The sequence below is a fragment of the Neovison vison genome, chromosome 11, assembly GCF_020171115.1.
Source record: "Neovison vison isolate M4711 chromosome 11, ASM_NN_V1, whole genome shotgun sequence".
In the NCBI taxonomy this organism is placed as follows: domain Eukaryota; kingdom Metazoa; phylum Chordata; class Mammalia; order Carnivora; family Mustelidae; genus Neogale; species Neogale vison.
Window position 1 is genome coordinate 84,117,857 of NC_058101.1, and position 72,089 is coordinate 84,189,945.

The window sequence follows — 72,089 nt, forward strand, 5'->3', positions numbered from 1 at the left end:
CCATTATTTCTTATTTTGGTTCATCTGGATAATCCCTATATGATGTTTTCCCTTCTTCCTTACTATACGTGTCCCTTTCCACACTCTTGCTTTTGGAAAAAGACCACGTGTTTAAAAGAGAAACTTTCCCTGATTAGAAATCATTTATTAGCATAACACCTGCTTAGAACCTAAATTTAGATATAAATCTAGAAAGATATATAATATAAACATAATGCTTAGGCACAGTTAGCTTAAAGGTATTGATAACTATGTAACTCTGTGTGATCTAGAAAAATATTTTACAGGTTATATGAGTCTGGTAGCAATCAAAAAAGTTACTACTGATGAAGCATATTTATATCTAGGGCCATGAGGTGGAGATACCAAGTAGGGAACATTTAGTAAACTGTGAGACGGTAGCTTTCTACCTGAGCCTTTTGGTAAGAGGTTATCAGAGTGGATAGGGATGGCCTGATAAGACCTAAAGTCACTGAAAGAGAGTAGATAGGTGCTATTTTTAGTATTATCCTCATTATTTTTATCCATGCATTTTAATTTTTCTGCAAATCAAGTATGTCCTATTATATGTTACCACTGTAGCAAAATGATTCTTTGAGCCACTATGATAATCCATTAACTGGCTCTTCCAAACTTGAACTCAGCTCATGGTAATAATCCACTTTCACAATAATAGCCTGTGTAACAGAGACCAAATGCATTAGCATCAGTAGTCTCAGTAATCTTTTCGTGGTCTAACTTCATTGGCTGACATGCAAGGTTACTGAAGGATAGCTTCACAGAGAAATTTAGGAATAGTCAAAATTTCCTAAATTGTTTTTTGAACTTATCGTGGAATTGAAACATTGTATTAAGGAGACCGTAAGACTGTAAGTGAATTGGAATTGAAAAGATTATCTATATAATTAAGATATATCTACCTATACCTATTTAATTGTCTTCATGTTATCATTATGTTAGGGAATAAATAGGTTGTATAAAAAATGACATATTAATGTAGAAATATATTCCAAACTTGGTTTCAGTGTGGGTTTCCTCAAATTGTTTTATAGTTTAGCAAAATGGACTCTATTAGCAAAGACGTAAATGACCTTCTTTCTAGTTTTTTGGATTTCCAGTTAGCCACTTTTATTTCTTCAAAAAGACCTTTCTCTTCTTGGCTATGATATTTGGACTTCTTGTCTTGTGAAATTCTTCTTTAGGTAATCTTTAGTTTTATCATCTTTATCTGACTCTTCTTTCCCTTTTTCTCTTCTTCTGTGGGTATGTGCTCATGCACATTACCATCACTGTTACATGCAATAATAGCAGCAATAAAACATGTGACTATATATATTTCCAAACGATGAATGAAGAGATCTTGAACACTGGCAGTACTTAATATATGTTGGATAATAAATAAATAATTTGTCTTACTTCAAGTTAACTCATCAATAACCATCTAACTTACATTTATATAAATTTCTTAGAGCTTTATTTCTTTATCTATAAAATGGTGGGAATTGTCCTTTTACTTCTTCCTAGTCACAAGGTTGTTGTGAGGGCCAAATAAAGTAGTGAGAAACATTTCGAAAATTGTCCAGTATTACTTAAAGCTAATTTTTATCATTATCATAATTATAAGAAAAAAATAGTTCTGTTCATTTTAGGCCCATATGTATTGAGGGGGTAATAGCTTGTCTAATATGAAAACAAGACCAAAGATTATGTTTTAATTCCTGATGACTTCTAATTTATAGTGATTTAAATGTAAAGTTTTAAAATGTAGCAAGGGTGGCTGGTTGGCTCAGTTGGTAGAGCATGTGACTCAGTCTAGGAGGGGAGACTTCAAGCCCCACTTTGGGCATACAGTTTACTTAAAAATAAATTTTATAAGAAAATGGTTTGAAATAAAAGATGTATATTATAACATTAATTTTAGAATAACTCTGGAAGCTTTGATATAAATAATTCTTCATGATTTATCTGAAAGTTCACAGTTTCTAAAAATAGTTTTAAAATTTTATTTTATATCTACATCTATGACAGAAAATGTGGAATTATGGTCAATAGCAGTTTCATTCTGGATTATATTATTTTCTATTCTAAGAGCAATTTTCTAGATCACAAACATACAAAATTGCAACAAAGAAATCAAGGGAAATAGGAGGAAAATGGAAAATTTGATTCAAGATACTAATGATTAAAAAGATGACTTATTATTTTAGGTTTGTTTTGGGCTCTTGGTCTTCTTTGATTAACAAGGTAGAATTTTCTATGCTTCTATGTTAAAAGGAAATTATTAATATTTTCTCTACATATTAACATTGGAATTCAAAACAGTTCATCTTGGGTATTATTACATTTTTAATAAGGGGAAGTTTGTTATTACTAAGAATATCTGATTTTTTTCAGTGACAGACATAAAGTATGGATGATCATCTGTGACTTAACTAATAGTCACAAAAATCCTCATTTCAAAGTTTTTTTTATAATTAGCTGTGACATTTATTTTTAAAAAAACAAAGTATTTTTAAGGGATTTTAAAAATTAAACTCCACTATTTTTGTACTATTTATTTTTATTTATTTATTTTTTAAAAGATTTTATTTATTTATTTGTCAGAGAGAGAGAGAGAGCACGAGCAGGGGGAATGACAGGCAGGGGGGAAGCAGACTCCCCACTGAGCGAGGAGCCCAATGTGGAACTCCATCCCAGGACCCTGGGATCATGACCTGAGCCAAAGGCAAATGCTTAACCAACTGAGCCACCCAGACGTCCCCATACTATTTAAATATAATCAGTATGTTATCAGTTTAAAGGCATTAAAAGTGTTGAGCATTTCAAATGAAACCTGATGTTTATTTCATATTTTTAAAAAATCTCTGTAGATTTCGATCTGAAAATCCCAGACTTTCTACAGAGGTGTGTATGCCATTTCCAAATTCACAAAAAGAGATTAAAATAAATTGTCCTTTTTTAAATTACAACTGATGACATGTAAGCAGACATATTCATTATTCTAGAAAGTTATAAAATTATAAAAATGCCATTGGAAAATCTGTTATAAGAAATATTAACTACTATATAATCACTTTTTCTTCTGACCATCCTCTTTTCTCTCATTGGTGTTCTGATTACTATAGGAAAGGTCTGTAAATTAGGCTTTGATTTTCTATAGAGAACTTCTTAAAACTAATGGTACCCAGACTGACAATCTTGGCTTTTAATTTGGAGTCCTTAAGACTGTTTACATTTAAAACACTGGGTGTGGTGAAAAAATAATGAATACTGTTTTTCTGAAAATAAATAAATTGGAAAAAAAATAAAAATAAAATAAAATATGTGGGTTTAAACCTACCATGTAATTAATTGTTTTCTATTTTCTATTTGGCCTGTGTCATTTCTTCTCTCCTTTCTCTCTTCTTTTTGGATTATTTATTGTTGCTATTTTTGTTGCTATTCCATTCTTTCTTCTTCATTTGGCTGAGCATTATACGCTCTCTAGCTGTTCTTTTTGTTGTTGCTAATGGGTGTACAAAAAAACATTGTGACTTATATAAATTAAGGTTTGGGGCAATGTGAGGACCTCAGAACATTTGAAGTCCATTTTTACCTCCTGCCTTTTGTTTTATTCTTTTCTTGTATTTTAATAGTCTCTAATAATTCAAATTCCACAACTTACTAGGATGGTTTTATAAGGCCAGTATTCATTTGTAATTACCAAATATTTACCCTTTTTATTGTTTTGTATTCCTTTCTTCATCTCTGTGCTTCCAATCGTGATTCATTTTTCTTCTAATTGAAGAACTTTTAGTATTTACTTTAGTATATCTCTTCTGGTACTGAATCCTCTCTAGAGGTTTTGTTGCTGTTGTTATCTAAAATGTCTTTTCCTTCTTCTTCTCCAACTTTATTTTGAAAATATTCAAGCCTCGAGTAGATTCGAAAATAACACAGCAAAATATATCTCTAACCTAGGTAGATCTGTTTTTAACAGTTTGTTGCATTTTCTTTCTCTACTAATGTTTTTCTGTTGGTCTGTCCATCTATCCACCTATGCTTTTGTTCTTTTTTAAAATATTTTATTTATTCATTTGAGAGAGAGAGAGAGAGGGAGAACATGAGAGAGAGTACAAGCAGGGGGAAGGTGCAGAGGCAGAGAGAGAGGCAGACTCCCCACTGAGCGGGGAGCCTTACATGGGACTAGATCCTAGAACCCTAGGATCATGACCTTAACTGAAGGTAGACTCTTGACTGACTGAGACATCCAGGCACCCTGTGCTTTTGTTCTTCTTGCTGAATTATTTGAAACTAATTTGCAGATATCATGACATTTCACTCTGAATATTTTAGCTTGCATATCCTAAGAACAAAGGCATTCTCTATAACCATAGTATTAATATAAATAAGAATATTATTTTTAGCATTGATTCAGTAGTATAGTTTTAAAATGTAGTCCATTCTACAATTTCTGTGATTTTTTCAAAAATGTTCCATTTAGAATATAACCAGTGTCAATATATTGCATTTGTTTTTCATGTACCTACTTTCCTTTAGTTTGGAACAGTCATCTACCTTTGTATGTCTTTTGTGACTTTGTCATTTAAAAAGTTAGGTGTCTTATAAAACATCTTATATTTTGGACTTGATTTAAAATACTTTTGGACTTGAGGAATTGTATCCGAATGGTTAGATTCAGACTAAAGAGTTTCATCAAGAATTTTGCAATAATTAGGTAATACTGTGTACTTCTTGTTGTATTATGTTGACATTCCTTCATTCCATTTTTTGGTGACTCAGTTTGATTAGTTGGTTAAAGTAATGCTTGCCAGCGCTTTCAATTGTGAAAGCAATTCATTAAGTTATGTATAAGATCATATGTTGAATTTGTGTTCTGTTCCCCAACATACTTTCATTAAATGGCATTAATATGCTTTGATAATCATTTATTAGATTCATTCTTACATTAAATTAGTTCTTGTCATTTAATGGATTCATGGATTTTTTAAAAAATGTGTTGTGATGTATTCTTATTAGTTACCTCTTTTTGTTTATAAGGCTTATTTATTTATTTATTTATTTGACAGACAGAGATCACAAGTAGACAGAGAGGCAGGCGGAGAGAGGGAGGGAAGCAAACTCCCCACTGAGCAAAGACCCCCCCCGCCGGCCATACCCCCACCCCACTACTAGGTGGGGCTCAATCCCAGGACCCTGAGATCATGATCTGACCTGAAGACAGAGTCTTAACCCACTGAGCCACCCAGGTGCCCCATCATTTATCTTTTTTAATGCTGAGAAATATCCTATATTTGGCTAGTGAAATAATGTTGTAGAGTTTATCTATTCTCATTTTGAAGATCAACTTTCTATTTTGATTAAAAACTTGGTATTTTCTGAATTTAATAGTAAAGATTCTGATATGTATAGAGGTATCTTACTGTGGATTTGACTTACATTTCTCTGATAGGTAGTGAAATTGAGCACTTTTTAGTATGAAAATATCAATTAAGATATTCTGTTTTGTAAAGTGCATATTCAAGTCTTTTGTACCATTTTTTTCTCATTATCTGCCCATTTAATTAATGTGTAGGAATTCCTTATATATTCTATGTATAAGTTTGTCATCAGATATGTGCTTTGCAACTATCTTCCATTCTTTTGTTCTTGTTTATTTGTTTTTACTCTCCTAATGTTTTCTTTTGACAAATACAAGTGTCTAAATGCCAAATGTTAGCTGAATATAGACCAAACAGAACTCTCTTCCATTGCTTGTAGGAGTATAAATTTATACAACCATTTTTGAAACCTTTGGCACAGTTTACCAAAATGAAGATATAAATACTCTGTAACACATCGTTCTAATCCTAGGTATAAACTTGAGAGAAATGCATATATATTTTTACCAAAAGGCATATGAAAACTGTTTAGAATGGACCAAAATATATTCTCTGAGCTTTCTTTATTTCTCCCCTATAATCATGGCCCCTCAAATTGCTACTGCATTAATAGTGGTCCAGTATTTCCAAACAGATTTAAAATACTTTCCAGTTTTTCTAGTTACTCTTGGCAGAAGATTAGTCTGCAGCACACTACTCGGCCATTATCAGAAGCAGAAATCATAAAGTGGTATTATGTATGTTTCACATATCTAGTCCTAAATCATTAAGTAGGGTCATTAAGTTAGAGTCAGAAATAAAGCAGCTTTTATTGCTAAAAGTCTGTAGATATAAATGCAGCATTTCTGAGTTCTGACTTAATTTACATGTGCCTTTTGTATAGTATCCGCACTAATAAAAACTGGGTGGTCAGGATTTCCAGCTTTCTTAGGGATTCCAAGTCAGCTTCTATCCTGTCTGATTATTTTGCAGTATCTACTTGATGGTGGGTCTGTGAACTCTGGGACTGTCACTGCTATTGTGTGCCCAATATTCCAGCAGTTCAGTGCTGTGCCTCAAAATCAAGAGCTTTGGTGTCGAGGCACCTGGGTGGCTCAGTCATTTAAGTGTCTGCCTTTCGCTCAGGTCATGATCCCAGGGTCCTGGGATCAAGTCCCTGCGTGGAGGTCCTTACTCGGGGAGCCTGCTTCTCCCTCTCCCTGCAGCTCCCCCTGCTTGTGCTCTCTCTCTCTGACAAATAAATAAAATCTTTAAAAACAAACAAATAAACAAACAAAAAACTTTGATCTCATTGTTCCAATCTAGCTGTGTTGACCATTTTCCCAATGTGACACCAAAAGGGCCATTTCAGATAGGTTTGTCAACACAGTAATTTCCAGAATATTAATGTCAATTCATACTTACATATAACAAGTAACAGATATTATGATTAGTATTAAAAATATTCAGCAATTAAACATATTTGACTGAAATCTCTAGGAGAAATATAAATAAGCATTTTACTTTGCTGGAAACAGAACATTTTTGTCTCTTGGGATTTAGGGAAAAAGATTCTTATACTTTTCAATGTTTTATAATCTGCTGATTTGCTTTGAGAAGAAAATTTTGGGATTCCCCAGTGTGCCTTTTAAATTTTAAAATGTTGAAGTCAATAGGACTGGACAAAGTAGAAAAGCAAACATCAAATACTGTTGAAATGAGTCTTGCCAAGGGATGGTCTGGATGACCTAATATGGTTTTTTGCCATCACTAACACCTAAGACTTGAGGGACTTTTAGATTAACTACATTGGAGCAGAGACATAACTGTCTTCATTGGAAATTCCTGTGTCTGGTGAGGTATAAGGTCACTTGGTTACCTCATCAAGTAGTGCTTCACAAAGTGAAGGAGGATAGTTGCAGTATGGGCCAACAATGATCTAAAATAAAGGCTAATCATATACCACTAGGAAGACCTGTTACATTAAAACATAAATACAGGTAAATTCACCAAATTCTCTATTCTTTTTTTTTTGGTACAATACTGAGTGTATTAAAATGTATTTGCAACTCAGTTGGCAAAACTAGGGAAACTTGAGCTTTCATGGATAAAGAATAAAGTTGTACAGCCCAACAAATGGCAATTTGACAATGAAGTAAACTCCCTTTATAACATCTGGGATGTTATTTGGAATGAACCATAATGTTCTTGACCTTTGGCTCTATTTTTAAGTGGGAGTGGACTAAACAGTCTACTCTGCATGAGAAACAGGGTGATATTTGGAATTAAAAGTCCAATGGTCACTTGGGGCTATCGCAGGGAAGTTCAGTAGACCCTTCTTATCCATGGGGGGATATGTTCCAAGATCCAAGTGGATGCCTGAATCTGCAGATGATACGAAACCCTATAAATATTATGTTTTTTTCCTATACATAAATACCTATGATAAAGTTTGATTTATAAGTTAGGCATGGTAAGAGATTAACAGCAATAGCTAACATTAAAATAGAATAGTTATAACAGTATAGTGTAATAAGAGTTGTGTGAGTATGGGCCCTCTCTCCCTCCCCATTCCACCAAATCTTACTGTACTGTATTCACCTTTCTTCTTGCAATGACATGAGATGATAAAATGCCTATGATGAGCTGAAGTGGGGTGAATGCATAGGTATTGTGATGTAGCACTGGACTACTACTGACCTTCTGACAATGCATCAGAAGGAGGATCATCTGCTTCTGGACCCATGGTTGACCATGGGTAGCTAAAACTGTGGAAAGTAAAACCATGGATAAAACTGTGGAAAGTAAAACTGTATAACTGCATGCTTTTTGTTGTGGTAATTGTTCTATTTTCCACATATACAAAGCGATTACATGGAAACACTTTTCTGTTTTTGCTTTTGTTTACATATGCTAGCTGAAAGACTGAATGAAAAATCCCAGTTTCCATTAATTTGCAAAAACGCAACACTATATTTTATACAATTGAAATTTTGCCCCTGTTATGGTTTTATAGGAATTCACTATCTCTAATGGTTACTCTTTGAAGCATTATTGATAACAGAAACAGACTAGAAAAAGTACGAATTTCCAGCAATATTTTATTGCTTAGATATGGATATATCTATAGATATATCCATATATATATCTTAGATATAGATATATCTATAAAAGGGAGATTATTATGTACTGAGAAGTAACTACCTTAAACTGCCTATAACATGTTCCCTTATGTATATTAAGAATTCCATATATACGTGTGTGTGTGTGTATGTAGTCTGCATATGTATGTGTATCTCTCTCTCTCTCTCTCTCTCTATATATATATATATATATATATAATGAGTAATTATGGAAGGAGAATTAGAAACTCAGGAGAGTGACTTCCCAAGGTGGGGACAAGAGTGAGGTGGTACAGTGATGGTAGAAAAGATTTGCATACCTTTATATACTTATTTGTGAATCATGCAAATGTAGTACTTGTTCTGAAAATAATATTTAAATTGCAGCCACAAAGGGAAGACCAACTATAAGAAATTTAATAACAATGATTAGATTTATTTTGAATTGTGCCAGTGTATTACAGTTATTTTTCACTATTTTGTACTTGATGGATTTGATGGATTACCTATCTTGTCTTAAAAATGTATTCGTATCTCACAAATTGCAATGCTGTCAAAATCCCACACCTTACAAGGTCAAGTTCTCTGCTTTTTCTTTATAAGAACATCGGTGGTCAGAACACTATTTTCAATAGTCTGTCTTTAGTGTAGTATCAAATGATATGCTGGAGGATAGCATGCCGTATTTTTTGCATCACAAAATGAAAAAGACAGCTATGACCCTTTGGTTTACATTTTTGCAATCATGGAGCAGCTTACAGGGTTCTGTCCAATATTTTTCCCAGTTTCCTAAGGTGATTAGCTAATTTAAAAATGTTGGTTTAGTACTTGTCCCTGTATGATATGGTAATTTATGGTGATATGGTAATTTATGTTATATGTCTATCTGACCATCTATCTATTGATGTAAATGTAAATCTTATTTGCATGTGTATTTTCTTCACACAAACTTTCAGTGGTGTAAACAGGACTTTAAGATAAATCTTGTGTAAGGTCATTTAAATGAATGCTATTCCTGACAAAAGAATACACCTTGGGAGGTTTACGTATACGTTATGGTCTTTCCTTAATACACACTTATGGACTTCTCTTAGAATTATCCTTAGAGACATCTTATGAGACTCTTTCTAGAATGAAGTCTAATGTCTTACACTCACATATATTTCACATCCAAAATAGTATTGGATTAGTGCTAGAGCTGCCACAACAAAATCACACACTAGGTGGCTTAACAACAGAAATTCATTTTCTTACAGCTCTGGAAGCTACAACCCCAAGACCAGGGTATTGGCAAGATAGGTATGTCCTAAGGTTTCTGTCTTCTGACTTGTAGATGGCTTTCTCCTCCTCCCTAAACATGGTCTTTCCTCTGTACATGTGTGTTTCTAAATCTCTTCTTACAAGGACACCAGTCCTATTGGATTAGATCCATCTAAATAACCTCATTTTAACTTAATTATTTCTTTAAGTCCTTATCTCTAAATACAGTTACATTTTGAGATACTGGGGGTTAGGACTTCAAAATATGAATTTTGGGGGGACATAATTCAATCTATAAAAAGTACTTGCCTTATCTAACCTTAAATTCAAACATCTAGCTGTTTCTTAAATCAAATCCATTCTGAAATGACAGAATTTTGACACTCCAATCAACGTTACCCGAAGATTGAGACACTTATTTAGGCCATCGTGCTAAAAATATTTTGAGCAATGGCATCTCATTAGAATAAAGGCAGAAATCTCTCAAGATGAGCATTCATTTACATGCTACTGTTACTGCTCGAGGTTCGGTCATAATGACAGAAAACACTTTCAAGAAGGAAGAGTTTTAATACAGGTAATTGATTTACACAGGGAGTTAGATACTTCCAAAGTCGGTGGGAGAGTTGTTGAATCAAATGTATGTGAACACAACAAGTAGCTCTGAGGTTTTGCTTAGCTTCAGGTCATCCAAAAGGTAATGTTGTTGTCCTGGTCTGTCACTGGAAGTAACCCCTGCTGTTACCCCCAACTGTCTGAAGCAAGTCAGTGGGTGGAAGATTTCTAGAACAGAGGCTACTGCACTCCCCCAGGTGTACTAGATACCATGAAAATGGCAGCACTGCAGGCAGAAAGAGAGGATGTGTTTCCATTCCACTTTCAGAATCTTATTGACTTTCTTCTTGCCGGCTGAACCTGAATCTGATTTCTCTCCCAGCAAACCTGCCTAGGAAATGTGTGTCCAGCCTTTACAGACCTGTGATTCAGGGCAGAGCAAGTGAGACACTAAAAAATTGTGAACAGGCAAGCTGGGAAGCTTTGGCATGTTAATTAATAATTAAATCCTTACACTCTGACCATAATTTATAGTCACATTTTAAGAGGAAAAATAGCACATTGAACATGACTTTCCTGTTTCCCGATAGGCATAATTCATTTAAATCTCAGGATACTTGCCTGTATTCACCAGATGTTTTAAAACAAAAGATGTTTTAAAAGGATTCAGTGAAGATTGAAAGATTTATTTCAAAAATCAATGCAATGTGTATTTGAGTTTTCCTCAATTATTGTAGCTATTATTACCAACTATTGGAATTCAAGCTTTAAGAAAATAACTCTTTGTTCTTTTTCAGTATTTCTATCCAGACACTAAGAATCTGCTAGAAAATATTTTTCTAACTAGTTTTTTGTTTAAAAGTCAGAATAACTTCTGACTATTGCAAATATAATGTGTTCTTAATTTTGCTTTCTCTTAGGTTATGACACAGCTTTATTTCCTGTATTCTTTTAATCTACTATTGAAAGTAATTCTGGGTATTTTTATTACAGTACTTATTTTTTTACTTATTTTCCATGGTTTCAACAAACTCTTCTTATTATCATAAAACAAAACAAAACACCAGACTTTTCTTCCAGAAGAAGTTTCTGCTTGTGTAAAATTAAAGTCTAGTGGGCCTGGAGGGTTGGTGCGGGGAGGTGGTAGGGGGAACAGAAAAAGAGAGTTGTGAAACAAGATTTATCTCTCAAGATTTTTCCAACTCTCATTGCCTGACTTTTCATGCTTCTGTTTCATCTTACCTGCCAGGATGTCTGCTGATGGGAGTATGGAAACAAGAACCCAGATAGAGGAATATGTAAGCTGATAATTTTGAAAGCTTGTAGATGATGTAACTAAAAAGGGAAATTTCTGCCAACCTTACACCTTTGCCTGATTCCATAATTTTTTGTTATATTTAGCTTGGTAGGCATGAAAAATACCATCACTGCCCAGTGAAATATTACCAGCTCCCAGAGCGTGTGCTACTTTAGATGAATATACAAAAAATATTGCCAAATGTACTCCTCAAAAATGGGAACAGAGTGCTTCCAAGAAAGATGCGATATCAGTTTTATAAATAACAACCTGGGCAAGTGGGGATATAGAAAACGGAAGTCCATTTGCAATTGATTTTAAAGGCCCTAGCCTATGGAAAAATAAACATATAAAGCATGCTGAATTAATAATTGAATTATTAGTGTACACGCACCAGCATTCTTTCCCTCCCTCTCAAATAAATAAATAAATATTAAAAAAAAATAAAAGGGAAAGCAAAATCTACATACAGGAGACAATACTGAGATCGTTTTACCCATTGCTTGTTATTGTTATTCCCTGCTGACTCAGATAAGTTATTTTAAACATTCAGTATAAGGCTAACTGTCACTCACAGTGATTTCTTTCTAAAGATTGCTTTGGCTATTCTGTGTCCTTTTATACATGAATTTAGGATCAGCTCCTTCACTTAGGAGTAAAAACAGTTGGGATTTTGACATGGATGACCTTGAATCTGCAAAGCCTGATATTTGGGGAGTATTGCCATCTTAACAATATTAAACTCTTCCCATTTATAAATATGGAAGCTCTTTCCATTTATTTAGATTACTTTTAATTTCTTTCAATAACTTTTTGTAGTTTTACTGTACATATCTCACTCTTCTTAGGTTGATTTTTTTTTTTTTTGAGATTTCTTTACATATCTAGAACCAAAACAATCTGCCATTAATTCACAAGGGTCTCTGTATGTGTTGGCCACAAGATCAGTGCTCATCCAAACAGGTTAAAATTGTACCTTAGCCTGTACTTCCTACTTCTTTTTAGAGCTTTAAGGTTATTAGGACATGACAGTCTAGGGCCTTCTCAGGTCTTTCCTGAGCGTGTGCACAGCCATAAGCATGTGCATGAATTTCTAGATTCCCAGAAAAATGTTGAAGATTTACAAAGCCCATATGGATATCTCATTCCCAGCCTTTCCTCCAAGCTTTATGTTTAGGCTATTATTTGCCTCACTGTTATTTATCACCTCAGCTGTAAATATTCTTGACAAATTCCAGGGGAAGTAGAAATAGGCTTTAGATACAATGTAGCATGGGGCATCTGGGTGGCTCAGTCGATTAAGCAGCTGCCTTTGGCTCAGGTCATGATCCCGGAGTCCTGGGATCCAGTCCTGCATTGAGCTCCCGGCTCACTGGGGAGTCTGCTTCTCCCTCTCCCTCTGCTCCTCCCCCTGCTCTTGCTCTCTCTCAAATATTAAATAAAATCTTAAAAAAATAATAAATATATATATATATATATATAAGGTGGTCAGTTCCAGTAAGTGAAATAAAGACAAACCTTTGTGCTGTCTTCTAGAGAGTCATTGGGTCAGAAGAGATAATTATAATTCTTTGTGACTGAGGTCCATTCTCTTCTTTCAGGCACTGGGAACTTCAAGACTTTGGTTAATTTCAAGGTATGAAAAGTTGATTCTGACAGTTTTTCCAATTTTTAAAAATTGCTTTATGGAGAGACAAAGTTTTCAATTCCATATTCTGAGTTTTTGCTGATGTGCTGACATCACTGTATGCTAATTTTTATTAAAAAGTGTTTACTCTTTGGTAAATAATAATCGATTGACAAATTAAAACATCTTATTTCCTTAAATTGTTTGTTAATTGGTGAAAACTTTATTTTTGGCAGCCTCTCTCTCTCTTTTTTTAAATATTTTATTTATTTGAGAGAGAGAGAACGAGCAGTGGGGAGGGGAAGGGAAAGGGAGAGAGGGAGAAGCAAACTCCCCATTGATCAGAAAGACCTATGAGGCTGGATCCCAGGACCCTGAGATCATGATGGAGCCAAAGGCAGATGCTTAACCAATTGAGACAGCCAAGTGCCTCTTTGACAGTCTCTGTATTATTAGCCATTCCTATATTTATTAGCCAACCTCTATTTATTCACCAAATATGAAGTTGAATGCTTGTTATATGTGAGGCACATATCTCTTCAGACACAGGATATACAATTAAGTAACCCAAAATCTAGAGGGACAAACAAGTGTCTAATAGCATCATTTATACATTTTTGCCACTAGATATTGATATCATGTTTTTCTAATCTGAATAAATTTACCCATTGACTAAGTCATTCAAATAAAATAACAAGATTAATTTAGCACCTGGGTATTTCTAATGTTGAAAGCATAGTCCTATTAGGGTATAGAACAAGCATTCTTAAAACCAGACATTCTCCTTTAGTTTGTTTAACTTGGACCAAGGACCTCCTAGCCTGAATGACATGCTTCATTCCAACTTTTAAACTGTCAACTGAGTTAAGATGTGTTGATTAATATTAATTTCTTTCATTAAAAGCTCTGACACTGAGACATTCCTGTTGTCTGCTTGTCCCATCAAATAATGAAAGGTCTTGGTGATTTCCTCCGAAGTGTGGCCGTTGGCATCGGGAACTGAGGGGTATATTTCAGACAACCTCTGCTATAAACTACTCTGCTTTGCCATTTCTGGATGGCCTCAGAGGTGCCTTTACTCTCTGTCTGCTGCACGTGTTTGATACTGTAGACCCCTTTTGAGACTGTCCTAGGGATTATTTATAATGTACTGATGTTACCTTATTAGTACCTGCTATTTCTGCACAGAAGCATGAGGTTTGTTGACACTTGTTTTACTGCTGGAACTTTATTTTTGGTGTCTAGTAGACCAGGATGGAGTTTCACTACTGAAATGTTGTGGCAACCTGAATGAAAAGTCATCCCATGTTCATTTCCCTGTGGGTTCCAAGGGTTTAAGTAAGCACCTGAATAAGCTTTAGAACTTGACAGATAATGCGATTTCACAAAGTTATTGCATTCCTGTTTCAATTGGCACTTCTAATACTCTCACAAACAGTTTGTGGGGTTGGTAACTTTCCTTAGCAGGAGTATTTCAAAAATAGTTCCAAACCTATGGCATGAATGTAAATTTATAGAAAGGAGAAATATTAAAGCAATTTATTATTAATTTTGGAACAGTGTTCTTTTGGCACTGATAAGTAATTTCCAGAGCTGGCTCTCTTGTGATCTAGTGACCTATACACAGAAACGACGTAACATGATGGAAACCTTCACTCTGCCTGCTTTGCAGGCAAAGCCTTTTCTTCAGTTTCTTCATGAAGTGCTCCCAACTAAGGTTCTTTGGGCAGTCTATGGTTCATTTTCTTCTCTGCCCTTCAGATGTTTCTGTGCCATCTCCTTTCTAGCTTAGGATGGTCTAAACATTTTTAAATGAATGCATACAAACTGAATTTTAATTTAAAATACATCATGGGGGACAAACTTTAACAAAATTCTATTTCCATTCTTTGAGGCCAGTTGTGTTTTTAATTAAAACTTTTCCCCTGTAAAAATATAACCAAGACTCTTTTATAGTTTCATTTTGCTTTGGTTATAAGTTATAAAACACAAAGGCTGCAGTTACATGCAAAATAAACTGAAACTTTTATAAAACCTAGGGTGAGAAGATGACATTTCTTGTGTGTGTGTGTGTTCCCATAAATATGTATGAGTGCTTGTGTGTGCATGTATACTTATATATGTACAAATTACTCATCAGTATCTGTATGCATGCACTGACTTCATATGGATTATATACATGTATGGATATATACTGTATATCAATATATGTGTGTATATATATTTATATATGTGTGTGTATGTGTGTATATATGTATATATACACATATATGCATGAAATGGCTAAAATTCAGGAAAAGGTAAGTAGAGTGTAGTCATCTCATTCATTTGTCTATGCAGCATTTGTTTTTAATTCCTTAATGCATGCTACTTATGACACTTAGTGCCGAGATACAAAGTGGCCTATTAAAACATGGTCTTCTTTTCAGGTTATTTACCCTATAGGGGAGTTTACAAACAGGTAAGTTGTATAAAACTGATGATTCACAAACCTGTACCCCTGAAACAAATAATACATTATATGTTAACAAAAAATAAAACATTAAATTAAATTAAATTAAAAAAATAGGCCTTTGGAATAGCCTGTGGAAACTGCTGATAGAGGAAGTCAAATGTACAAGAAGAGGGATCTAAACTACTTGAGAAGGCAAAAAAGAATTTCTAGAGGAAGTACTATCTATTGAGATACATAAAATTGAATTATCCTTAACTAGACAATGGGAGTGGGTGATGAGAGAAGGCGAGGAGGGAGATCAAAGCAGAAGGGGAAGTATACCTGATGACAGAGAGCAGGTAGATGGAGGAAGAAGGAGGGTGTAGAAAGTGATATTGCTGGAGAAACAGGCAAGGTCTAGATTATGAAGGTTCTCATAACTTGTGTTAATGAATTTTAAGTAAGAGAATGAGATGGTCACATTTGAGCATGTAGCAAAGAGCTGCACAATGATGAGATTGGAAATCCTAGTACAATATAGTCATCCAGGAGTTTAAAAGCATGTGATTAATATCCAATAGTTCTGACTCTGTTTTGGTTAAGTCTACAGATTTGCAATTATTAGACCAAGTAAGGCTGATCTTGTTTTATCCTATAAATTTATAGAATATGTGATAGTGTAGACCACTTAAAAATTCCTGGTTGATTTAATTCTAAATGATTTATCACTGGTTAGAGACAGTAATAATATGTCATTCTCTTCTTAATTGATCCTCTCTTGGTTTAATATGAATAGCAATTAGGCAAACCTACTTAATAGTAAGTTGTCATAGAGAAGATAAGAGAGAATTCTACATACAAAAGCCCATTTGAGGATGAAAATTCAGGTTCTATGTATTTGGAGTATCAAGAAAACAGGAAAGCCTACTGTGGTCAGATTCCCTTACAAAAAAATACCAATGAAAAAGATCTTCATATTATAAAGATCATCAAGCTTCAAGTGGAGGTGGGACTTAAGGAGAAAGAGTGATTGCATATGTGATGAAATTTCCAAGAATTTCCAAAGTTGTTGATGGCCCAAAATACCTGTGCAACTGGATTTCCAAGATTTATGGAATTTTCACTTTTTATTGACTTCTTTGAGTTGGATTGGACTCTTGAAGCTCATTTTAAAATTTTAAATATTTAAAATATTCTCATATCATTTAAAATATTCTCATATCTCCCTGAAAGTGTTATGTATGAGTATATGAATTCATTAGCCCTGATTAGTTTGTCAGCCTAGTCGACTGTTGTCCATGAAATAACAGGGTTGAGAGGAAACAAGAATCTGAAAGCATATATTCTGTGTGGTAGATCCAGGTTTAGGAAACTTGGGAGATTTCAGAAAGGCAAGCTCAAGTCGAGAGCAAGAACAACTGTATCACTACCTGGGGATAGGAGGAGGGGACCAGGTTCTCAAAATTTAGAAGTGTATTAAAGAGCAATTAAAAAAAAAAACTTTCATCTTAAAACTTCTAATTGCACACTGGTTCTAAGTACATCTTTTCTGGTTTTTTTTTTTCTTTTTTAAAGATTTTATTTATTTATTTGACAGAGAGAGAATGAGATCACAAGTAGGCAGAGAGGCAGGCAGAGAGAGAAGGGAAAGAAGGCTCCCGGCTGAGCAGAGAGCCCGATGCAGGGCTCGATCCCAGGACTCTGAGAACATGACACTAACTAAGAACTAAGAACTAAGATCCCACGACTCTGAGAACACCAAGCCACCCAGGCACTCCTCTAAGTACATCTTTAATCAACAGAATCTTAACACAATTACAACTATCTGGACAAAACCTTAAAATCAGCCATAATGAGATAAATTTTATAATTAAAGTTTATAGAAGCAGTGCTTACTTATCTGCAGAGCAATCCCCCCACCCCCTGCCCCACCCCTTGAAGAAGAAAGCACATGTCTCTGGGCCTGTCAAGCACTTACATGGGGCCTCTGCTGTGGTGTCTGAGTTAAAATAAGAAGCCAACAGCCAATTAGAACTCAGAAACCAGGGGCGCCACGGGGAGGCTCAGTAGGTTAAGCATCTGCCTTTGGCTCAGGTCATGATCCCAGGGTTCTGGGATTGAGCCCCACATTGGGCTCCCTGCTCAGCTGGGGGTTTGCTTCCTCCTCTTCAGCTACCCCCTGCCCCAGATCTCGTGCATGGACTCTATCCTCAAATAAGCAAATAAAATTTTAAACAAACAAACAAACAAACAAAAAAACACTCAGAAGTCACTTAACCCAGTGATTTTTAAGGAACAATTTACTTATGAGGATTTCATGAAGAAATGAGCAAATGAAAAACTTCCTTCTTGAGGAACTCTTGAATTCTGTGGAGGAGCTTTTGAGATCAGCATGGTGGGTTGGGTGGAGGAGGGGAAATCTAGTAGCTTGTGGTCCTCTTCTCAACCTGAGGAGGACAGAGCTTCTGTTTTAGTAATTATGGCTCTGTGTAAGATTTCCTTGAAAAAGGTCTATTTTTTAAGAAAGAAGAAAAATGATTGATTCTCATCTTTCCATTAAAACACTGTACACAGAGGGCTTAGCTCAGAATTACACACAGATTAGAGTAAAACCAGGCTGTGACACTGGATGGCTTGTTTTCTAACCCCATGTCCTTTATAATACGGTCAATGCATGTGGGTATCAGGTTTTTAATTAAGAAAATGGGTTATCCTGCAATACAGAAAGCAGGCTTTCTCAATCATTTTTGCTAACTCAGTCATCTCTTTTAATTTCTGAAATTCATGTCTAATGCCAACTGATAGAGTGATGACTTATGATATATTTGGTATGAATTAAAAATAAGCCCTGTCCCCCCCTTTTTTAATGGCATCTCTAATTCTCATTTATGGATGAGTCATGGATATGAATGAGATTGCTTTTGCTAAATTTACTTCTTGTAAGTAGAAGGGAGGCTCTTCTTGGAATAATAATGGATATGGAACGCACACCTCTCTTTGAGTGTTTTGTGCTTCTCTGCATGCAGGTTTTCCTGTGTTTTATTAATGGAGTGTATTGACACAAAGTATTCCTGAGACAAGGGATTTCTTGGTAAGTTTCCTAAGGGCTGCACCCATGGTCTTCTTGATAGGCTTGCTGGAAGTAAACATTCTTTTATTAGTTGGAGGCATGCCCATTTTCAAATTTGTTTAAAAGGAAAAGGAAATTTTCTCCTCACTGCTTATTCTATTTCTAAACATCTTGTAAAGGCCTCTTTTTTATCTTTTATTACAGGACATGATGGGGATGGCAAAAATTAGACTTTCCTGGGCACTTACAAATCTAATGTTTTGAAAGATATATTACTTTTTCCACTGGAAATTAATGTAATGAGAAATGTTTTACAGACATTCTAAACTATAAAAACACAAACACATTCCGTGTGTGGTATTTCTTTTTCAATGGAGCATTAGTCTCTGAGTAAATATATTCCTCCATGGCCCTGACACTGTGGCCTGTGCCCTAACAGCTCCCTAACTTGTCTCCATGGCTCACTTTGCTCCTAAATGGTCTTTGCATTTACATTTACACTTATTTTCCTTTTCAATCTGCCTCTCTTTTTTGTTTCCTTTCTCTAACTATCCCACTTCTTTATTAGCTTGTGTTTATATATATATATGGCATTTTCTTTTAAACTTCTTTATACAGTTCTATGTTTCCTGGAATTGTATTATTCTTGCATGCTGAGGACTCTTTAATTTTTATCCCTATTGTTGGCTTCTCCATGTACATAGAACTCCTTGTTGGACTTGTCCCTTTAAAAGGATCACAAGCTCTTCAAGCAAGGTCATATCTGACTTGTTTTACTGATCTCAGTGGCATCATCAGTAACCTTTGCCAGGTAACATGAGCATTTCTCATTCCATTTCTTACTTTCCAACTTATCCCATGCACTACCAAATTCTACCAAAAAAATCAAGCCTGTCCTTTTTATTTTTTTAATAATTAACATATAATATATTATTTGTTTTAGGGGTACAGATCTGAGAATAATCAGTATTACACAATTCACAGCACTCACCATAGTACATAACCTCCCAATGTCCATAACCTAGCCACCCCACTCCTAGCAACCCTCAGTTTGTTTCCTGAGATTAAGTTTCTTATGGTTTGTCTCCCTCCCCAGGCCCATCTTGTTTCATTTTCTCCCTTCTTTCCCCCCCATAACCCCCATAACCCCCCACCCTGCCTCTCAAATTCCTCATATCAGAGAGATAATATAAGAATGGCAAGATTCCTTTCTTTTTGATGACTGCATAGTATTCCATTTTATATATCTATATCTATCTATCTATATCTCACATCTTCTTTATCCATTCAGTATGGATGTCTCTCAAAAAGTTGAAAATAGAGCTACCCTATGACCCAGCAATTGCACTACTGGGTATTTACCCCAAAGATACAAATGTAGTGGTCTGAAGGGGCATGTGCACCTGAATGTTTATAGCAGCAATGTCCATAATAGCCGAACTATGGAAAGAGCCTACATGTCCATCAACAGCCTGTCCCTTTATTTGAAGTCTCTCTTAGACTGGGTTCATTCATCAGGCTGTCTATCCCTTTCTTATCTTTGTATGACAGGATGTTGTTCAAAGGTGCTTTTATGAGGTTTAACAATAAATAAGGCACCCTCCTCTTCAGAAAATTTGCTAATTAAAGGGGTCTTTAGAGGCACCTGGGTGGTTCAGTCGTTAAGCATCTGCCTTCAACTCAGGTCATTATCCCAGGGTCCTGAGATCAAACTCCACCCACATTGGGCTCCATGCTCATCTGGAAGCCTGCTTCTCCCTCTCCCACTACCCCTGCTTGTGTTCCCTCTCTCGCTGTCTCTCTCTCTCTGTCAAATAAATAAATTAATTAAATCTTTAAAAAATAATAATAGGGTCTTTAGATCCTGTAAACTAATAATAATAACAGAAGTAATGACTAAAATATTGAATGAGACAAATGATATTTTGATAAAAGTTAAAGGTCAAAAACAAAGTTGTAGGGTGACTTCCTCAATCCTCATATCTTGCTGTCTTTACTATTTCAAACTCTATAATGACATAATATTTAGAAAATTTATTTTTCCATTTTTTTAAGATTTTATTTGTTAGAGAGAGAACACAAGCAAGGGGGAACAGCAAAGGGAGAGGGAGAAGCAGGCTCCTTGCTGAACAGGAGCACAATGCGGGGCTCAATCCCAGGACCCAGAGATCATGACCTGAGCTGAAGGCAGATGCTTATGTGGCTGAGCCTCTCAGATGTCCCCATATTTAGCAAATTTAAGTAGTTTTCTGCCAAAGTTACTTAAAAAGGGACATGTGATTCATTGAATGCCATTATAAAAACATGGAGGTTAATGCCAGAAGAGAGTATTAAAAAACTCACAATTTACAGGCAGAAGCATAGTGAACACTGGATTTGGGGTATTTTCCCCAGTAATGCTTTCTGAGATGGAGTTTGAGAATAGAAAGTAGTTTTGGAATTTGATATTCAGATGAAGGAAATCATGGGAAACTCCAAATAACTATTAATTGCAACCACAATAAAAGCTGTATTTCTTTTTAAAATTTAAATTGTACTTAGCAAATTTTTAGGCACCACTCAAAGCCAAAATAGTATCTATGGTATTATTATCCTAATTTTACATATGAGCAAACTGAGGCACAGAGAGTTGTCATATATACAAGATTATACAGTCAATAATTGGTGAAACCAAGTTTCAGGTGATGCCTAAAAAGTATTATATAGGTTTTAGGTAAAATGTAAATTGAAAAAATAAATACAGCTTGGCATTGTGGCTATGGGAGAGAAAGACTACCCTTATTTTAGGAAAAACACTTTGAAACACTTAGGAGCAAAAGACAATGATATATGGAAATCACTCTTAAATGGCCCAGAAAAAAGTTGTTCCTGTATGTACACATGCACGCACACACACATAACATAATATATGGACATGTATAGATAAGTAGATAGGGAGAGAATGAAGAAGCAAATGGGGGAAACTATTAGTCGTAGGTGAATTAAGATAAAGGTTATATAACTTCATTTTGTCATTTTTTGCACCTTATATGTAAATTTGAATTTTGCATAAAAAGTTTATATTTCTGAGAGAAATGGCTAATAACAACAACAAAAATAGCTATTTGTTCCAAGCTGTAGTTTTCCACTACATCTGCATCCCACTTTTCCTTTCTCCTTCCCCCTAAAGGCTCCACGTCTCATGAGCCCCCTCCTCTCTTTTTCTTAGAGGGGACTGCTTTGTGGTTTGCGGACAGAGGGGGAGGGTATCCTTCAGTCCACTGGTCTTTGGAAAGGGAAGAGTCATTCCCATACATGATATCTATGCTTTATTTTTTTGGCACCCCAAGTGAATTCCTTTTAATATGTGGGTGTTTTCATAGACTTGCAGAAATTTTTATTTGCATGGTTTATTATTTTCTTTATTTTTTATTTATTTATTTTTAAAGATTTTATTTATTTATTTGATAGAGAGAGAGAGAGATCACAAGCAGGCAGAGAGGCAGGCAGAGAGAGAGGGGAAAGCAGGCTCCCTGCTGAGCAGAGAGCTCAATGCTGGTCTAGATCCCAGGATCCTGAGATCATGATCTGAGCCAAAGGCAGAGGCTTAACCGATTGAGCCACTAAGGTGCCCCTATTTTCTTCATTTTTAATTTTACCATAAACCAATTTTCTACCTGAAGGTAATAAAAGTTAATTATACTAGTATTGAATAAAAATAGATGATATTCAAAATATTTAAATACTTAACAACCAGTAAGGTTCAGACACTGGCCACCCAAAACAGAAAATTACTGTCATGTGGGCTGACCTGTGAGATCAGAAGCCAGATTTTCAGTGGCAGGTTGAGCTGAACTGGTCTGTGCTGGTGGTAAATTACCTAAGATAGTCATACTTTGAAGAAAGGAATGAGAAACATCTTTCTTTAAAGATAAAAAATAATAATAAAAATAAATAAAAGAATGGATGATACCTAGCTGGTTAATAATTTTAAGGTTTGTCCCCCAGACCCCCCCCTCCAAATTGTTGTCTTTATAGAGACCCAAGTTTGCCAGGCACTTTAAAAGTTCCATCTTTATTTTATTTATTTATTTATTTTTAAAGATTTTATTCATTTATTTGAGAGAGATAAAGATCACAAGTAGGCAGAGAGGCAGGCAAAGAGAGGGGGGAAGCAGGCTCCCCGCTGAGCAGAGGGCCCGATGCGGGGCTCAATCCCAGGACCCTGGGATCATGACCTGAGCCGAAGGCAGAGGCTTAACCCACTGAGCCACCCAGGCGCCCCTAAAAGTTCCATCTTTTATACCATGTATAGTGATACATGTTTTACAGACAAGGAAATTGAGTCACAGATTGGTAGATAACTATGAAAATGCTTTTAAGTGATGAGAAATTTATTCTCATTATTAATACAGTAAATTCTACTCTTCCAGAGAAATTAGTTTTAATAAATAAATTGATTTATTTAACCTAACACTGTCTTAATTATGCATTTATGCATGTATAATAATTCTGCACACATAAAATATGATACATTTAATATATAATATACATATAATATTTGTATGTTAGATATTAAGAAATTCCTCTCAAAAGTGTTCTTACAATTTTATATTTTTATAAGCAGCATGTGAGAGTTATTTCCTAAAATTTTCTCCAAACACTTGGCAGGAATTTTGCAATCTGATAGGTGGGGCATGGGAATTTTCCTTTAATATATGAACATTTTTAATACTAGAAAGGACCTTAAAAATCATCTATTCCAAATCTTTATTTCCAAGAGGAAGATGAGCCTTTAGGGCCCTTAAACTATTTTAGAACTCAGTATTTGACTCTCATCTAGACTTGTTTGCATTCTTCTAATACACTACAGTAAGTGATCTTATCTAACTTGCCTCACAAACTGTTTCTAAATTAATTTATTTTCAAATAATTTAGTGATGATCTTAATTTGAATTATTTTTGTGGAGAGGAAATATTCAGAAATGTTGAAGTTGCTGTTCATGATTTTAAGTCATCAAATTCTCTCAAGCTATTTAACTTGCTCTATGATGTTACTATATATCGTGCAATTAAATTATTTATTCATTGAATTGACATTTTGGTATTTATAGTGTACATTACACTCTCCAAGACTTTCTCTAGCTTTGCATTATTAACGTGGATAAAATTAAGCATTAATTTAGAACGTTCCATAAAATGAAGCATACACTATGACTCTGATGTTATCTCTGTAGTGGATAATGGCCCTGGAAGTAAAATTGAGTTCAATAGATTACCTTAGTCATTTCAATGTGGTTTTACTAAAACCATCAAGTCTACATGAAAACAACCTTTAATTGTGGGTAATTTGAATACTTTCTACACATTTTTAATGTTCTATTTTTCTTACTACCCTCCAATCATTAAGTCAAAAAAAAAAAAGCAATTAACTTTAGAATACATACTTGAAATTACCCTAGGGACCTAATTCTGAGGAAGATTAAACAAGGATAATAGAAGAGAGGCAGGCTAGTTTTGCATTTCCCATGAGCTGCTGCCTGATTTTCCTTGGTTCTTCATTAGGTTTACCTTATGCTCCTTGGCATCTGGGTTGATTCTTATTTCCAAATTTCATTAAGATAGTCAATTTTGCTATTGTTAGTAGACTTTTAATCTGAACCTCACTCCTTTTTTTTCCCCAGTAATTGTTTACTCTGAATTTGGAATGTGTGTCAGGAAAGGAAAATTAAAGGCATCATTATACATCAAGAAACGAAACATGTTTAAGAAATAGTTAAAAATAAATTTTACACTAAAACATTTTTTTTAAATCTTAAAAAAAAAATCTCTCTCTCCTTTCTTTATTTTTAAAGTAAGATTTATTTGTGTCCTTTAGCCAAACAGGGGATGATGTCAGATGACAATAGAGTGTTATAATGTCTATATGAATTATCATAATAGATTACAGACTTGAGACAGTCCACCATGATCTCACCAAGTAAACTAGGTTAATATAGATTTATATGTTGAAAGCATACAGTCTGGAGCTGTGCTGGTGAGTCAGAGAATAGATATCTTAATTTGAGTTCCCACCACCCTCCTATCTCTAAAATACTATTTCATCAACATCCCATGGACTACATTAGTTTCAGAAATTCACTGGCAATGAATTTATTTTCATATAGGTGAATAGGGAAGTTATTCCTTACTGTATCAAAAAAACTTTATTATTTTATATATTTAACCTAACAAATACTTTAAAGAGTTAAAGTTTTATTGTTTTTATGGTTGCATTGTTGAAGCTGTGTGCATGTCTGGTTAACTGTATATGTCACTGTACCAACAATGATTCCTTTTGGCCTCAACAGTACAATAGTGAGTACTGGTTGAATGGAAGAAATTACATAAGTTTAGTAAGCAAATGACCTGATAGTGTGGATAGCTTCTTTTTTAATACTAACTCTACCTTGGACTGGCAAGCTTAAATTTTAAGAAAAACTTATCTATATAGAAATTACACATATAAGGTGTCATGTTTGATAATCTTGTGTGATAGAGTAAAACTATCATTTCCAAAAATGGCAGGTGATCCAAAATAGCTTCAGTTAGAGGCAAGAAGGCAAAAAGAATTTATGTTGCCCACACTGAAGTGAAAGTTGTTTTCACTTTATCTAAGTACTACTTAGTCTGGAGTGAATTATCTGCTCTATGCATAGCCAATAGAAACTCAATTATAACATACCATTAACTGACCGTCTTTTAATCTTTATGTCTTTAGTCATTTATACTTCAAATACTTTAAGTTGAATCATCCCATCTGCAAACATTTCACTTTAAAACAGATAAGATAGTCTAAGATCTATATATTATACAGTTAAAATGTGTATGTTTGGAGTAAAATTATTTTTGATATTGATTAGCATTTATTAATTTTGTGACTTAGTAGTCAAAACATTGCTTTATCATGAGCCCTACATGATTATCTTAGCTTATGAAATTCAAGACATTTTCAGTTTTTATATGTCAGCACAGAACAACAGTTAGATGATGGAAAACATGTTCTTTTTCCCTATGGTTGCTTTTCATGTGAACCATGAAGAGGAAATATTAAACAGAGAACTGAGGGTTTTAAGATTAAGCCAGCCTGAAGATAAAGATAACACATCAACATCAGTGTCCAAAAATAATTGAGCAAAAGAGCAAATGAAAAAGGTAGAGTTCTTTCCCCTTTCAATGTCTTTGGCTTTTTAGCCTGGACTATTAACATATGATATCCCTTTTTATCAGGTTGAAATTAAAGTACAGGATTTGGAATTTTTGTTACCTTTCTAAATTCTCTCTCTTTTCCCCTTGCATGTCTTATTTTTTAAAAATTCTGTTTCTGAGAAATAGATACCTGATTTCCACTTTCTCATTTAAAATAGTTTCTAATTTATATGGTTTTACATGTACAATATCCAACTTTATTATGGAAAAGTGGAAAAAATTCTGTGAGAAAAGGATCTTAATATAACTTGAACAGAAAAGGCAAAGAAGGCATCTTTTAGATTCTGAAAGAAATATATACATCTTTTTATCCACTTATCTCAGAAGCTTAGTACCTTATTATTTTGCTGTCTCAGGTACTATAACTAACCAACTATGTTACCTTTTTTTGGATAATTAATAAGGTTTTGTAATACTCTCTGGGTCAATGTCACACTGACTTTTCTGATATGCAATGAAAAAATGCTTGTTGGTCTAACTTGATGCTCTATCCTAGTCAACTTTCAAGCATGTAAATTTCCTCTAATTACTTTTCTTTGGTTTAATGAATTTAGATCTTGCCAGGTTGAGGTCTTTTATCAAATACTCAGCGATTTTGAATGAGAACTGATGTACAAGGTGGTTTGACATTTGTTGACTACCAGCTATGAATTGGAGCCTGTCCAATACAATACTTTGCTTCAGGTCTGGGGACGAGCCATTTGCCAATAATTAGGCACACGGTAGAAAATTAAGATTAGGGGAGCCTGGGTGGCTCAGTGGGTTAAAGCCTCTGCCTTCCGCTCGGGTCATGATCCCAGGATCCTGGGATCGAGCCCCGCGTTGGGCTCTCTGCTCAGAAGGGAGCCTGCTTCCCTCTCACTCTCTCTGCCTGCCTCTCTACCTACTTGTGATCTCTGTCAAATAAATTAATTAATTAAAAAAAAAGAAAATTAAGATTAAAATATTATCCTCACTTCCCTTGTCCTCATCCTCACACTGAATGACTAAATTTTCCATACTTATTCCATAATTCGTCACACCAAAGTGACAGGAAAAGAAGGTTAAATCATTGTGAAAAATTAGTAAACAGTAAAGCAGTATAATCCGGAGTAGGAAAATAAAGTATATAAGCAAAGAGAGAAAGCCCCAGAGATTGGTTTATTAGTTTATGAACCAATTAGTTTTTAGAGCAAGTTTGTTTTTCCATAAAAAGACACTATGTACAGTAATAAGAGTGGTCTGAGTTGAGATGAAAACATGCATAGGTAACAGGGAAAAACAATAGCATGAAAAATGAATGCACAGAATTAAAGCTGTACTAGAGTGGTGGAAAGCAGATTCGACACTACATAAAAATGAAATCTGTTAGGGAGAATAGATGTGGAAAAGTGCTCCAAGAATTCGGTTTATATAAATCAAAGAAACAAGGAGAAAGCGGGCCTTGGAGGCAAGTCACAGATTTCCAACCTACAAATAGTAATAATTTCCCAAAATGCAGGACAAATGTATTAAAAAAAATTACAATAGTGTAGTTAGAAGGACCCTTACCAAAAGTGAAAAATAAAACATGAGATGGAAGATTTAGAGGAGTCAATATTTGCAAGCAAATAAAGTGAATGAAGATGATGTTAACAGAGGTCCTAGAAAATTACTTTCACTACAGGAAATTATTTATATAGGAATTCAAGGTAAAGCAGTATCATATTTATAAAAGTTATAAAATGATATCCTTAATAATAAATCACTAACGAGAATAGAGCATTATCTGTCAACATAATTTTAAGGTAGAAAAATAAACTCATTATATGCTTTTTCATGAAGATACACACATATGAAAAAATATAAGAAAATTTTTAGATATATAACATTTAAGAAAACATACTGTTCACATAACACTTTTAGAGTCACTGCTTAAAAAAATATAATTCCAAACAAGAGTTAAAGTACAAAGTAGCAAGTTATATTAGAAAAAGTTTGCCATCACTGGTTAATAAAAAATATTATCCTCTAGCAGGAAAGAGGATGACATTGATGAATGAAAGTAAAATAATACAAAATATAAACAACAACAAAAAAGATGCTTAAAAGGTTAAAGAAACAAAAACCATAAAGGAGAGACAGAAAAGTGGGGATAGCATTTACTTTGTACTAGTTATAGTGGAAAAAATATATATATATATTTAAGATTTTATTTATTTGATAGACAGAGATCTATTTTTTAAAGATTTATTTATTTGTTTATTTGACACAGAGAGAGAGAGATCACAGGTAGGCAGAGAAGCAGACAGGCGCAGGGGGTGGGGTAGGTAAGCAGGCTCCCTCTGAGCAGAGAGCCCTATGCTGGTCTGGATTCCAGGACGCTGAGATCATGACCTGAGCTGAAGGCAGAAGCTTAACCCACTGAGTTACCCAGGCACCCCTGGAAAATATAATTTTTAAATTTTGTATTGCTAACATTGGATAAATTATTTTATAAATATTAGTGAAAAAATCTTGAAAGCATAAGATACATTACAAAACCTAGATCAAATATGAGGTAGTAGGCTAAAGATGAACTCAACAAGTTTAGTAAATTTGACAATGAAGAAAATGATTTGAATCTTTTTAAAATAGAATCTAGTAGTATTAAATAGACTATACTAATTATGAGAGGCAGGAAAAATTCAAATTACTTCAAAGGCTAAGAAGAAAACACATATAAATTAATTTCAAATTAAAAGGCAGATTTCATATTAAATTTAAAAAACAAAATGTGGGGCACCTGGGTGGCTCAGTGGGTTAAGCTTCTGCCTTCAGCTCAGGTCATGATCTCAGGGTCCTGGGATCAAGCCCCACAGTGAGCTCTCTGATGCACAGGGAGCCTGCTTCCCCTCTCTCTCTGCCTTTCTGCCTAGTTGTGATCTCTCTCTCTCTGTGTCAATAAATAAATTAAAATCTTTAAAAAACAATTTTTTTTTTTTAAAGATTTTACCCATTTACTTGACAGGACAGAGAAATCACAACCAGGCAGAGAGGCAGGCAGAGAGAGAAGAGGAGGCAGGCTCCCCACTGAGCAGAGAGACCGATGCGGGGCTCGATCCCAGGACCCCGGGACCATGACCCAAGCTGAAGGCAGAGTCTTTAACCCACTGAGCCACCCAGGCACCCCAAAAAACAAATTTTAAGTTGAGAAAATTCTAAAATGAAGAAAACCATTTGATTATGGCATATTAAAATTTATTGTGGCGTTATTATTACATCTTATGGATAAAAAATAGCAGCAGAAGGAGTATTATTAAATAACCATCAAGAAATTATATAAATTTAAGATATATTAATATTAAATATACTTATATAATTTATTATTAAATTTATTGAGCACTAATATTAGTTACTATTATTAATAATATTAGTAATAGCAATACTAATATTAATTAGACAATCAAGTTGTCAACAAAACCAAAAAGGAAATTGATTAAAGTACAGATAGAGTAAAATGTATCACATAGCACATTTTGCAGATGTAGGATATGCTTTGTATTTATGTATCTGCTTAATATTTATAAATTGATGGTCATTATTGACAAAAAACAATTCCAATAAATACAAGACAAAAATTATTAGGGTTGTATTTTCTGATGAACATATAATGAAAATCAATTAAACTAATCTAACTGTTAAAATAATCATAAATAACTATTGGATCTAAAAGAACTAATATTACAATATCCTTGTATTATCTGAGGGGTTTGAAGTGGCGGAGGGATGGGAGGTTGGGGTACCAGGTGGTGGGTATTATAGAGGGCACAGCTTGCATGGAGCACTGGGTGTGGTGAAAAAATAATGAATACTGTTTTTCTGAAAATAAATAAATTGGAAAAAAAAAGATTCTAAATGAATCTTTCTTTTTAACTCTGTTCTTTTTTTTTTTTTTTTTCCCCTGTCTTTTGGGAAAGTGTATGGGATTCAACTGAATGAGAGTGCCTTAATTCCAGACAGAGAATTTTTCAAAATCCAATTTCTTGGGGTACTTGGGTGGCTCAGTTTATTAAATGTCCACCTTTGGCTCAGGGTTCTGGGGTCTAGCCCCACATCCCGCTGAGCAGGGGGCCTGCTTCTCCCTTTCCCTCTCCTTCTGCCACTGTCTTGTGCTCTCAAAGAAGAAGAAGAAGAAGAAAGAAAGCAAGCAAGGAAATCTTTTAAAAAATCCAATTTCTTGTTGCTTAAGCTATTAGTCTCAAAATAACCTTCCACACACGCAAAATCCTGTCAACACTCCAATCTACTAATCCACTCATCTAGAAGCATATTCCTTATTGCCATACTGATTGCTGTTGCTCAGAATCCAGAAGGAACATGTATCTCATCTTAATTTCCCCAAAATTTTTTTAAGTTTTTTTTTTTTTTTTAAAGATTTTATTTATTTATTTGACAGAGAGAGATCACAGGTATGCAGAGAGACAGGCAGAGAGAGAGGGGAAGTAGGCTTCCCGCTGAGCAGAGAGCCTGATTCAGGACTCGATCCGAGAGATCATGAGATCATGATCTGAAATCATGACCTGAGCCGAAGGCAGAGGCTTAACCCACTGAGCCACCCAGGCGCCCTCCCCGAGATTTTTTTTAAGAGATTCTATTTATTTAGAGCACATGTGAGCATGCAAGAGCAGGAGGAGGGGCAGAAGGAGAAGGAGAATCTCAAGTGGACCCAGTGCTGAGCAAGGAGCCCAATGGCAGGCTGGATGTTAGGACCCCGAGATCATGACCTGAGCCAAAATAAAGAGTCGGATGATTTACTGACTGAGCCACTCAGGAGCCCCAAGATTTATTTTGTTTGTTTGTTTTATCCACCTCTGCCTGTATAGTTAATCTTGACGGAAATTATTTGATCATTCCCAACTTTGTTTTTTTCGGTAGAACGTTGTAGCAGGGTGAATCAGGTGTCAAAAATACATTACTTGATTTTACTGTTGTTGAAATATTATAATTGAAATATATCTGCATGAACAATTGACACATTTCTGGATTCCTGATTATGATTAAGAACAAACGAATTTGTGACACATTTCATTTTTTAAAACACACTTCCTCTGACTATGGAATTTTTTCTCAGAAGAAAAATTCACCATGCATATTACTGAGACAGGCTCAGTTTCATCTTTAATATTCTGATTGGACTACATTTATCTTCCAGTGACATCTATTTTGTCATTTTAAAATCTTGTATTTCTATAGGGTTTAGACTCAGAGTCAGGATTTTATCTTGTATAGAAATTAATATATGCTTTTCTGAAGGAAATTATTCAAAGCTTATCTGAAAGGAAGGCAATATTCTTTTTTTAATTTATAGCATAGGAAACTTTATTTTCAAGAGAAAAAAAAAATATCCTGTGTCCTTCCTCTGGGTAAGGCCTGAATCACTGCTGACAATCAACCCCTGAGGTCTGATCAGCTTTTACATCTTAACAAAACTTCAATTTTTGGGGCCCTCCTTGTAAACCACGTACATCAAGTTTTCTGCAACCAGGCCCAGAGTCAACCCTCCTCTAACACTGTTAAGGTTAAACCTACTAATTTCTCTAATCCCTGTTTTCATTAGTCAGTGTCTAAAAAGTAAGCCTTTGGCTACTGACTTTTTTTCCCCCATATCAGTCACCCATTTTGCTCTGTACCTCTTTATTTCTATCTTAACCCTTCATTTATTCCTATTGTGCTGGAATGGCTCCATGGCAATGCTCTTCAATGGAAGCCACATATACAGTTACAAGTTTTCTAGTAGCTGCATTTAAAAAAAAAGTTTTAAAAAAGGTGAAATTAATGTTAATTATATTTTATTTAACCCAGTATAAGCAACTATTACCATGTAATATGTATTGACTGATTATATATTTTGTATTGGTTATATATTTAATAATATGTAATCACTATGAAATCAATTTACAAAATATCATATATTCTTTATTACATACCAAGTCTTTGAAATCTGGCACGTGATTTCCACTTAGGACATTTTTTATTTCAAAGTAGCCATAGTCCAATTGTCAGTAGCCACATGTGGTGACCAGATACCACATTGGGCAGTGTAGCCCACTAGGAATGTGGCATTGATTCCCAATCCTTTCTTTGTTTCCTGGATTTCAGATTTGAAGGGATCAATTTATGTTACCTGGAGACCTCCTATGTGCCACTTTGAACATAGGAATGAATCTGAGGCCATTTTTCTTCTGCAGGGGAACTAGCATGCCATGTTAGACATGGAGAGTGTGATGGCAGGGCTCCACTTTCTGTGTCTAGACACTTCCTCCATGGGGATGAGGCCGTGGTGGCAGTGGACTGGTGAGAGCAAGGGCAGAAGCCACCTGATCTTTGCTTCTGCTTGCACTAGGCTCCTATAATATTCTCTGCATATCTGGTTGTGTTTTACCCTGTTCTTTCTTCTTTTAAATAATATCTTTTTCAAGAGGTAGGCCTGGAAACATTTCCTCAGGAAACATTTCCTTGACGGCACTCACTTTCCTGCCAACATATGATACTTCTTCGCTAAGTACTTATCACACTTTTTATAGTGCCTTTCTAACTTATCTGTCTTAATGAAAGCAGGGATTGTCTCTTTACTATTGCTTTTTTGTTAAATGACTTATTTATTTATTTGAGAGAGAGAGAGAGAGAGCGCATAGATGGAGGGGCAGGGAGAAAGAGAGACAATCCCAAGCGGAATCCCCACTGAGCATGGTGGAGCCCCACTCAGGGTTTAACATCACGACCCTGAGATCACCACCTGAGCCAAAACCAGGAGTCAGATGCTTAACTGACTGCATCATCCAGACACCCAACTATTGCTATTTTTATTTTTAATAATTATTTAATTAGCATCTGACATATTTTATTCTGAGCCTATGTTGATTAAATGAAGGGCTGAAGGAGAGTAACAATGGGCAGGGTATTTAGAGCTAGGGATAGGGTATTTCTGGGGCATTTTACACAGAAAGAGTTCTATGATGGAAGAGTTTTTGGTGGTGGAGCAGAGACTTTAATGTAGATCCTTAGTGGTCAGCATTCGGGAAAAATATGCAAGAGTGTAAACAAAGAAGCATAAGGTATTTCTAAACACTTTCTTTATGGGCTTGAGCAGTGCACAGAGCTATTCCTAGTAGGTATCTAACGAGTACTCACTGACATTAACTGAAGAGATGAACAAACATGCACTTGATCTTGACATTGCTGCCTAAATCTGTCATTACCTCTAACACCTACTTTGTCTTTTCTAACTTACAGTATTAATTTTGTACTTACATGAGTCTCAGTAGAGATGAACTGACCAACCATTTCTTTAAAAAAACATGTTTTCCCGCCTTTTGATTATAGTCTCCAAATTTAATTAGCTCCAAGGAGGAACAAATCTCAAAAGGAAGTTTCTTATTTTTAAGGAATGGTAATATAACTGTTGCTGCTAGTATCCAGTCACTTGGAGACTACCCAATTTTTTTTGTTTTGGATCCTTAAATTCACAGTATTAAAAAGACTCTCTTTTAATATACAGTTTGTCATGGAATGTCAATCAGATCTTTCATGAAGTGTTTTTGGATTTCTTTTGGTTGTTGTGTGTGTTTTTTTCTTTTAAGATTTTATTTATTTATTTGAGAGAGAGAGTGGGAGAGCACGAGTAGGGAGAGTGGCAGAGAGAGAGGGAGAAGCAGACTCCCTACTGTTGCAGAACTCAATCCAGGGCCCCGGGATCATGACTGGAGCCAAAGCCAGACTCTTAACCCACTGAGCCACCCAGACACCCTTTGGTTGTTGTGTTTTGTACTTTAACTGTTGGCAAAGTGTCTGCGATATTAAGTTGTAACTTTATTTGCAGTGTCTGGAATCTAGACAAAAAAATGAAACAATGATGGAATAGGAGAAATGAAGTTAATTAAAACTTAATTTACTTAACATTTAAGGACTTCTATTATGAGTTTTGACTTCTGAGATTTTGTTGAAACTATATCTTAATTTAAGATAAAGAGTTAAAAGATCATTCTGAGTTGCATATAGAAATCCTGCAATCACATATTCTCTTTGTTCCAAATCACTACTGATAGCTATTAAAGTTGGGGTAAAATTCCACCAGGGAAAATATTGATGAGAAGAAGGGGTGAGGTGAAATCATGGAGAATCCAGAAGGCACTAAAAGTAGAGGCATAAGGAGGATTTGTTGGAATATCCAGATCCCCCCTTTCATATAAAAGCCTTGGATTTCCTTTTTAATCTGCTTTTTGGCTTTATCTCTTTTTTCCTTACTTTGTCTCAGGTATTAAACTCCTGATTTTCTTTCTATGGAAAATGCTGATTATTTCACTTTGAAGTATTTTACTTTGAAGCCCCTCCCCCTCATTTCACTGTGGGATAGAATCCAGTTTCAGTCTCATAATTCTGATTATAAAATTGGCACAGAGGCTTTTGTTGATATTCTAATACTTTATCCTGAGAACAACCTGAAGAGATAGATGCTAAAATCTTAAAGATTTTTACTAAAACTTATCCCTCTTACTTATTAGGATGTGTTAATAAATAGAATGGAGCTCTGATAGTTTTCACATAATTATCACATCTTAGTTACTAAGAATCTCAATCAATATGTCTTTAGACTTCCTTTTGATTAGATTAGGGACCTTCCTTTATTGCTCCATTCTCCCTAACACTATATATATATATATATCTTATTTATAAGATATATATAAATCTATATATAAATATAAATAAAAATTATTTATAATATTATAAAAAATTTAGCCTTAAAAATTATATATATATATATCAAGGCTAAATTTTTCCACAGGGGGCTTTGTTGAACAATATTTCTGAGGAATGTTCGTATTATATGAAAGAAGGATTCTCTGGTGATCTACGTTGGGTCAATGCTCTAGCATAGGTACTGAAAAAATTTTCAGAGATTTTTGGTATGCTGACATGTGAGGAAACCCTAAGATGGAAAAGAATATTGAGCATTTCCCCAGCCAGGGGGAATTTTTTTTGTTTTGTTTTTAAAATTTTAAAATTAAAAATTGAAAATTAAATTTTAAAATTTTAAATTAAAATTTTGAATTTTAAATTTTTAAAAATTTAAAATTTTCAACTGAAAGCATTATTATACTGCAAACACTTGTGTTTTTTTCCCCCAATAACTTGAAAAGGTACATTTCATATACAGAAGAATAGTAAATGGAGCTTTTATTTCCCAAAATACTCAGGTAATATCAACCTTCAATTCTGGAGTAATCCTTCTTCAAGGATCTATTTTATTTACAAAAGAATTCCATTGCAGAGATAAGTCTGACCTTTCTTTTGAAGAAAGTGAAGTCTCCTTACTCTATAATCCCTGTTATCTTGGGAAGGCATAACGAAGTCAAATCAGGAACTGTCTCTTTTACTTTTACCCTTGCATCTTTTCCCTAGATATAGTACAGTGTCCTATAGTGTCCTATACACTATAGAGTCCTATACAGTGTCCACAGTGTCACTCTCATTTTGCTCAGTAAAGTAGTAGCTGCTTATGTTTTCTAGTAGGAATAAATTTAAAATGAAATTAGTAGCGGCATATCTACCTTAGGGATCCAGGGGAGCAAAAGGTAGGAAGGCTGCTGTCTTCAGTGCCTTTGGAAGTACTAGGATTACAGAGAAGCCAAGACAAATAGAGTGGGCTATTCCCAGCCCCAAAATATGTAAAAACAAAACAAAAGAAAACAAAACCAAAAAACCTCTTCCCCAGACTGAGGGCAAAACACGACATCTGTCATCTTCTAGTACCTGAGTCTTTCCACAATGACCATCAGAAAATAATGGTGTTTTCTTTTCTGCCTTTAAAATCTTCCAGGATCATGTCTCATTGGCCAAGTCTACACAAACTTACAAGTGAGTCTATAAAATATCTGTGAGCTGTAAGGGTCTGCAATCTAGGAGAGATCAAACCTGAGTGTCAACAAACATCTAGTATACCCAAATTGTACACATAACGAGTAGAAAGCTGTAAGGAGAAAATTGTATGGAGTATTGAATGGCCATTGTACAGAGAAAGGGAAAAAAATTACAAAGAAACAGTGGTGTTCCTTATTTCACTACTTGGTATAATCAGTAATTAGATAGCATCATATAAACCTATGGTTCTTAAAATACGGTCCCTGGCCCAGCAGCAGTATCACCTGAAAATTTGTAGAAATGCAAAATCTGGGGCTTCCCCCAGACAAATTGAATCAGAAACTCAGGATAAGGCCTGTGTTTTAGCGAGCTCACCAAGTGTTTCTGACACACCCTAAATGTTGAGAACCACTCCTGTAAAGTTTCTGAAAAGAGTATTCCATGAGTATTACTTTGACTCTAGGAAGGTAAAGAATGCTTCAAGCTTTATAATCTCTTACTAGAGGCTAAAAGGACTGAGATTCTGTGCAAGAATATCTGTGTAGGGCTGAGAAAGTAAAAGTAAACAAGCTTGTAGTATTAGTGTAAGAGTGGGAAGATCTGTGCCCGAGTTACTGCAAAATACGTTGACACAACAGAAGTGTATGAAAAGGAATGGGTGTAAGCAATTCTAGTTTTTTTTTTTTTTTTTTTTTAAAGATTTTATCCATTTATTTGACAGAGATCACAAGTAGGCAGAGAGGCAGGCAGAGAGAGAGAGAGGAGGAAGCAGGCTCCCCGCTGAGCAGAGAGCCCGATGCGGGACTCGATCCCGGGAGCCGAGATCATGACCGGAACCGAAGGCAGCGGCTCAACCCACTGAGCCACCCAGGCGCCCGCAATTCTAGTTTTTAAACACTCACTGTGTCTAAATGGATGAGTATAGGGCATGGATATGGATCAAAGCCTGTGAATGGCCAATCCAGTTCCATGGCAGTCTTCAAACTTTATGCATCCTGAGCAACAATGCGGAGCCTTGGGTGGCTTCTGTTTTGTGTTTGAGTTGTAAGCATCCCTGCATTAACCCTTCATTAACTCAAGAATAGCCTCTTGCTCTGAGGGAGCATGGGCTATGTGAAGACATGCTTTGCAGCCACCCCAAGACTATTATGGTAAAGGGAATGTTTTATTACTTCCCAAAGGGGTCTCTTTCTTTCCACAGCCTTGCTTTTTAAAAATAACTAAAACAAAACAAAACAAAACAAAAAAGAAACCGTTATCAGCTAACAAAACTGAGGGAGTTAGAGCTCTTATGCACAAATTAAAAACAGGTTTTCAAACTGTCTTTTTTAATTTAAATATTGCTTCTGTATAAGATTTTCCGAAGTCATCTAGCAGGTAGCTCAAGGGCAGAGTTACTCTAGCAGCCATGCTTCCCTGGGGATTGAAAGGAATGACTTCTGAAACCAGGCATTTCTTAACAAATCACATAAAAACCTCACTGGAGACTTTTGCTGCCAGGAGACAGATTTTAAGCATCCAGCTGATGAAACCTCTAAGACAATAAAGAGTGCCAGATGCATCAGATTTGGGTTTTAAAACTGCTGATGTCCACATTTAACCTAAACATGCTTTATCCAATCTTGAAAAACTAATGTAGTGCTACATTCTTGCTCGTGAGGTAATGTCGTTTTGGTGATATTTTCTTCCCTGTTAATACAAATCAGAAGGCTAGCTGTCTGTATAAAGCAAAGAAAAACAAAAATAAAAATAGAACATCCTGATTAATAGAGGGAAGAAGTAAAGGTTTGTTTTTTTTTTTTAAAGGGAAGACAGTTTAAAAGGGAGGAAAGAGGGGGAGAGAGAGAGAGAGAGAGAGAGACGTGCATAATACATGTTCCCTATTTTGAAGGACAAAATGTTGAGTTGCTCAATAATGATATTTGATTTTATGTCTAGTAATCCTACAGTTGAATGCCTCTAAAATCAAGAGCAAAAGTAAACAAAGTAAGCTATTGAATTTTTGTCATCAATCAGGATTTTAAAAAGTAGCTGCTATTAAATTGCTACACATATGTCAAAGTTTGGAGAGTGATACAACTGTTCTATATCTTGATTGTGGCACTGGTTACATTACTAGATGCATTTGTCAAAACTAGGAGAACTGTACTCTAAAATGAGTAAATTTTACTCTAGTAAATTAAACCTTGATAAGAAAATTGCTCTACATAGCTTAGACTGCTGAGAGATGCATCATTATTCTCATTATTCATCTCTGAAGTTACTGTTACTGAAGCATATTAATTTTATAATTTTACTGAATTAAATAGTGTAAGAACTATATTTACAACTAAGGATAAGACCAAGAACATCTATAAGAAAAAGTTAAATTGAAATAAAACAACACAGGTAGTTTAGCATGGAATACTAACTGTATGTTTTGATATAAGTTCCTTGAGTTTTAGTCTTCATGTTCCTCCAAAAAGCTAGATTCACCTCCATTTTTACAAAGAGTTAAATGAAATGACACTGGCAAGCTTCATCATGAAAAATTTAGACACTATTTAAATATTCTTTTCCTGGGACATGAACAACCAATTATTTTTCAGGAATATGTACACAGACTTTCACGAAGATGCTTAAATATGGGGACTCTGCATTAACCAGGTGGTATAAAATTATCTTATATCAGTTTCATTTCACAGCATGAGATCAATGATTTTGGATTTTTTAGTTTTGCTTCTGTGCTATGCTTTGGTAAACATTTTAATATAGTCTATTTTTAAATCTGTTGTTAAAATTTTTTTAACATGGATATTTTCAATCTCTTTAGACTTTGGATTCTATCTCTTCTTTCTCCCCTCCCAGCCAAGCATTTCAACCTTCTAATGGGTCCCTCATTTTTCCTTGTTATATCTTAACAGCCTGTTTTTAGCTCTAGGCTGGTCTGGTTCTCCACAGAAATGTATGCTCTCTTTGAATTATAAGTGCTGAAGGGCTTTTTGGGTCAGATAAGGGCCATGGGTTACAGCCAAAGGAACTGAAAATGTTGGTACCAAAAGAAATCTGAAATGAAGCCTTATTAAGGAGAGAATGATGAAGTGAGAAACCAGGAGTTTTGTATGTAGCTTCCTGTATTTGCTATTTGACAAAGGCACCCTTTGAAAATAAAAACTCACTTTTCACTCAAAAGAAATGAATTGCATGATACAGCCATTCTTTCTCCTTCATTTTACGTATGTCCCAGTACATAGATTGGCCCAAATTAATTAATTCTCATTACCCACTCTATTTTTAATGAAATCCCTGAAAGAAAAAAAGTAAAAAGAAAAATTTGTTACTATGATGCCCGCCATTTCTTTAAATTACTATTTTTCTTAAAAGTAGAAGAATCTTCAAGAAACTTAAATTGTAGTTACACTGGAAATTTTTTTTTGGTGAATAGAATTATCTAGTATAAATCACCAAAATAAGTTATCCTATTATCTGACAAAATGTACCATTCTTAATTTTCAGTTCAACATCAGGCTTAACATATCCAGACTGGTACTAACAGTTGAGTTCTACATCATCAGTGAGTAAATAGCATAAAGTTTTAAGCAATTTCCAGTTAATAAACAGACACCTTGAAAAGTGGTGAGAAATTAGAATGGGTGGAATTGGATCAGAAAATTCTGGACAAGGTATTTGTAAATGCAAATTCACCTGATAAAACTTCACATCTTACTATTGCTGCAACTATATATCGAAGCAGATCCATTGACTTTGGACACATTGACTTTGTTTTCCTCACTTCAGTTTTGTTTAGGTTTGATAATGACCACTCTGCTCATTGTAAGACTCCAGCTGAACCTGGTGTAACTGACAAGAGTTTAAGGGGTTTGATAAACTGGCAAGGAATGGAAGGTAAGGTGGATTAGGAATTGGGAAGAAAATGGTTACACCTATTAGGGAAAATAAAATTGAGGATTGTGGGTAACCAGTCTGACTTCTTCACTAGTTGGAAATGGAAAAGGAGGGCAGATTTCCTTTATGTTCTGGTCACTCTGCAAAAGCAGGGCCAACTTTCACCCAAAATTTGGTTCATGTTGATGATGCCATAGACACACATACATAGACACACACATGAAGAGATTTATTGCCTATAAAATTGAGGTTTCTGGGGGAGAGCATGGGAGAGGGGTCTGGCTTAGGTTTTAATTTTGGTGTTGTTTAGGTGTGAGGCTGGAGTAACAGTTCCCATTATGGGTGGGACTTGAATGAGGTGCTAAAGGAAGGAGAAGCCAGGCTTCCTTATCTGCTTGTCAGATGTAGGGCATGAGGGGAAGAAGGAGAGTTAAGTCTTCAAGGCCATTAGCAGTCAAACATTAAAAAAAAAAAAAAAAAAAAGGAATCAGCCTCCTTATTATACTCTGAACTGCAAATTTTTCCAATTCTAAAGTCTCATCTATTCTTTTGAGAAGGAAGTCCAGGTATTTTTTTTTTTTTTTCCCCTTGCCTCCCATGACAAATTTCCTCAGGATCTTGGGGTTACATTAAAAAATGAAGTCCAGGGGCGCCTGGGTGGCTCAGTGGGTTAAAGCCTCTGCCTTCAGCTCGGGTCATGATCTCAGGGTCCTGGGATCGAGCCCCACATCGGGCTCTCTGCTCAGCAGGGAGCCTGCTTCCCCCTTCTCTCTCTCTGCCTGCCTCTCTGCCTACTTGTGATCTCTGTCTGTCAAATAAATAAATAAAATCTTTAAAAAAAAAAAAATGAAGTCCAGGGGCACCTTGGTGACTCAGTCAGTTAAGCATCTGCCTTCAGCTCAGGTCATGATCTTGGGGTCCTGGGATCAAGCCCCGCATCAAGCTCCTTGCTCAGTGGGAGTCTGCTTTTCCCTCTCCTTCTCTCTTCCTCCCCCACCCCCCACCCTCTGCTTGTGCTCTCTGCTCTCTCTCAAATAAATAAATAAAATCTTTTAAAAAAAAAAAGCAAAAACAAAGAAACAAACAAACAAAAAAACAACAAAACCCACCAACTGAAGTTCGTTGTCTTGCTTACCTGCTATAGGGAGAGATCTCCCCTGTTCTCTTTCAAGCTTATATAGATAGCTGCTAGATTCCAGAACAGCCTTGTCTAATGAACTGAACTCCATTTTAGGCATTGCATTGCTGTCATTGCTTAAGAGGAAGCCTGGAAGCAGTGTTAAAACCCAGACTCTCGGGGAGCCTGGGTGGCTCAGTTGGTTAAGTGTCAGCCTTTGACTCGGGTCATGGTCCCAGGGTCCTGTGATCTAGTCCCACATCAGACTCCCTGCTTGTCTGGAAGTCTGCTTCTCCTTCTCCCTCTGCCTGCTGCTCTGTAGACTTGTGCTCTCTATCTCTGTCAAATAAATAAATAAAATCTTGAAAGAAAGAAAAAGAAAGAAAGAAAAAGAGAGAGAGAAAGAAAGAAAGAAAGAAAGAAGTCAGATAGATGGTTAACTAACCAAGTCATCCAGGCACCCCCCAAGTTTTCTAGTCTTATCTGTTGTATGAAAAATAAGTATACTGTCTGTAGTAAAGATTATAATATTTAGAAGCTCCTTCAGGTCAGTCTAGAAATTTTAGTAAAAACAAAAAGTCAGATGCTTTTGATAATGTATAAAGTACATCAAAAAGTCTGCTGCTGTCACATGATTAAAGCATGAGTGTGTGATTACTACTTGAGATTAGTAGCTCAAAAAGTGTCTTTAAAGACGTGATAATAAGAGAAAGTTGAGGGGGGGCACCTGGGTGGCTCAGTCAGTTAAGCTTCTGCCTTTGGCTCAGGTTATAATATCTAGGTCCAATTAATGAGCTCACCTTTCAGGGGGATCCCTCCTCAGTGGATCCCTCTGAGTGGATCCCTACTCAGATCCCTCCTCTTTCTCCCTCTGTTCCTTTCCCAGCTTGCTCATGCTCTCTATCTCTGAAATATATATATGTGTGTATATATATATATATATGTGTGTGTGTGTGTATATATATACACTTTTTATATATTTATTATTTTTATATAAATATATATTTATATAATATATTGTTTATATTTATTTATTATATATTTATATTTATTTATTATTATTAAAATATATATTTATAGAAATATAAACACACACACACACACACACACACTTTTTTTTTTTTAAAGAAGAAATTGAGGATTTGGTTCATAGGTTGAGCTCCTTGACCTGTGGCCATGCCTTTGATGGGAATCCTCTCTCACAGCTGTAGCTAAACTGAGCTCTTTCTGGTTCTAATAGCTGCTATTTTCCCCTTTCCCTACCAAACCTAGGGGTTGTGACTTTTATATTGCTGCCATCTCTGATTTTTGTTTTCCCTTGCCTTCAGTAATCTCATTAAAATTGCCATCTTTGCAAATGATCCTCACATTAAAATCTCCCCAATTACTCTGAATTTGCCTTTCTTTCCTTCTGGGACATTGGCTTATTTATATGAAAGACAAGAAGGAGTTAGTCATACAATGTTAGGGGAAGGGCATACCAAGCTAAAATGTCAGCAAGTACATCTCTGTGAAACAAACAAATGTGATGATGCACATAGTTATACTGTAATACAAATGTGGTAAGTTGACGGTAGAACACCCTGGGTCACTTTTGTTGGGGTACTTTTCTTACATTATTCTTCAACAAATATTTTTGACTACTTATTGGTTTAAGATGGTGAACTAGGTACCACAGCTGTATAGATCCTATCCATATGTTGCCATATTCATTCTTGAATTCAAGTTTGTAAACACATATTATTATTTTGGTGCTCACTTACAGGAGTAAAAGTAGTAGGAAATTTTATAGCGGGATCACTTAAAGATCTCCTCCCTTAACAACAGAGTACAAATTGAGATGACTGTGTTTAGAACTTTCTCTTCCCTCAGGCCCTTATATACACACACATATCCATAAAACAAAGTTTTCACTTATTCAACGTGCAGCTTAGTATTTGAAATTGTCTCCAACAAGGTCATGTAGGTCCTCTGCTGCAGGTTTTATACTTCAAAGGATATTATAATTAGTTTGGCTTCTACTCTAAGATTGCCTTTATAAGAACATTCTTTTCTGTTTTGGAATAATATACTACTTTGATATGATTAATGATGGTCCAATATTTCCCTCACTATTTCAGTGGAAGAATTAAGCATTTAATATATGGTTTTTCACAAAATGTCCTCATACGATAAATAGATGCCAAAATTTTGTTCCATGCAATTCTCATTACATATTAAATCAGAAAAGAAAATGTAACTTGAAGGAATAAAAGGAGTGCTGTTTAGTCTTGGTTTTCAGGGTTGGTCTTGTTTTTACAGTAACTTTTATCAGCCTTCTTCACTATCATGAAGTTTGGGAAAGTTTGGGCTATTTCCATTGCTTTTCCTGTTTTCATTTGGGAGATATGCATTGTGGAAAAAAAAAAAAAGTCTTCTAAAAGCCAAAGGAAAGAGAAAGAGAAGCTTTCCTAAAATTTTGATCATATTTTTTCTAGCCTAAATTTTAAGTAATTTACAGTATTTTATTTTTGTTTAGATTACACATTTAATTAAAAAATAATTCTCTGTCAATCAACAATCAACTATATTTTGTTGATCACATATTGATTTTTTTTAAACTTTTATTGGGTGGCATAATTTTTAAGAAAGGTGTTATTTCTTTTTATATGTGACATATTAGTCTAGGAACAATCTAAGAAAATTTCTTCTGATGAATTTTGTTTCTTGTCTTCTCTCATATTATGTTCTTATTCAATTATCTTTTAAAGTTTCCTTTTAGTTTTGATAACTTTATTCTTCCCTAATAAACATTTGAACAAAGAGATGTGATATTGAAAATGGAATTGGATAAACTACAAAGAAGTATAACACTGTGCATATGGCACTTTATTATTTCAATAAAGACTAAAAGAACATTCTGAAATCTTATAGGACATTTTTTTTTGTTTTTTCTAATTATGTTTTACTTATAGTGTTCTTTAGAAAACGTGACAAATAGAATGGTCTTCCAAAGGTGTGCACATTCTAATTTATGGAACCTGTGACGATTTGACACATGCCAAAAGTGAGAAAAATTCAGAAGTTGGGATAGGCTCTATTAGATTATATCTGTCAAATATTAGTTAACCCATTTGTATTTTGGGAAGAGCTGGATGATAATCATTTAAAAACAAAACTCTCTGGAAAGTCCTTGACATGCCAAACTTTCTAGTTATTCTTACAGATATTGATGCTAGATGCATATAGATATTGGATGAACAAATATAAAATAAAAAATTTTGTGTCCTGTCTGTGTTTGGGTGCAGGTGTGAAACTGTCCTCAAGGTTGGCATAATATGTTGGGGTATTCCTAGAACTGGACAGAACCAAGGTTTTTAAACAAAGTAGTTCAAAATCATGCTAGTATGGGTGTATCAAACTCAGGAAATCGATGGAATACAGATTTGCCTCATCTCAGTATATGTTACTACAATGCATATACCTGCTCAAACCATAATTTATAAGTCATCCATGATCCACCTCCCTTCCTCTCATATCAAAAATAAGCAACTCCTATAGACTCTCTTTTTAATATTTATTACTCTATTCATTATGTCTCTCCAAATTCACTGCTATTACTCTAAAAAAAGGTAGCTAAGATTTATATTGTGTCTACTACTAAGCACATTCATGAATTAATTCTTAGTCCTCCTGTACTCCCAAATTTTGAGATGATAAAGAATCTAGATAAGTGAAGGGCCAAGTAACTTGCTCAAAGTCACACAAAGAGTAAGTGACAGTGAAGTGGTTTGATGATCTCTTTCCAAAGCCTGCACTCAAGCATCCCATTATATTCTCTTCCAAGTCCAGGTCTAAGGCACCTCCATGTCTTACTGAAACACCAATACTAATTTCCTTCAGTGGAAATTTATCTAGCAAAATGCTGCCTATAAACAACCCTTCTTAGTTTTAGCAAGTTCTCTACCATGTGAGAAGCGGTTGAAATCACTCCTCTGGTTTTCACTATAGAAACCAAAAGAACCAGCTTCTTTCTGTCTCATCCTTTGAAAGTTTGAGTAAAGTCATATGACAAAGTTTTGACCTTTGACTGATACTACTCAAGAGTTTGAATTTGTAGACAGCATATGGATGGGTCCTGTCGTTTTATCCAATCTGCAACCCTGTGCCGTTTTATGGGTGCATTTAGGCCATTCACATTGAGAGTGATTATAGATAGATACGTTTTTATTGACATCAAGTTATGAATTTGAAGGGAATTGTGTGCAGAGGCAGGAAGAGTTAGGAAAATGTTTATGTCAACATGAAGATATCTAGCAGAGATTTTGAGAGTTTAGCACATACATTGCTGAGTAACCAGTGACAGTGGCATTTGGGAGGGGAACTCACCATATTTTATCTTTATCTTCTTTGAGCTGTGTTTTTTTGTTGTCCACTCTTTCTTGATTTCTGTTTGGCTTCCATATCTGATCCTCGCATCTTCTGGATGATTCAGTAGATCACTTGATATTCTTCTAAATAGTTCCTTTCTTGTGCTAGTTAGTCAAAGTCTATTTTTGATGCTTGCAGCCAAGAACCTTAGAAGTTTTACAGCTTCTGCTCTGGATCCACTTGCATTCTCTCCTCTCCTTGGCAATCAGAGCAGTCTTTTAAAAAGGTTAATTGATATCATTCCTCTTATTAAAAACTCAAAATTGCACTGAGAATAAAATGCAAACTGCTTTTCAGGGCTAATGGACTTATGAAGTCCCAACAATATTTATCCTCCTATCTACGTTTCTTACTTATCCCTGTTCTAGTATCTCAGTATTTTTCAGAACTCTACCTTATAATTAGAACACTTCCCAGTACATGGTTCAGTAAATGTCTGTTGAAACAAACTAACATATGAAATAATAGATAAATTTGTTATTTTTGCCTGTACACATTTCCACTTCTTTCTTTCCATTAGTATTATTCAGGAAAACTATATTTAGAATATTGCATTGGTAAGAGGTAATACATGCTTCCCATGGAAGCAAAAGGGGCCAGATTCTCTCTCCATTCCCATGAATCCAGAGTGAGAAGGTAGTGTAGGCCCAGCCATCTAGACCTCATGCCCAGCCTAAGGTATAAGGATAGATGGAGAATATTGGACTGGTCTCTTTGATCTGTGTAACTTTTGCTATGTTTTTTTACTCCCTCATCTTCTCTTTCTTAGTTCTTGTCAGTTTTCCAAAGCTCATATTCCAGGTTTCTAGTATTTCTGTGAGTCCCTGATATTTTTCCAATAAATTAAATTTTTTTTTACTTGAGATACAAACAGAGTAAATTTCTATTCCTAACTGCCAAGAACTCCCAATGATAATTATAGCTTAGTAACCCAGGTTTTAGTGGTAAGAAACAGAAAACTCAAACTTAAAAGACCAAGGCATAACCACAGTATAGTCCATTGGATTTATGGCTGGAGATGCATATAAATGTTATGCAATTAGTTCAGGAAGTTTGGTTCACTAATCAGGGGCATATGCCTGGGCTGATACTTTATATTTTGGAAGGAGATCTATACTACCTCTGCCTAGGGAAGTACCATGTCTATGGAAAGAGCAAATATTTTTTTCAAAAAAAAAAATTAGGTGGACATCATGTTTACTGAAGTGGGAGACAAACACTTGTGTCGGGCTCTAGAGTTCTGTGCCATAAAACACTGTAGAAGAGAATATTCCTTAATTATTAAAGGATATTTGAATGTGTAGTTATGTGTAGTTACACATGTGGTATGCAGTAGGGGGAGTTCACTATAAGTATAACCCTATGACGTTGTTACAACCCTGGGCTGCACTGTAGTAGGAAATCCTAATGATACAGAGCAGTTGTCATTCAAATTTGGCAACTCAAAATTGAATGGATTCTTAGTTGGGCCTCAAGCAAAACCCCTAGCTGATTATTTTCTCAAAAATTTAGTTATATTTATTAGAAGTGGATAGGAGGTTCTGTTGCTGTGGCCTTTGCTTATATTCATGAAGTTAATTACTGTATTTATTTTTCTACTTTCTCTATAATCAATTCCCTATGATCCATTTTTCACATAGCTGCCAAAGAGATCTTTTAAAAATATAATTTAGATCACGTCATCTTTTTTTTAACCCTATAATGACATCCATTGCATTTTCTAAAATCAAAATCCTTATCTTACTCTGAAAGGACTGACCACATTTACTACTGTACATTTCACTTTCTAATATCTAATCATACTGGTATTCATGAAACATATCAAGCTTATTGCTACCTCTCATCTTTTCTTATTCATGTTATCTCTCCCTAGAATGTTATTTTCTCACCAGCCTACCCTTTCTGTATTACATTTCAAATGTCATCTCTTCATCTCTTCATAAATATCTTCGTGGTTAGTCTTAGTTACCCTTTCTAAAATACCTCCTATTTCATCATTTTCTATGTTTTGCTTTGTTCAAAGTACTTAACACATTCTTATGCTGTATTTAATTGTTTTCTGTCACTTATATTGAAGTCTAAGCTATTAACTAGGCATTCTGTTTAAGTCATTCACTGAGAAATTCCCTGCATATGGAACTATACCTCATACAGATTATTAGATGAATGAATAGAGGTGTTTTCTAGAACATCAAGGTGAAGATTAGTAAATAATGCTATAGCTGTTAATAGGGTTGTGGATTTCCTAACAAGTGAGACCAAAGTACAATGGCAAGCCAGAAAGGGGGTGATTTAAGATAATGATCACCTGAATTAGTCTTCCAAATAGATCTCTAATGATTTGTTCTCAGCTTAAGTGATTGGGGCTCCCTGAATTGGAAACAACCTTTGATGTAGAAGTGGTCATATAGCCTTCTGTCAGGTCTTAGTTCCAGTTGCACCTACTCTACTTCAGGACCATCCCATCTTAAGCCACAGGCCTTATTAGAGAGCAACTGTAGCTTGGAATTTAGCCAGACCTAGTCTGAGATAGGTACAGAACTCAATTAGCTTGGCTTTTCTGCCAGATTTCACAGCCAAGTCAGTTCATCCTTTGAGCCTCCTGTTAATAGTTCTTGGAATTATACCTGTAGTGAAGTATGACTCCATGGCAGGTACTAAGAAAACAACTAAAATGCATTTATTTTATAGAGAAAGAACAAGAGAGCAAGTGTGGCGGGGAGCAGAGGGAGAGAGAGAGAGAGAAACAGACTCCCCGCTGAATGTGGAACCCAATGTGGGGCTTGATCTCAGGACACTGAGATCGTGATCTGAGCTGAAATCCAGAGTTGGATGTTTAGCTGACACCATCCAGGCACCCCTTCAGCTTTCTTCTAGACCTTTTGGGATGCTAGCTCTTGGAAATCTAGAAGAGATTAAGACATTTGGTTACCCTTAAGCCACCATGATGGAAAGACTGTATTGAGTGAACATACAAAGCAACCCTGAGATGATGTAAAGAAGAATTTAATGTTTGGTCAGGCCATAGCTGTCCTCCCAAGCAGCCATTAGAACCAAACCCAACTGAGATATGAGACAATGTAGAGTATAAATTATTAGTACTTCCCAGATCTTCCCAAATCATACATGCATGAGACATTTTAAGCTACATAAAATGCCAGAAAAGTCCTTCAAAGCAAAGAAGGAAAGAGGAATAAATTCAAAGTTAAATTGTCTGAAGACAAGTAGACTTGGAATAGTAATTTCAAGAATTGGAGGGAAAAGGATATCTTTAGAGCAATCTCTACAGAAGGCACTAATTGTGCAAATATATGGTAGGTTAGTCCAGTTTAAGGGTACAATATCAGGGAAAACAACCATAGAAATATGGAAGAATTGTCATCATAAACTGTTTAACTTACTAAGATGGACAAAAAAAGGTAGAAGTAGACAAAAGATGTACGTCATCCCAGAATGAAGTCATAGAAGAATTTTATAGAGAACATTAGGATTGAGTGACAAGCACACACACACACACACACACATATATATATATAATATACATAATATATATTATATATATAAAATGTATTTATATATTTAATATATAAAAATTTATATATATTATGTATATATAGATCATATAAATATATATATAAATTTTGGTTCTCAATTTTTAAAAAGTAATCAATAAAGACATGAAAATCCCTCATTTTTCTTTTATGAAAACAGATACTATGCTTTGGAAGTAATATTTATATGAGAAATGAAAAGCAAATAAGCATGGGATGCAGTTGAACAATAGAAATTTGGAATATTTAAGGGGTAAAAGTTTACTAGGGTGGTTAGATTATGAGTAATAGTTTTCTAGCAATTTTTCTTTGTTGTATTGATATGTTGTTATTTTAATTTAAAAAGTTAACAAGGTATAAGAATTGAGAAATTTAGAAAAAAATCTATTTTATTTTCTAAGCATTTAGTACAATATCATTTTGCTCCAGACAAAACCAAGTTTTCTTCATTGTTAATGCTGGATTTTCCAAGTCTTGCTAGTTTTATTTTCTCTGGAAGATCTGCAAATGTTCTATACATTTTGTGGTTTTGAAAATTTCCTTCAGTTTGCTAATTTTTTTGGTGGGAATTTCTTGTGAAATTTCAACAACATTAAAATGTGAAAGTAGGAAAGTTTCTTAATTTCAATGGCATTTTAAAGAATGACCTTAAATAGCATTTTAAATAATATAATTTCTGTGGATAGAAAATGGTGGTAATACTAATATATGCTATTGACCTTGATGTAATTCCATTTTATGTAAAATGTTTATTTTCAAAGAGCCTACAGTTAAACACATGATTCTTTAAATGGGTCCACTGTAAAATATTTCAGGGACATGAAATTTGTCTTGTAGTAGCATTCTCCATACTCTCTCTATATTTATAACTTGGTTATATTTAATGCAATAATTTCAAAGTTGTCTACTATGTGATTTATTAACAGTTATCAGTAAAGGTAATTTGACTGTCATCATCTGTATATTTAGTTAACAGCAGAAATATGTATTCATTGAGTGAAAGCATCAATTTCTTAAATTCTTCAAATTATTTGAAACAATATTGATGTTCTTTTTTTGTCAAATATTTAGATAATATTTTTATCCTTTATATTGATATTTTTTCTTAATCAACTATAATACTCTTGATTATAAGTGATGTCACATTCTAAATAGCAAAGTGATTCATCTGTAAAATTATGTTTATAAAGTGCTTATTACTATAAAAATGAAGACTAGAAATATTTTCTAAATGTCAACATTTATGCATATTTTATATATGTACTTTTAAAAATTTTAACTGTGACTTTCAAGGTAATCATTGATATTGTTACTTCCTGTCCCTATTTTTAGGTTCATAGGCTATAGTTTAAAACAAACACAGTGGATGCCAATTCTTTACATATTGTCAGGGAGCTTGCACTGAATATATGTTTGTGTGAAGGAATAAAGGAGGGTGAAAGAAAAAAGTAAACAGACTCATAAATGACATGAAAGTTGATAGTGACAGGTACCAAATAGAAATAATTTTTATTTTATTTATTAATAGAAATAATTTTAATATTTAGGTAAAATATAAATATTTTCTACCATGCCTGATTATGTTTCTGTTTAATTGGGTCTTTTCAGAATAATTCTTCATCGATATAATTAAATTTCTCAATTTTTGTATAAGTAAACCCATCATAAAATAGCATTATTAATGTTCCAATTCTATAAGTCATATGCAAATGCTATACATAATATTAGATAATGGAATTAAAATAATGATTAATAGTACATCATTTATATTGTATATAAGAGCTTCAATATTTGAAGTGTGTTTCTAAAATACAGAAGTTGGTCTCAGGGGTTTTAACCATCAACTTGATTATAAATATACAAATAAGCACATTAACCACAATTATATGATTTAAAAGAAAATTATGCAGGGACTTAAGTTAATTACTCCCAGTTCCTTTTATTTATATTCCTAGTAGTTACAGGATCTGAGATATTCATCAGTGACTTTAGACATATACCAAAACAGAACCAATATTATCTTATTTTGAAATACAACATCTGCTATATTATGTAGTTTGTCCTTCCCAAGAACAAAAATCCATGACTCTTTGCAGCCTTGAAATACTTTATATATTTCATTTTCCCTTTTATTTCATGTTTTTTTTCCCTGTAAAGTTAATCTTTGAAGTTTCAAGGTCTTGTTAAGTTTACTAGTATATAAGATCAAACATGCTTCAAACTACTAAAGTTTTATGCAATCAAAAAAAGATCATCAGTCATTCATTTCCATGATGATGCCTTTTAATGGTATTTTTAGTTACACTACATGAATTTACCAGAACATGAATTTTATAATGACTATTTTGATGTATTTTATGGTGACTTTTCATATGGAATAAAACCTCCTTCTCTGTTAAAGGCGAAGATGTCATTTTTAATTTACTTTACTTATAAAAAGGCACTCACACAACTTTCTGAATAATATTACCTTTTCCACCTTTAATGTAATTATGGAGCCTCGCCTTCGCAGTCTTTAACTAGACATTGGATATTTGTGTTTAAATTTATTACCACTGAAGTTTCCCTCGTAATTTAATAAATGTGAGTCCCAATATGAATATGACTTTTGTTTTTACTAAAGAAAAAAAAATCAAGTTAAAAGTGGGATACCCTGCACATATGGAGAAGATTTTATTGACCCAGCATCAGTTAGCCATGTGTCCTTAGTTGTTTTTCCAGTAATTGTAATGGATTTACACTGACTCATCCACACCCTTTCATCCACTTCTTATTGTGAAGAAGAGCATACATGTGCAAGATGGCTGGAATTCTGCTTATGATAGTGACAGAACAAAGGGAAATCAAGATACAACAAATGTCTGTACAGGGATGCTTATACCTTTATCTGTTTGAAAGTACATTTTTATTTTTATTTTTTTTTATTTATTATTTTTTTAAGATTTTTATTTTTATTTATTTGAGAGAGAGAGACAGTGAGAGAGAGCACGAGCGAGGAGAAGGTCAGAGGGAGAAGCAGACTCCCCATGGAGCTGGGAGCCTGATGTGGGACTCGATCCCAGGACTCCAGGATCACGCCCTGAGCCGGAGGCAGTCGTTTAACCAACTGCGCCACCCAGGCGTCCCTGAAAGTACATTTTTAATGATTTCTCTTAGTAACATTTTGCACGGAGGAAAATTAATCAGCTTGTTAAGTTGTGCATTAAAAGATATTCAGCTTCCTTAAAAACAAATAATTCATATATGTGTAAGTTTTAACCCTGAGGTTAAGAAGCAACCATACAAATGTAAATGTCCTTTGGGAGGATGTCAGTCAGAGTCAGAGCTAGAGCCCACAGGAGCCCTCAGTCTTGGGGAGAGGCCAAATGGATAGGGGCTGTATGCAGAGACATTCTATTACTAGAATCAACCAAGAAAAAAGAAAACACTGAGTCCAAGATGTGGCAGGTAGAGCAGCCCTATACATTTCAGAAAGGGTTCTTGAAACTTAAAATCTTACATATGAGGTCATGGTTGAGTAGGCAATTATTTAAAATTTTTAGGGTTTATTATCTATCCATAATATTAACACATGATTACCTAAGGGACTTCTTGAAATCACTTCTGCAACTGTATTTCCCTTGAAAGAGTACAGAAATCAAGATGATTTAGTCAAGTGTTGTGGTACTGGGGATAAATGGCAACTTTGCCCTGGTCTGTCAGTGCTGACTACAAGAATAATTGACTTCTGAGTGTCACTAGTTTTTCACTCTGAGCAAAATACAGCAGGTGTGCTAATATTAATCACATCTGTATGTCACCTGATAGGCTACTTTTAGGGGGAGATAAGCCAATAGAGCTCAACTATCCACCTTCAGATACATCCTCTGTTGGCAAGATAGACTAGTGAATAAAAAGGTAACCATTTGTCCCCTACTTCCGAAGGCAGGAATTAGGAGAAAAAGGAACAACATATGGCTGGTCTCTGGTCACATTTGTCCCTTTTTATATATCTTGTAAAATGGGCACTCACAAAGAAATAAGTAAACCATCAAACATACTGCCATGGCCTGGATGTATCTTTTATAATATTTTGATGTAATTTATTTCCAGAATGTTTTCCTTTATATTGTTGAAGTAGTTGAGACTATTCCTTATTTTATATTTATAATACATTTTTTCTGAGTTTTATAATTTTTCATTTTTATTGTATGCATAATATGCCAGTACATGCATATGTTTGATTAATTTTAACCTTTTTCTTTAATTTTGAGAGATTTAGGTCAACTTTTTACTTTTTTCTTAGTATGACTATGGTTTTGACAAGCATTATTGTGAGGAAATCTTTGCATATACAGGCACACCTCATTTTATTACACTCCACTTTGTCACATTTTAAAGATAATGTAGTGCACAATGAGATTGTTATTTTCATGTTTGCTAACACCATATACATTCTGCATCCCATGGTTCAAGGAGTAATTTTTACTTTCAGGCTTATTATTGAAGAAATACATTTCAAAATATACCTGCCATAGATAGTGCTTCCTCTGAGGGATCTGTGCAAATTAAATTGAAAACCTACTGGAAAGGATTCATCATTCTAGAAGACATTAAGAACACTTTTGATTCATGGGAAGAGGTCAAAATATCAACAACCATGGGAGTTTGGAAAGAGTTGTTTCCAACCATTATGGGTGACTTTGAGGGGTTTAAGACCTCAGTATATGAAGTAACTGTAGATGTGGTAGAAATAACAAGAGAACTGGAATCATAAGTAGAGTTTGAAGATGTGACTGAATTCCCACAATCTCCTGGTAACTTTTAATTGGTGAGTAGTTGTTTTTTAGAGATGAGCAAAGAAAGTGGTTTCTTGAGATGAATCTACACCTAGTGAAGATGCTGTGAATATTGTTGAAATGACAATGGAGTGTTTAGACTATTACATAAACTTAGTTGATAAAACAGCAACAGGGTTTGAGAGGAATGACCAATTTGGAAAAAGTTCTGTGGGTAAAATGCTATCAAACAGCATCACAAGCTACAGAGAAAGTGTTCACTAAGGGCAGAGTCAATAGAAGCAGTACATTTCATTGTCATCTTATTTTAAGAAATTGCCACAGACACCTAACTTTCAGTAACCTCCACCTGATCAGTCAGCACCATCAACATCAAGGCAAGACTCTCCACCAGCAAAAAGATTATGACTTGCTGAAGACTCATAAGATGGTTAGCATTATAGAAATGTTTTTCAATTAAGATATATATATATATATATATATATATATATATATATCCTGTGTTCTCCTCTAGATGATGATGGTTTCCTGTCTCACTTTAAGTCTTCCATCTATTTTGATTTTTTTGGTGTGTCTCATGTAGGAAAGTGGTTTATTTTCATTCTTCTCTGTGTTCTTGTGCAGTTTTCCCAACACTGTGTTGAAGAGACTGTCTTTTTCCATTGGATTTTTTTTTCTGCTTTGTCAAAGATTAGTTGACTGTATAGTTGTGGGGACATTTTGGGTTTTCTGATCTTTTCCACTGATCTATGTGTCTGTTTTTGTGCCAGTACCATCCTGTCTTAATGATTATGGCTTTGTAATCAAGCTTGAAGTGTAGAATAGTGATGCCTCCAACTTTGCTTTCCTTTCTCAAGAGTACCTTGGCTATTTGGGGTCTTTTGTGTCCATACAAATTTTAGAATTGTTTGTTCTAGCTCTGTGAAAAATGGTAGTAGTATTTTTATAGGGATTGCATTAAATATGTAGATTGCTTTGGGTAGTAGAGACATTTTAACAATATTTTTTCTTCTAATCCATGAACATGGAATACATTTCCATTTCTTTGTGTCATTTTTTATTTCTTTCACAAGTGTCCTGTAGCTTTCCTTGACATAGGCTGTAGCAACTTCTTACCAGACATGTCTCTAGATGAAAAGGAAACAAAAGCAAAAATGAACTATTGGTACTTTGTCAAGATACAAAGCTGGTGCACATCAAAGGAAATAGTCAACAAAACTGAAAGGCAGCCTATGGAACGGGAGAAGATATTTGCAAATGACATAGGTGAAAAAGAATTAGTATCCAAAATCTGTAAAGAATTTATCAAACTCAACACCCAAAAACAAATAATCCAGTTAAAAAATGGGCAGAAGACATGAGCAGACATTTTTTCTGAAGAAGACATACAAATGGCCAATGGACACATGAAATGATGGCCAACATCACTCATCATCAAGGAAATACAAATCAAAACCACAATGAAATACCACCTCACACCTATCAGAATAGCTAAAATTAACAACATAGGATTCAACAGATGTGAGGTTACAGAGAAAAGTGAACCCTCTCACAATGTTGGCAGGAATGCAAGCTGGTGCAACCACTCTGGAAAACAGTATGGAGTTTCCTCAAGAAGTTAAAAATAGAACTAACATACCACCTAGCAATTGCACTACTAGGTATTTATCCAGAGGATAAAAAAATACTGATTCAAAGAGACACATGTGCTCTGATATTTATAGCAGCATTGTTAACAATAGCAAATTATGGGAAAAAAACCAAATGTCCATCAAGTGATGACTGGATAAAGAAGAGGGTGGGAAGTGTATATATATAGTGAAATATTACTCAGCCATCACAGATTATGAAATCTTGCCATTTGAAATGACATGGCGCTAGAGTGTATTATGTTGAGCAAAATAAGTCTGTCGGAGAAAAACAAAACAAATCATTTCACTCATATGTGGAATTTAGGAAACAAAACAGATGAACATGGGGGAAGTAAGTAAAAAAAAAGAGAAAGGAAGGCAACCCATGAGAGAATTTTAACTGTAAGAGAACAAACTGAGTATTACTATATGGGCTAAATTGGTGATAGATATTAAGGAAGACACTTGTAATGAACCCTGGGTGTTACATGTAAGTGAAGAATCACTAAATTCTACTCCTGATATTACTATTACACTATATATTAATTAGTTAGAATTTAAATTAAAACTTAAAACAGCAAACAAAAAGACACATACTTTTTTTTTTTAAAGATTTTAATTATTTATTTTACAGAAAGATCACAGGTAAGGCAGAGAGGCAGGAAGAGAAAGAGGGGGAAGCAGGCTCCCCGCTGAGCAGAGAGCCCAATGCAGGGCTTGATCCCCGGACCCTGAGATCATGACCCAAGCCGAAAGCAGAGGGTCAACCCACTGAGCCACCCAGTCGCCCCAGACACATACTTTTTTTAGACACAAGGATATTGTACACTTAGTAGACCACAGTATAGTATAAACACAACTTTTATATGCACTGGGAAACCAAAAAATTCATTTGACTCACATTTTTGTGATATTCAATTTATTGTGATAGTCTGGAATTGAACCCATCATATCTTATATAATATAAAGTATATCTCCCCCATCACAGATGAAGTCTTACAAGTGAATGTACTTAGGTCAAAATGCAAGAAAATGCTTAAAGTTGTTAATACAAATTGCCAAATTGCTTTTCATAATGTTGCTTTTACTTTCATTCCTCCAAGCAGTGTGTGAAAGTGCTTGTGGGACAACACCCAAGGAAACACCTTGTTAAAAGTTTGATGCCTGAAGCAGGAGGGACCAGAATGTTCACACATTCTGCTAAAAATAGACAGAATGCTGATACATTTTGGCATAAAAGCCCATCCACTTCCAAATACCTGGATCCAAGGCAGACTGAGGCCTTCTAAAGCCAAAACTCATTGCTTATGCGACCAGCTGTGCATGGTCCAAGGCAGAGACTGAGTCCCACAGTCTGGGAACATCAGTATGAATGTGAAATAATGTGCTCTCTCAAAAATAAAGTCATATATGGATTGTTACCATAGTACCTATGCATTATCAAGTGTTACACCTAAATTTTCCCCCCCTATACCAGATTAACACTTTTTACATCTGTTAATGAAGGAATGTTTTAAAATATTGCCTGGACATGTGATGACTTCCAGCAGATTATTTAGCAGTCATGGTTTCACTCTCCTTATCTAAAGAACCTATATATTTACCTAACTAATTAGGTAATTATGTTATTATTCTACATAAAAATGAGGGAGTCATAGAGGTTAAAGTTCTGATAACATTAGTATTAACTATGAAGAATTTGAGTATTAAATATGAAGTAAACTAAAACATTAAATAAAGATAAAATGGACACAAAGTAGGCTAAAACTTGTGGAATGGTTTCAACTCTCAGAAAGAGCAGTTCTTTAATTTAACATAACTATTTTTAGCGTAACTATTAGTTAGCCTTGTTTAGATGAGCACTGAACTAAAGGAATGTAAAAGAAAATATCAAAATTTAGGCCATTAGGAGGTAGTACAAATATATTATTAAAAATTATGCCCAAAATTCTGATAGCAAAACCACTTATTTCATGTAAGTCTTTTAGTTGGCTTTCTTCCATCTGTCAATACATTATCTAAAGAATACACCATGCATAAATAAAGTAGTGCTTTTGTATGAAAATATGGTTGGGGAAGCATCCTTGAAATTACTCCTTAATATATTTTATTTATTTATTTTTAGTATAATTATTTATACTGTTATATTGTAATAAAAATTAATGTAAAATTTAAGGGTTTTTTTGTTATAGTGCTAATCTACTGCACCAGAATGTGCTCAATGAAGAGATTTCTTATTGCTTAGTCTTCAATTCAGATTAAGCCTTCATCAATATTATTTGAGGACACAAAATTCCTGGCAAAAGCCCATTTTGGGGAAGATGTCTATCAAATTCTGCTCATGGGTTTGGGTATTAGTTACAAATATTAGAGAATTTAACTCAAAAATAGTTTTTTTAGAAGATTTTATTTATTTATTTGACATAATGATAAGAAGAAAGGGAACATAAGCAGGGGAGTATAAAGGGAGAAGCAGGCTCCCCACTGAGCAGGAAGCCTGATGAGGGCTCAATCCCAGGACCTGGGTTTATGACCTGAGCCAAAGGCAGATGATTAACCAACTGAGCCACCCTGGCACCCAAAAATAATTTTTAAAATAAAATATTTTTTTTCAAAAATTGTAACATAATCTGATTTTCTTTCCCTTATAACCACATATGAACAGGTATTGAAAAAGAAAATAATATATCTATCTATCATATATTCAATTAAATGCCAACAAAGGTACAGAATAATTATCTTCACAATCACTCTATAGACTTCTTTATTCATAGTTTTCAATACTCTTTCCTTATTTTTTTCTTCTAATAATAAAGTAAATAGTAAAATAAATGCATACTAAAATTATCTTTGTTACTGTATTGTTTTCAAATAAAAAGTGTATATTCATGATAATGTGTTTTTCTCTTTTTATAACCAAAGTAGTAACATATATGGATGTGAAGTGTAATCAAAAAGATAATTATAAAGTAAATTAAAAAGTTAATTTCTCTATACTCAGTTGTATATTTATTCCCTGTTGATTTATCAGCAAGGAGTAAAAATCATAGGGAGAAATAATTTGTCTCACATTAGGTAGGATTCTGTTAACTCTGAGTTCCTTTCTAACTCTAACATTGTACTATATAAAGAGAAGGGTATAGTACCCACCCAGATCAGAGAGTTAAGTAACAGTCCCCTATTGTTGATCACATATCAGGCTTCCTCTAAGCATTTTCTTTCTCATTTCATCCTCATTTAATCCTCACAATGATTAATAATTTTTCTTATTCTTTTTAAAATTTGATAGAAAAATTAATTCATATTATTTTCTTACATTTATTTAAATTATTTCCTTAAACTTCAGCAGTGATATGGGCTTTTAGCATTTTTAACTTACATTTAGCTTGATTAACAACAAAAAACTATTCTAACAACATTAAAAATATGCTGAGTATCGGGACGCCTGGGTGGCTCAGTTGGTTAAGCGGCTGCCTTCGGCTCAGGTCATGATCCCAGCGTCCTGGGATTGAGTCCTGCGTCGGGCTCCTTGCTCGGCGGGGAGCCTGCTTCTCCCTCTGTCTCTGCCTGCCATTCTGTCTGCCTGTGCTCGCTCTCTCTCCCTCTCTCTCTGACAAATAAATAAAATCTTAAAAAAAAAATATGCTGAGTATCATCTGTATACCAAATACTATGCTAGACACCAATGATTATAATATGATCAAATTGTACACAATTACTAATGATGGCTGCAAAATATACTTCAGCTTCTTATAGTGCCCCAAATAAGGAGAATAAAATAGTTATTATAATGAATATGTTCGTAATATAAACAAGGCAATCAACTTTTCCTGGTGTTGAATTTTACTGAATTGTGACATTAACCCCAATTCTTCACCTCATTCTTTATGGTTCCTATAACTATGCCTTTTACCTAGTAACTTTATAGTCTTTTCACTCTGGGTTAACATTCTTTTCTATTCCTTGACTCTGGATTCAGAACTATTTGGCCAATGGTATGTTAATGTATATGAAACAAGCAGTCTTGAAACATGTTTTTTTTTTTTTTTTTTTTTTTAAATTGGGCATACTGCAGCCTTACACACCTGCTGTTGAAAGAGAAGACATGTCTGTGTTAGCCTTGTAATCCCAGTAGGAGAATGTGAGCAACAACTAAGTTATTGTTGCCTTATATCACTGAGTTTTTGAGTGGTTTGTTAATCAACAATAGCTAATTGGTACAAAAATCTTGAGATAAATTTCTCAGAAGGCAAAATGAGGGTTACAGTTAAATGATCTTTACACAGTGGTCACCTAGGTGGCTCATTTAGTTAACTGTCTGACTCTTGATCTTAGCTTGGGTCTTGGATCTTGGTCTCAGGGTTTTTATTTTGAGCCCCAGAGTTAAATAAACAAGCAAACAAACTTTACATAGGACTTTTCTGTATTCTAACTCATTATTTTCCTCTAAAAAATATCAGTGATGTATGCAAAACAAATTGATGTTAACACCCAGTTTGCCAAATTTAGTTTCATTCCAGATGAGTGACTGGTACCACAGATACACATAATAAAAGTGTTACTGAAGTATTGTAATTCTCAAAGATCATCATCTTTTCCAGTTTTTTTTCCCTTCTCCAATTCTCTTGCCATACATTAGCCATAGCAGTCATTCCGAACTACTCATTTTATCTTGTCAGTTTCCCGCTAAACTCTTTTTTTTTCCAATTTATTTACTTTCAGAAAAACAGTATTCATTATTTTTCACCACACCCAGTGCTCCATGCAAGCCGTGCCCTCTATAATACCCACCACCTGGTACCCCAACCTCCCACCCCCCACCCCGCCACTTCAAACCCCTCAGATTGTTTTTCAGAGTCCATAGTCTCTCATGGTTCACCTCCCCTTCCAATTTACCCAAAACCACATACCCTCCCCAATGTCCATAACCCGCTAAACTCTTATTAGCTCTTTGGCTAAAGTTTAACATTCTTAACATGGTGTAATGGTGTATAAGGTTTTACATACCTTCTAATCCTGCTTAGTTTTCTAGTTTTAATTTATATCCTGCTGCTTCTTTTACAAGCTATTCTTCTGCCATATGACACTTCTTTTCCTTTTTTTCTTCCTAGCTGTTCTCTTTCTGATCCCTGTGACTTCCTCAGCACTGTTGCTTCCAGCCAGGATGCACACCACTCCATTCTTTGCCCAATTTTTATGCATTTTTTCATTTTCAGCTTAGAAATCAGTTTCTTTGGGAAGACTTCTCTGATCTTCTAGTTTGAGTTAGATCCTCTTCATTTAGGACAGAATACTTCCTATTACTATCAGTTGTCACACTATAAGCAATTTAGTTTGCGTACCTCTGTCAGATAGAGTACCCTGCAAATTTGTTTATTACATTCTGAAGTATATGCTGCGTGGGGCCTGGCAAGTTGTGTGTACTGCAAGTTCCTGAATAAGTACCTTTGTTTAACTTGTATTAGTCTCTCTAAAATGGGACATGTGAAATAGACTGGTAAAATAAAACTAGTCTAAATAGGACTACTAATTGCCCCAAGCCATCAGCCACTTTGATCATTCATTCATACTTAGAAAACTAAAAGTTGTGGTTTGAATGCTCTGTAGTCTGTTTCTCAAGGATACATGTATCATTTTGCAAAACTTCGGACAATTTGATTCATTAAACCAGTCTACAAAATTTTACATCGTTTATTCTTGACGAATTAGTCACATTATTAATGAACCATATAAACCAAGTGTTGTTTTGAGTTCTTTAAGCATCGTCTGTCTCCATACTGTGTTTCACTGACTCATGCATGTTACTTACCAATATAATCATTTTCAGCACTTTCTTTAATTTGCTTTTATTTTCATATGTCTGTGTATAATTTTGTTTTGTATTTGTGTAAATATTGTGGTAAGGCCAATGAATATACATTTATTTGTATTTTGTGTCTATTTTATATTAAGTTAACTTGAAAAACCTTTTGGTAAAGTCATTTCTTAGTGTTTATTGGAAACAAATACATAATTAGTTTTAAACTGTCTCTCTATACAGAATTCTTTGAGGGACTAAATAAATATGTGTGTCTGTATCACCTTCCTTCCTTAGGCAGTATTTCTCCTGATGAGCTGGGTAGAGGAAATAGAAATCTTGTTGCATTTGTTTTATTTTTCCTGGGGAACAAGACATGTAATAATGCTGTCTTACGATGTTGCTGGTAGTCACACAAATATAAAACTGCTGACTAAAGGATAGAGATAAACCATTCATGGACCTGAGTGCTTGGACTTTATTAATAAACATTGAATCTTTTTTATTGTGGCCATATAATTCAGATGTAAATGATCACAAAGGCTAATTTTTGAGGAGAAATAGAATTACATCCCATTTGCTTTAGTGCATCGATTAAAAAGCCAGATGTTAAGACCAGATGTCAATGAGCTATTTTTCATATGCCATGGCTTACAGTTATGAACTCTCCATTTATCACCTCAGATGGGAACAGTTAATTTGACTGTGAGTGTTTTGGTTATTAGCCAATTTCATATGGGTTCTCAGATTTTTGATGTCTGATGTACAGATAAAAGACTTACAGTGGAAGCACTGTTAACCTGATTTTTGTGCCTTTGAGTTTACCAACACATATAATGCAATGGAAGTGAATTTTCCTCCTGGTGAATGAGCATAAATCCAATGTTGGAAAAGAAATAATGCAAATGTTATGACTGAAATACAGAATGATTAATCCAGTTGTAAGTTCCAAATAACCAAAAGTCAGACCCTTGCGCAGGTGTTTGGCTAACTGGGTTCTGCTTATTTCTTGTATTTGATTGTAATAACAATATCCACTAAAATCGTTTTCACAACATTTGTATCAAACATGTTTCTAGAACTGGTTTCAAAATTTTGTCCTACTATGAAATAATTTTCATACATAGAGAATACCATATTTCAAATCATTTGTTAACTATTTGGCATAATAAATACTTTTAAGTCAGCCATTTACTATATTTGGCTAGAAAACTTAAGTAACAGACAAGATAGCAGGATAATAATATTTTTAAAAATGTGTATGGACAATATTTGGAAAATTAAAAAGCTTTAGCATATATTATATCATTATATTTTTATATCAACTTTGTGAGCTAAATTGTTATTTTTCTTTTATCATTCCCAAAGTTGGTAAAGGATGGATATGGGATTTATCTTTTTTCTATTTTCTATTCTAGTTTTATTTCTGCTACCCTTTACTACCTTTCCTCCAATTCAGATCTCAAACAATATTTACTTGAATCCAGAGGTTGAAAAATGGATTAGATTCTACTCTAGGAGATCTGACCATATTGTAAACAACTGAAGCTCTTTTCACATCTTTACATAAACTGATGATTTTGATAAGTGCAATAGAAATTGGCTTAAATGACTTATACTTAATCAACTGCTAGATTAACTGAAGCTCCATTTTCTCTGTGAATGTATTGATTAGAGCCCATAGTACATTGATACTTCTGCATCTGCTGCTATTACTTTAATTCTATGCGGAGTATGCATCTGTAGTGTCTTTTCAAAACTCTTTGTATCCATTCCATCTGTTATATTAATGAAATGTAATTGAATATTGTGTAAGTCATTGAAAGATAAAACAAAAAATAATTGCTTCTAGGAAAACTAAATGGCATGGTCTGAAAGATTAAATATCAGTTAGTTCAAACTTAAATGTGTACCTGAAAATGTATAAGATTGTTGAGGGGGTGGTTATGAAATTCTAGGAGGATTTTGAATTCAAATTGCTTTGAAAATTTTTTTTACAAATTCTAGTTTCTCTTCAAAGAAACTCAAACTGGCAGTAGTAGATGGTTCATTTCACATGATTGATTCAAGAAAAATTATGGAACCTACAAACTGTAGACCTATTCTTCAGGAAATGGCCTTATTCCTACAATAAAGAATAAGCAAGTTAAGTTAAAGTTGCTGCATTGTAAGTTAAAGTTACATGTTTAAGTTATGGCATTACTATTTTTATTATTTCCAGATTTAACTTCCTTTTACAATGATCTTACCATTGACTGATTTCAAGTGTGCCAGATATGAGGGATTCAGTTGTTCCTAATATCTAATATTAGTTCATTAAATATCAGCTGCCTAACCTAGTGTCCAAGTCACAGTAATATTTGTTCCTAGAGACCCAACATATTCTGTCGAAGATGTTGGGTCTATCATGTAAAATATGCAAAATGTGGAATCTGCACTGTTTGTGGTAGGCAAAGAATGGGGAAACGTCTGTGTGATGTGAAGAAACATATCACTATTTCACAACCAACAAAAGCAGTGAGTTTCTTAGGATTCTGACGTAGCATTCTGGTTCATAGAAGTTCTTGCTGTGTCTTGGAGTTGAGCTCTCTGTTTGTCATGTGAATGGAATGGACAGACAATGAGGAGAGGTTTCGCATGTGTGAATCCATCCTCAGATCTTAGAAAAGGATGGATGTAGTACGGTGATGATAATATCACCATATTATAAATGGGTTTAAAGATAAATGAGCTCAAAGTAATTATGCCAGTGAGTAGTCTGGCTGAAGTGCTCATTTTTAATATTGCACTTTCATGTAAATATTTCTTTTAAACTTTTTTTTCAGGCTAAAAGATTGAAAAACCTTTGGTTAGGATAAACAAAACGATAATAAAAATACTTTCACACTCAATGAAACTGAAATGCACACACATATATTTTATATCAACTCTGGTTAAATTTCCTAGAACACATAATGTCCAATTATACAATTAAAACTTCTGTTTTGGTCTTTCTGGCACCTAGATATATTTCAGAGAAATGTTCAGTTTTGCACACAGATATTAATGACAATTACTAGAGGACCTAAAAATTTGGATTATTTTCTTAATTTAAATTTGGCTTTCTTTAAATTCTATAATTCTATTTTATGATCCAGATAAATATGACCTTGAAAGGGAAAACGTGTATCTTAAAATAAAATGTAACACCCATAAGTTCTTGGGTTTTGTTTTTTCATCTGCAGTCCTGCAAAACACATTCCATTTCCATCCACAAGTTAATTTTTTAAAGTTATCTTAAGAATTTTATCTGCATGAAATTTTCGGTAAATACAAAGTAACTGGAAATTTCTCTAAAGATACTATGATTAAATTACCAGCAAAAATCTTACATGCTTGGAATTTCAAAATGATTTGGAAAAGCACCAAAATATTCTTTGTCATCAAATCTGTGTTTATAAAGTACAGCTAGACACATTTCTTTCTGTGCTTTACATTTCTTTGAACAGAAAAAATAAGTGTATGTGTACCTATATGCTTAGGTAATGAGGCCATGTTGACTGGATTGACCAGCATGGGAAGGAATAATATTCATCAAGAAAAATAGTTTTTTTTTTCCCTAGAATTTTGCTATTGTCTACTAATTTTATCAAAATGTTCAAACAATGTATTTGCCAACAAAACCTGAGTTCTTAGAGTGGTTCAGTGTTTTTTTTTTTTCCTACTTCTTTTTAAGATTTATTATTATCTTTTAGAACAGTTTGCTTCACAGCAAAATTGAGCAAAAGGTATAGAGATTTTCCCTTTACCTCCTGCCTACACATGCATAGCCTCCCCCATTATGAACATCCCTTACTGGAAGAAACATTTGTTACAGCTGATAAATCTACATTGATAAACCATAGAAAAGTACTTCTTTTTTATGCATTAAGTTTTGATAACATACTGTGTGCCTCGTATTTAAATGGAATCTTGAAAATTTTTGAAAACTACATTTGAGGGGTTCCTGTGTGGCTTATTCTGTTAAGTGTTCAACTCTGGATCTCGGCTTAGGTCGTGATCTCAGGATCATGAGTTCAAGACCCATGTTGAGCTCTGCACTGGGCGTGGAGCCTACTTAACAACAACAACAAAAATAAAAAGCAAAACGAAACAAAACAAAACAAACTACATGTGATAATTAAAAATATTTTTGAGGCACAGTTCAGTGAATAAAGTACTGAATATGCTTTCCTTTGGCTTTAACATTAAATCATCATACAATTTCTGAGATACCATCTAGGTTTATTTGGGTTAAATTTATCAAAAAATATCTCTTTGGACAATATAGAACTATTCTTTTGAGTTATTTCTGTTGTTCATAAGGAGGATTGTAGACTCATAGCTTCCATTGTCTTAACAGGAAATCTCCATCAGGTGTGCTAAACATCTATAATATTTTAAGGGAGTGTGAACACATTTGAAAATGTATGTAGAGCAACCAAGATATTAAGGAGTTTAGAGACTAGATTATATCTAATGATCAAAGGAACTGGGCACATTCCCTGTTGATAAAACTGCTTGGGAAGAAGGCATGCCGTGAAATATCTGAAGGGCTGCCATTTAAAGTGAAGATTAGACTTATTGTTTACAGCTCTAAAGGCTGAGGGAACCGAGCATAAAGGGAATACAAAGGGAAACAGATTTTGGTTTAAAAATCATGACATTCATAAAATTAGGATGATCCAAAAATTGGAAAAAAATACTTTGTGAGATTGTTATGTATTTCCCTTTGTGGTACGAGAACATACAGAGCAAAATTTCTATTTAAAAAAAAAATATGTTAAGGTGTGTTTTATGGCCCAGGATGTGGTCTTTCTTGGTGACAGTTCCATGAGAACTTGAGAAAAATTGATATTCTGGGTGCTGAGTGGCTTAGTTGAATGCTGAGCTGGTTAAGCATCCAAGTCTTGATTTAGTTCAGTTCATGATTTTAACATTGTGAGACCAAGCCCTGTAACCTGTTCCATGCTGGGCATGAAGACTGCTTAAGATTCTCGCTCTCCCTCTCCCTCTGCTCCTCCCTATCCACCTTTTCTCTCTCTCTTTCCCTCTGTAAGTGAAAGGCAGGGGGAGAGAGAAGAATTTATATTCTTCTCTTAATGGCTGGACTTGGGCAATTAGACCAGATTGTTTGATAGTGATGTTCAGATCATCTACATCCTTAGTGATTTCCTAACTGTTCTATCTACTACTACCAGAAGGATATTGAAGTCTCCAACTCTGATACGAATTTGTCTATTACTCATTTTAGTGCTATAAGTTTTTGAGTCATGTACTTTAATATTTATTTATTAGATGCATGCAGGTATAAGACTGTTATGTCTTCTTGATAAACCTTTGTCCTCTTTGTCATTATGTCATCCCTGTCTTTATCTTACTTGTGTTGAAGTCTACTTTGAAATTAAATGGTTACTCCAGCTTTCTTTTGATTAGTGTTATCATGCTATATTTTTCTCCATCTGTTTACTTTTAACCTATTTAAAGTCAGTTTCTTGTAGGAAACATATAGTTAAGTCTTACTAATTGGACATAATGGTGATCATTTTTCAGTGTAGACTATTATTGAATCATTATGTGTACATATGAAACTAATATAATATGCCAATTATATGTCAATTAAAAAAATATAAAAATAACCCCCATGTAGTTGAGTATTGCCTTTTAATCCACTCTGACAATCTGTGCCTTTTACTTAGTATATGTAGATCATTCACTTTTTTCTAGTTTTATTGAGATATAATTGACATACATCACAATAAAAGTTTAAGATGTATAGCATGACAGGTTTACATATTTGGTGGAATTGTTATGGCATGTTTAGTTAACATCTATTACCTTATATAGATACAATAAAAAGAAAAAAATTCTCCTTGTTATGAGAACTCTTAGGATCTACTATCTTAACAAGTTTCCTGTGTATTATACAACAGTATTAACTATAGTCATCATCTAGTACCTTACATCCTTAGTACTTATTTATTTTATAACTGAAAGTTGTATCTTTGACAGCCTTCCTCCACTTCCCCTCCCCCAACCCTCCACCTCCAGTTACCACAAATCTGATCTTCTTTTTCTATGAGTTCAGAGTGTTTTGGTTTTGTTTCAGATCCCACATATAGGTTTCTTATGAAAATGAGTTTTCACATTTCTTGTCTCCTATCCCTTGTGACATTGATGTTCTTCATTATATTTATCCATCTAATATATTGTTACCATTTTTTTTTAAAGATTTTATTTATTTATTTGAGAGAGAGAGAGACAGTGAGAGAGAGCATGAGCGAGGAGAAGGTCAGAGAGCGAAGCAGACTCCCCATGGAGCTGGGAGCCCGATGTGGGACTCGATCCCGGGACTCCAGGATCACGCCCTGAGCTGAAGGCAGTCGTCCAACCAACTGCGCCACCCAGGCGTCCCATATTGTTACCATTTTTACTTCAAACAAATAATTATGCTTTTGATCAGTTAAGAATAAAAAATGAAAGGTTTTATATTACCATCATTTGTTCTTCCCTACTGTTGTTAATTTCTTTATGTAGTTCTAGGTTTCTATATCACTTTCATTCTCCATGAAGAAATTTTTAGGGCGCCTGGGTGGCTCAGTGGGTTAAGCCTCTGCCTTCAACTCAGGTCATGATTTCAGGGTCCTGGGATTGAGCCCTGCATCAGGGCGGGCTCTCTGCACAGCGGGGAGCCTGCTTCCTCCTCTCTTTGCCTGCTTTCTCTGCCTACTTGTGATCTCTCTCTTAAAAAAAAAAAAAAAGAATTTTTTAAAGCATTTCTTGCAAGATAATTATGCTGGTTATGAATTCCTTGAGTTTTTATTTGTTGGGAAATTTTTTTTTCTTCTGTTTTGAAGGATAATTCTGCTGGATATAGAATTTTAGGATGATGGCTTATTTTCTTTCAATGCTTTCAGTATTTTGTTTTACTTTCTTCCTGATTCTATAGTTATGAGAATACCACTCTAATTCTTATCCTTGTTCTTCCATAAGTAGGATTTTTTTCCCTCTATGAATTTTTTCAAGATTTTCTTTTTGTCTTTCTTAAATTTGAATATGATATGCTCAAGTGTGACTTTTTAGGTATGTATACCACTAGGTATTCTTTAGTCTTCTTGAACTTTTTATTTGGTGTTTGTCATTAACTTTGGATAAGTTATCTCAATCATTATTACTTGTGACCAGTTTTCAGTGACAGCATTGGAGCCAAATTGAACATAGATTGTAATCTTGGTCATGAATTGTGATCCTGATTATCACACATATGCACACACACAGACACCCAAGAGGATATGAAAAGTTTATTAGTCTCATACATAATGAGGCTTTCTGGAAAGAGCAGGAAATCTCCCAAATAAACACTAAAATGCCCTTGAGAGAGTAGGCAGAGTTTGCCTTGAAGTGTTTATGGTGGCTAAGAGATAGGTCCAAGATGAGAGTTCCTGTGCAGCTTCCTACCAACTCCAAAAGAAGGAGCACCTAGGCTTGTCCAGTTGTAAGAAAGAACTGACAGACAGAGGGGTGAGGTTTAAAAGATGTCAGAAACCAAACATAAAAATTGAGTTAGACTCTTCATTATATTACTTTCAGTATTTTTTTGTTCCATTCTTTTTCTAGCATTCAACTCTGTGTATGTCCTATCTTTTGAAATTATCTAATTTGGATGTGATATTCTGTTCCACCCCCAACCCTGCCATTCTTGTCTTCTCTTTGTATTTTAATTCCTATTGACCTATTGCAAGCTGCCGACTCTTCGCGCATGTCAAGTCTGCTGCTTAGCCTATCAAAAGAATCCTTCATTTCTGTTACAGTGTTTTGATTCATAGCAATTATAATAATTCATACTTTACATATATTTATATATTATAATATATAGTTTATAGTTATATATTTATAATATATATTATAATTGTAATATATAATTATATATTATAATTAAATATAATTATAATATATTATATATAATTATATTTCTATTTAGATAATAATATATTTATATGAGCATAATTAAAATATTTATAAATAATTATTAATAATATATAATTAATATTTATAATTATTTGAATTTCTATCTCTCTGCTTATATTATCTTAGGTTCTTTCATTTGTCGTCTTTTTTTTCCCTTCTCTTTTTTTGCCTTTTTTTTTTTTTAAAGATTTTATTTGAGAGAGAGTAAGAGAGAGACAGAGCAGGGTGAGGGACAGAGGGAGAAGCAGACTTCCCACTGAACAGGGAGCCCAATGTGGAGCTTGATCCTGGGACTCTAGGATCATGACCTGAGCCAAGGGCAGATGCTTAACCATGTGAGCCATCCAGGCATCCCAATGTTGTCTTCTTTTTTTTATTAGAATGCTTAACATATTAATCATGGTAATTTTAAATTCTTTGATAGTTCCCACATCTGCATCACTCTCTGAATCTATTTCTGATAATTGCATCATCTCTTAAGACTGTATTTTACTTGTTTTTTTGTAATTTCTTATAAGTTTTTGTTCAAAGCCAGACATATTTAACTGGATGATAGGAACTGAGATATACCTTTTGTGGGGGGATTTATGTTACTCTTGATGGAGTTAGACTGATGTTTGCTGTAGTTACATATGCTAGAGGTCTTGGATGACTCTAGTATCTTTGTTTTTGTCTCCTCTTTTAATGCTGGGCTTCCCTAAGCATTCCTCATCATGTTATTGAAGTTCCCTCATCTCTAATCTACTCAATACAGGACCCTGTTAGTGTGATGGAAAGGTTTGGGTGAACAGGAGCATTCTATAATCTTCTAATTATATTACAGTGTTTTAGTATGTCTGTATCTCAGGATTGTGCCTTTGCTAAGTCTTTCTTCAGTAGTGTAGCATCTTTCACTGACCCCCATACACCTTTCGCTCACTTCAACATTTCAAATTCATTTCTTTGAAGCGTCAGCCTCTGTTAACTATATTTTCTTTTTCTTTCTCCCTTAGGTGAGACAAAAAGAACAGAGGGGGCAGGAGTGGGAGGAGGCCTTTTTCTTTTCACTTGGGAGAAGGCTCCAGCCAAGACTTTATCTTTGGAGAATAAGCATTAATGATGAGGAAAGTTTTGGGAATTTCACTGTCATCATTCTTATTTTGTCATCACTGGAGGCACAGGGTCTTTCTCAAATATTCACCTGTTGGGGTTCCTGGAGGTGAAACCAATGAAATTGTGAGATTTTTCCTAGGCCTACAGTTCCTAAGAGTTATTCACTCTCGAGCTAGTCCACACTTGGCCTCCAGAAATTCATCAAAATTGCCAGTTAAGTATTCTACCAGTTCATGGTTCTAGTGGTTTCTACTTGAAGTGAGTCTCTCTTGGATGTATCTCTCTGGATAAACCTGTCTCTCCAGGTTTCCAGGTGGTAGTTTGCCCTACAACCTCATATCTTGATAAGTCCAAGAAAAATCACTACTTTTCACTTTGCCTAGCTTTCTTGTTTTTGTTGCACAAACAGGAATGATGACTCCCACACCGTCATAAATTGGAGCTAAAAACGTGCTTTCTTTTCTTTCTTTCTTTCTTTCTTTTTTTTTAACAGGAAAAGTTTAAGGAAAGTTTTCAAAGTGTAAATATTCACAAGTCGTATAGTGATACCTTCTCATCTAAGGATATTTGTGTCTGATTTCTCTTTTGTCCCTAATTCTCTTCACCATTCCCTTCTTATTCTTAGGTCTCCTCTTAAAGTTACCTCTTTAGTGATGCAGGGAAGATATGAGATTCTTTGGGCATAGATTCTGTAGTCAACCTACATATGTTTGAAAGCTAGCTCCCTTCTTTACTAGAGGTTTGCCTTTAGTAAGTCACTTGTCCAGTCTTTGCCTTAGTTCCCTCTTGTGAAAAGGAGATAAAAGCAGACTCCTATCCCATTAATAAATGGATTAACGTTAAGTTTGTAGAATACTGTGTGGCACATAGTTAAGTGCTATGTAGGTCCTATGCATAATATTGAATAAATAGTCTGCAATGAGGATAATTTATTATATGTCTCTTTCAGTTACTTTATTTCAGGTGCACCTGGGTGGTTTAGTGGGTTAAGCCCTTGCCTTCAGCTCAGGTCATGATCTCAGGGTCCTGGGATGGAGCCCTGCATCAAGCCCCACATTGGGCTTTCTGCTTTCCCCTCTCTCTCTGCTTGCCTTTGTCTACTTGTGATCTCTCTCTCTGTCAAATAAATATATAAAATCTTTAAGAAAAAATTCTCATTTGTGCCATAAGCTCTTCTGAAGAATATATACTATATGTAATACATACATTTTATTTTACTATACACAAACAGGAATTTTTCATAGCCCTGTAAACAGACTGTTGTTTAGGCTTGCTGAACATAGTCCATGTTATTGGTCAGATTTTTTTTTTTTTTTTTGCACTGACAAAACACTTCCACATATTTTCATTTACAGTGAAGTGTTTGTTTGTTTGTTTGAACAGAAAACAATGACCAAAAAATCTCCCTATAAGATCTAGAGACTTTTCTTAATTAATTTTTGGTAATAGTTATTGATTCTCTAAAGGATGGTTACATTTTCATACTTCATGAAATAGCAGATTCCAGAAGAAGTGCCAGCGTTCTAGTTCTGTTAGGAAGTATGTCAGGGCTTGCAGGAGGTAGGAAAAGAATTAGGGGACAGACAATACATCGTGTTTAGTTTTCTGCTCTCACCTCAACCTGCATAGAGGTTATTTGTAATATTTTATTTCATCATTAGGGGAACAAGGATTCCTCTGCTAAAATAACACACATTTGAAGACTGCTAGTTCTTTACAGGTGGTATTTTGTACAACAGTGCTTCTAAAGAATTGATGTTGCAGTGTATACCATGTCAGGAAACAACACTAAAAATAAGAATGATGACTTAACTATAGATTTTCAGAACTTTTAATAGGGAATGAAATTTCGAGAATTCACAAAAGGAAATGATGAGTTCATATATTTTATTTATGTGAGGACATAAGGACATTAGAATTTCTATTCTGCAGGGCAACCTGTGAATATCCATTTGATCACTGTTTTTAAGAATTGTTGTCCAAGAGGTACAGACATCTAGGCAGCCAATCACCCGTAAATGTCCCCCTGATA